Genomic DNA, 61155 nt, shown 5'->3' on the forward strand with positions numbered 1-61155 from the left:
AGTTCAGCAAACATTTCAGACTTAACTTTACAAGCAAATGACTCAAGCATAATTTTTCTAGTATATACACATTCTTTTTGCACAAATAACTCGGGCCATAACATAGACTGGACAATGTAACTTACTTCAATTTTCCACATCCTATACTGCACATTTGAGATTATAGTACACCAAAAATAACTTTTGATGGAACAATCATAGAACAACTTCCAATAAAACATATGAATATTAATTTATAATACAAATGTAGCTACAAATTCAAAATAACATAAATATGTTAAATGAGAAACCTTATGAAAAAGTTAAGATCATTTTTTCTGAGAAAAAAAGAAAGCCAAGGCAGCAACAGACACCAATAACTACTGCATGGCTTCAGTTACAGCAGCAAGAACCATTCTTGATGGCTGCAGCTGCCGCAATAGTGGCAGCTGCTGCCATTGTGGATAACAATGGTGACAGAAACAATCTGGAGCTGACTAGAAAAATAAAATTAGAGCCATCAGCTCCAACAACTGCAACCGCCAGCAATTTCATAGCCCTTATCCAGTGCATCCACCCACCCACCGCCACTATGTTATTGTCATTCTCTTGGCCACAGGCTAGGGCATAAATCTACCATCTGCATCAGGTTACTGTGTAACTAGCTCACTTAAATCTGATCCATTTTTTTCACCCAAGAATGTTGAGTTCTTGACTTGAAAGTGTTCAGCCATCTGGCCTCCTTAATAGGCCGTGCAAAACTAAGGGAGGCTACCCTGCCTTTGGTGGGCGCACAGGCAGCTGACTATGACTGGGTTTTATATCCTCGTTGGTAATAAAGATGGGGAAGATATGAAGTTCTTTTGAACAGGGCACATTAGCCCAACAAAATGAGACAAAACTAATCGTGAGAGGGTTTCTTTGAATCAGGAAGTACAGATACTGCATTATCTATCTGATGACATTTAGATCGCATCACAAATGGATAGGAGAATAAGAAATTAGTTTTATATGGTTGGTAGCCTTGACAATGCTTTTAGTTTAATAAAAAAACCAATATTTTCCTTGAATTGACATTAATTAGGTAATTTGTTACTCTCTTAAATGCGTATAAATTCGGATAAATATAACACTAAAGTGTATTGGTTAAAGGAAAAGAGGATCGCCTTCCTACTTGGGATTATCAAGTCTTCAGTGGCTTCTGCTGATAAGCGACAAACATTAATGGCTTATACTGTGATTTTTAAATCCAACTATATATAGGTGCTTGTAAGGCTGGCAGCTTGATTTGTACTCATTAATATGTCTCCCATGTTTATGGAAGTTTAATTTGAATTGCAAAAAAAAAAAAAAAATGTGGTGCTACTTCAAGATGTTGTACATTTGATATTTATTTACATCGTAAATCTATTTAAACCTGTAACTTCCTCTTTAACCTTTTCCTTTGAATAGATGGAGATGCTTCTTTCCCTATGCATAGATGCTAAATATTTTATAGGTGCCTGAAAAAGCTTGTTTCTTAAAAAGGTAATACTGTGCAAATTTCCATATAGGAATCCAACTATACATGTACCAAGTTGTTGTTCTAACACAAACATGTAATCCCTGTATATTGTATTAGCTATGTGGACTTTCTTTTCTCTCCTCCCGGCTTGCATTTCTTCCTTTTTACAGGAACCCTGCTCCTTGCTTGCACATAATTTCCCGATCACTTGCATGTCGAAATTGTGAATGATTGTTGAAAAGGAAATATTTTGCTTGTGAATGTGGGGATGTCTTATGTCTGGTTGATTTAATGGCATACTATTAGCTCATCATGTTCTCATTTGTCAGACTACTAAAGAAGTCTAACATCTTGTATATAAGTGTTGATCTTGATCTTCAAAAACCAAATGAGTTCTAATGAAGATCATACTTTCTACGTTCTACGTCTTTGCTCTTCAATATAAGATATATGTACAATATATTCAGTTTGAGATCCACTCGTTCATGTCATGTATAATTAGTAGTCCTCAAGCAAACTATGAAAAACTAATATTTCTCATTATTGTTCTTTCCTTTGTTTGATTTTTTTGGGGAGGGTTAATGCTTTGGTGTTTCTTTATTTTTTAGGATTCGACCACTTAAGTTTAGTTCTCTTCCTTATTTTTATCTCAACTAGGGGAAACCTTTACTTGAAAGAGAGGCTATGTCAATAATTTTATGTTACAAGATCTACCAAACCGATCAAGTGCCGTACCGGTCGATGACCGGTTCAATACAATACGGATACTTGGTACATAGTGGTGTACTGGTACACCATTTTCATTTTTTTATTTATTTTTTATTGTTTCAATTTTTTAATGCTTTCAGTATTTATCTAACGATTGTGGTTGTTTAATTTAGGATTTAAATTTTGTTTTGATATCTTTTATGTCAAATTGGTCTCGCATCTTGACACATATGCTATAATCGACAAATTAATGCAATTGTAATATAATTGAAGGCATGAATACATATAATTGAATACACATGCTGTATATTAAATGGATTTGAAATACAAAATATGTATTGACATCTAAAATTTTATGGAGTGCCTATGTCCTTCGTGATGTTGTGATTCTGGTCATAGTTTGTGTCTAGTATATTACTCCAACTTTTCAGATAATTTGTTGGTTAGCCATATGGTTCATAAGCTTCGCCTCCTAGATAATGATCATGATATTAATCCTTTGTTTAATACTGGATTGGCCATCCGAAGATCGAGGCAACAAAATCTAACCTATAAGCTACCTAAGGTTGTGGAGATTAGTAGCCATTCGAATACGATATCTCAGAAAAAGGATATCCATGCTAGCTTAGCTTTACAAAATAGGATTCTATATACAACTTAGATCCAGATATATCCTGGGACCCACCCTATTCCATATGCGAGGTTGTCTATAGCAGTAAGATTATGTCCCAAACCATCTGGATGTGTCTGCTTCCTGTATGCAATCATATCCTCGTGGGCTCGATTAGGCCATGCACCATGGTCCCCATCTCGAGGTTCGTCATCTTATTACCGGAACTCATACCAGTGCCACACTAGCACAATGTTCGCACGGTACGATACGAAATTTTTTTGACGTATCGAGTATCGGTATGCCACCCATACCGGGTACGGATGCCGAATTGGTACGGTATGCCCCGTACCGTCTGATTCAGGCCGCCACAGTATATCATGCCCCGTTTTGTATGGTATGAGTGAATTGCAACAAGAATCCTTGATTTAGCAAGTAATATGCATATTCATGAACATCTTACCTCGATTTTGGCTTGAATTCGGCAAGAATTTGCTATTTTTTGACTTTTCTCGTGGATTATAAAAAAAAAAAAAAAGGAAGGAAGAGCAGGAGAAGGCATAGGAAGGCCTTCTCTGCCTCCTCTATTAGTGAGGTGAAATGGTTGGCCGAATTGCCCAAATCGCCTCGAACTGAGCTAAATTAGGGGTGGGTTAATTCAAGCCATTTAGGCCCTGAACCAATCTAACCGTGCGGTTCATGCTGCTTCCATCCTGGTATGAGTTGGTATGTTCAATTTAGTGCTTGTTTTTGTTATTCTTATCTCACTGTTGTACTTACCAGTAAAATTATAAATACAAAGCTTTGCATCTTGCACCTTTGAATTTATTCTTATTCTCTGTCAATGCTGTGTGTACCTCTTCTTGATTCACTATTTTGGCCTAACACATTTCTTGGCATATCGTATACAGGTCCCGATGGGCTTTTTGAGAAGAAGCATTCTGAGCACTAGGATATACCTTTGTTAGGAGACTTCTAGTTGTGTTCAATAATCTCCGCTGGTTGTGAAGTGAAATTCGAGCAGACATATTTCGAATCTATCTTCTAGTTTTTCTTTCTTGCAAATCTAATAAGCTTGTTGAACCTACTTTCAGTATTGAAGATACTGCAGTTTGACATAATTGTATGCTGTAGATCTCTCAGCAAATATGTAGCCTTCGGTTTGGTTGAGCTTTGTTTAATTTAAAGTATGCTTGTGCTCGGTTATCGCTGAGCAGAACTGCTGGAATGAAGTGTGATGCAAGTGAACTGCTTTTGTGGAGTGGTGCTTCTACCCTTTGCATATATTTTGCAGCTCGCAGGAAGAAATCCTTTGTCGTAGTGAGATGGATCATTAAACATGTATATTCCAATCCACATTTATTACTCATCAATATTAAGCCACAGAGCCTTTTTTTTCTGCTTAACCCTAGAGTACCAGAAAATTTGAGGGTTAGGTTTGTAACTGCCATCACAATTGCAGATGAGCGAAATTAGTTTGTTTTTTTTTTCTGTGCCTCCCCCATATGCAGGAATTAAATTCTATAGCGAACCTTTAAATGCTTATCGTTGGTATTGTTATTTTATGGCGTCCATTATCCTGGGAAGGTCCCAAGTTTGGGATGATATTACCTCGCTAACTTCTTACAAAGAGATCATCAATATGTATAAAATTGGTCCCACCTTCTTCCAACAAAGAGCTGCAAGTTAAAAAATTGATACTTTCATGTGTATCAGAAGGCTAATTCAGCTGCTGAGCAAGTGGTATCATATTTTGGAGGAACCAGACGAATGTTCCCAACCGCTTGGTCAGTTTTTTTGTTTTCCTGACTTTATTGGTTGTACTTATTTATATTTAGCGTGAGGTGCCGATGTTAAAAATATATATTAAAAAAAAAAAGGGTTACTTTCAACTGGTGGATCTACGGGGCGCGAAAGAGTAAAATGTAACTCTCAAGATTTGTAAGTTATGATTCGTTTTGAGAAGATCTTGTAGCAGTGTTAAGGATCCTTTTTTCAGATCTGGGAAACCAAGGCTATGGCAGCTTAATAGCAATCTCATTGTAGATGGAACATCCTATCGCAGAACTCCGTTTCAAAGTCAGAGTGGGCAGGAAAGAACACGTGGCTCAACAAAGGGCGCCTGAAACCTTAAGAGACACACAATCGAACAGCAAACTAGAGCAGTTTTAGCACTGATGATGTTTTCCTTTCAGATGTCACCTAGTTAGCAAGCAAAAATTTCCAAAAAGTCAAGTGGTGGGAACTTCCCATCATTAAAGCATGCAAAGGTGGTCAGTCTCCCTCTTCTCAGGAGGATATTGTTCAACAATCAACACCTTCCCAACTTCCCAGTATTTCACCTCATTGTTCATATGATGGCGAGAACAAAAATACAGACCAGTTGTTTAGGTCACCATACCCGGCTCGGTGTTTTTGAAGGGGTTGCGTACCAGAGATCCTAGATACTTCTTTACCAACATCAGCCCTGAATACTTGTCAATAACAGTTGTAGACATGGATAAACTGATGCTCTCTAAGTTGATGGCACCAACATTGGCAAGCTGAGTGGTTACCAAAATATGGAAATTTTAAATCAAAAGTACAGAGGCTGCAGGTCATGGCTAGAAACTTAGCTGTTGGTGTCATCAAGAACATATGAACATTCACAAAATAGTTGGTAGAGTTGGGAGTTTGGCTCTTTTCATCCAAACCCTATTAAGCTCATTCGTCCAGAAGAAAGGAGTTCAAGTCTTTACTTGAATAACAAAAATAGAGAGAAGCAACCCCAACAAGTCGGGCGTGGTTCTGGATGTAGAGCTACTCTTTGATTAACATTTCAGATTCCATCATCTACGCATCTCAGTAATGGGCATACTTTGCATGTACCCATGGAAATATCATCAGAGAAGTTATCGTGCAAACGCTCAAGGTTACCTCAGAAAAACAAAGATAACAAGGCCACTTTACTAAGCTCACTTTCACAGCCAATGCAGAAGCCTTTCGCATCCTGAAATCATCCGTCACTTTGCAGCTTCATCTGCCATGCTCTTTACTTCATTTTGCATGGCACGTAAGGTTGACAGATCTATACGAGCGTCTCTCTCTTCTTCTGTGACCATTTTATGCAAAGATTCAGTGAATTCACCCTGAATTGGATCTCCACTGTTGTGTGTACCCAAGGACATGGAGGAGTGCTCTCCAGCATCCTCTCGCCCGACAGTTGTATTAGACCTCTCAGCCAGTCCTTCCATCATCACATTTTTCAAGTTGATCTTATTTCCCTCAGAATTTTCCATAATGCTGTTCTTTGGAACTGAATCCCTGCCGAAAGTTTCATTCTGGAGAAGCACACTGTCGGGCACAGCATCAGATACTGTTGAGCTAGTCTGTGTTTCTGTTTGATTGTTGGATACAGCTGATGTTGAATTGGCATGTGCTTCTACATGATTGCTAGTTGCAGATGATGTTGTAGAGTTGGTCTGCAGTTCTCTCTGATTGCTGCTGGGAGACCCTTCCGAATTATTGAATCCAAACTTCGATCCTTTTTTCTCGATAACAGTCCTGTTCGTGGTTGGATAGTCATCCCGGTTGGTCTTGCTCCCTGCCAAAACAACACCCATAATATTATCCTTGGAGACATCTGCCGCTCGAACACTCAAATCACTATTAGTCTTCGAAGCATCATCTGCTCCATCAGCCATATCATCCGCATCCACATATTTCTCCTCCGTGTTTTCCATTACTTCCTCACCCGCATCACCATCTTCATCATCAGAATTTTTTGCTTGATTTTCTCGGCGTACAGCACTGGATACATCATCTCTTTTATAACTTTCTTCACGTGCCTTGTGAGAAGAATCCTCTTCAGGGTCTTGGTCATCCAATGGCTGTGTCTCCTCACCCTGACCATCCTTGTCTTCTTCATTGGTCAGTTCTCCATTCTCAGCTTCCTCATCAGCCCTCTCTTGATCCTCCTGCTCATCATCTCTCTCTTGATCTTGCTCATCTATCTCATCATCTCCATCTCCTCCAGCTTCTTCATCCTCCATTGCTTGTTTGACCTCCCGATCTTCTTCTTCTTCTTCAACTTCTTCATTGCCTTCTTCCTTGTCATGAATGCCATTCCCAGAGCTGTTCTCCTCACCACGAGAGAGATCCTTCCTGCCAAGTTTTAAGAACTCTAACTGACTCTCGACTATCTTCTCCGAAGCCTTCAAATTCCTCTCTTCTAGTGCCCTTTTCTTATTATAAGAATGCTTCAACTGGTAAACAAGCCAGAAGCAGACAGCAGCCAGGAGGCACAACTGAAGAATATTTTTCACCCTAAGCCCCTTGCTCCTCTGGTTTCTACTGGATACCTGCCTCATCATTGTGATTCTCTTCTATGAAATTACTCCAAACTATTCCCCCCACCACAATATTGCTAAACCACTCACTTTGAACTATCTCCTTTGCATAATATCAGCAATGGCACCCCCTTGAATCTGTGCAATATGAGCAAAGAAATTATTTTGAAAAAAAATAATCAGGGCAATGATTCTTGTCATATTTAGAGATGACTAGGAGAAGAATCATGATCAATTAAGAAAATACTCAAGGACATGAACAAGTGATATTCCTTTGAATGGAAATTCTCAGAAAAGCATAGCAGGTGAAACAAACTAACGTTAAATTCCAAATTGTTCACAATAAAGACTTCTACATAGCAGCATTAATTTAATAACTTTCATACCATGCACATCAGAACCCTAAGTATCCAAAATCCATTCTGAATCCAGGCTGGGAACCACATCAAAACTAGTTACAAACTTAAAATCCCAAAACGAATCAAGAAAGCAAACGACACAGTACCCTTCCTTCCCAAGAAACAAAAAGAACAAGAAAAAGTAAAAAAAGACTACCCCTTCAAACATACCTAAACCCCATCCTTGATCCTAAAAAAAAAAAAAAAAAAAACATCAAAATCTAATCTTTTCAACTCATGAAGCCAACTCACATCCCAAAACCCGATTTGAAGAGAATAACGGTGAAAAAAGAAACCATTCGTCAATAAAGAACCCCCAAAACCCAGCAAGAACAAAAAAGGGGGAACCAAAGGATCCATCTCCGAAGGATCAAAAACAAACAAAAATGAACAGAGAGGTGGGAGAAATACCTGAACGAAAGAGGCTCCTCTTCCCTTAACGTGTGACGAGAGAGAGCGAGCGAGAGAGGCCAGAGGGTTGAAGCGCTTTGGATTTATGAAGTGCTTGATAGTTTGGGGAACAAAACTCTTAAGTTCCAAGAGTATGATATAAGTAACAACAACTTTTTCTTGGGAGTTGGCATGGATGTTTTGCTGATAAGAGGCCGAAGGCGAGTCATGCCATCAGGAGGTCGTGTCATGCTCGATGATGGCGCCATGCTGTCCCTTGGGCACAATGCATGGATCATATGAAGCCAAGGAGTATTCCTGTGCGACCCACTATTTTTATTTTCCCTATTGGATTATACAATGGTAGAATGCATACGTCCCAAAAAAAAAAACAGAATAATAAATATTCCAAAAATAGATCAGAGCAGCAAGCCGTCGAGTATCTTCCATCAAATATCTTTAGAATACTCGGCAGCAAGCCATCCAGTCGGCATTACCATTCATCTTGTGATATATATGACCTGGTGGTAAAGCTTCTTAGCATCCTCAAAATATTCGATAGCAATAAGTGACCCCGATCTATATGGAACTATCCTATGGCCCATCCAACTGCAGATGGCTAATCACTCTCTAGGTTTACATGGTTTACTCATAGCACCGATTAGCATAATTTATCTCTTCCCGTGCTCCTCTCAATTCAGTCTTTAAGAAAATAGTATCACATAGGTGGCATCCCCGTAGATACCAATTCCAAGTTTGGGCGTCTGATGACAAGATCTACTGTTTCAATCACATTTCTAAAGGTGTGTGATGGCCAAGCACCACCAAGTATTAACCATAAGAATTTGTGATTTATCTTGAGAAAATTTCTATGACAATAGTTGTGGAGGATTTTCACTATAATCCTTAGCTTGTTCTTCATTTTGTATCTAATGATAGACTTGTGTTATATAAGCAATCCAAGCTAATTAGCATTGATTGATCCGATGATAGTAAAAAGATTAATTTTACAGGCCATTCAACCTAATTTGGCACGCATGCTAGGAGTCTTCGGATGTGTTCTGATTCTTGGATGTAAACAAGACATCTCAAATTATCTCAAATACATGCTAAGATAGATAATGCTGCAATACATGGCTATTGGAGTTCCCTTTAGTTTATAATAATAGAAGTGTGAGTATTGGATTGAGTTAGCCACGCTAATCTCATTTTGAACAGTAAATATCTTATTAGCTGCGGCCGATCCATGAAAATAGGAGTTGTGGAGTAAAGTTAAATTGGGGGAGAAAATTTTTTAGCAACCAAATCTATTTGAAGGGATTCCAAACTCTAGCACCCAAATGGAAAAATGTAATAATTTTTTTGATCCTTCAGCTCATCCCTCCATCTCTTCCTACGTTCCTATCTAATCAACATAAACCCAGATATATTTATCCAGAAACAGAGTGCATTTGGAGAGAGAGAGAGAGAGAGAGAGAGAGGATTTCATGATTCATCCCCTGATGAGTCATGAGATGGGGCATGGACCAACTAGGTTCGGCATGCATCTCTTTTCCTTTTTTTCTCTTTTTTTTTTTGCATTTTCCCCCCTGATTTCTTGGTACTGTGTCAGATAAAGCGTGAGCTCATACTTTTTGGTGCTCCAGCCAGCTATTCCTATTGGTTGATAAGCACCGAACAGCTAGAAGACGATGGCATCTTAGCTTGTGAAAAGGGAGTTTGGGAGTTGGGACCATCCAACTTCCTTCATTACTTCCTTGCATGTAAATTTCTAACTAAAGATTGAGTTAACTATTTGAGCGAGCCCAGTTTAATGCCAAAGTTGCTAATATGATTTGGGTCCAATGGTGTTGGCACCCTCTTCTGAGGGTTTGTTCTCTAATGTGGTCTAGGATTTAACCCAGTACTTCCATCTCCTTCAAAAAAAAAAAAAACACTAAGATAATTACCTTCTTTTTTTTTTTTTGCTAAAGAAAAGAAGAAGGGAGGAGGAAGGGACAAGCCCATCCCCACGTATCAACCTCTACTGGGCCCCCATCCCGCCAGGAGAATGTTCGATGCGGCTAGAAATGACCGTGTGTTGGGCACGCCGCCCGGTTTTACTCATACCTCCCCACCCATGGGCCCGACTCGTTACTCCTCTGGGCTCCGGCACGGTTACCCTCCGTATAAGTACGTCATACCTAGCACCATCGAGGCTACCAGCAGACCAATAAGCCCTCCCAAACTACGCGTCCGAGCAGGGAGCATCCAATCTCCACAATTTAATCGACGCCCGCGCGTTTCGAATTCGGAACCGCTTGGTTGGAAGTAAGACCCAGTTTTACTGAGCTACCACCTCAGTGGCACCTCTCCCTCACCTTCAGCAAACTAGAAAACAATGTTAATCTATGTAACATGGTGCATGCATGGATGCACAGCTTGTCATCAACTTCTTTGTTATGCCAAGAATTAGATCTAGAATTAGTAGAGAAAATAAAACATGCACGAGGGACAGATTTATATTTATGTTTATGGGTTGAGACAATTGGAGAAAGCTTACTAATGGTGGAAGTGGACAAAATGATGAGATATCCTAATACAAAGCTCTCAAACTTGCTAGCACTCAAAAGTCTCAAACCAAGAGATTGTTCAAAAATCCTTGACAAGGCAAGAGTACATAAATTCTGGCAAGAAGGAAGCTCCATGGATCAGGATCCAAGAAGAAGCCCCATTTGCTAGTGAATCCTCTAAATATAAATGAGACAATAGCATCCTTCATATCAGTCATTGTCCCACATTAGAATCTTTCGGTGTAAAATATAGTGCAAGGCCAAAATGAAAAAAAAAACAAAAAAGAACAAACAAGATGATTCCTAAGCTCTTTTGCACATTATAACTTGAGATGTGTCATCAGTGTGCAGCCATGCATGGTTGTCTGATGAACAAAAAAAGGTTCCTTGATGTGTACGTACAAAGCTCGAATCATAAAGCTTTTAAACTCGTTTTTGAAATATCATTAATCCAGCTATTAACTCCTAGTTTCAGTTTAAGTGTCTTATTCTGGATTGGTTCTGCTCTGTTCAGCATTGTAACTATGTGATTACATCCAGCTCACTTAAGAGAGCTGAACACTATTTCATACATTCTCATCTCTTTCCCCCTCAATAAAATTTTAGGGTGGCATTCTGCTTCCCTTCATATTAAAAAATAAAAACTTTTTTTATTCCTTTTGATGAAGATAAAGAGAGTATTACGGATCACTGTTGATGGCGAGCTCTGAATGAAGGTGGCGGTGGAATGCCCACACCTCCTCCTATTTTTATCCTTAATGATTGTCGATCGCTTCAAAACCTTGGGAGTGACCCCAATTTTAGTGATGGTTATGACCACTACAGAATGCTGCAGTAATCATTGATAACAGGCACTGTAGATCAATTGATGCAGAAAGATTTTTAGATTCAATATGAATCATTTTGGCCAAATAAGTTGGATAGGATCCAAAAGCATGAATCATTATTTCAGAATGCTAAATTACAAACTTTTGGAGATCATAACTTGATCATATAAGTTTCAATTAATATGATCTTTTTTTTTCTAAATCAGACAACTTTTTGAAATCTACAGCGTGATGCTCTGTCTTTTTGGAGACGATGCCGCTAGTAATCGAGCCAAAATTCCATCATTTGGAGATTTGAAATAGGTTGGTCAAACTAAAAATTTTCTTTTTGGATAAGATTTTAATTGGACATATTTCTCCGTCCAAATAGAATCAGACCGAGCGACAGTAGGAGAATTGATGTGGAAGACAAGATCTATCTGTCGAAGAATTCTAGAAAAAAGAATCCTATTAGAATGAGAAAGAAAAATTCGATTCGAATTCTGTAAGGATAGACCTTGTCATTATAAATAGAGGACACATATCTCATTTTTTTATTATCAACGAAAGAAAAGAGATTTAAGCTTTATTTTTTCAATTCTTCTATCTTATTCTAATTTTTTTAAAAGGATCGAGTTGAACAAGTTGAAAAAAATCTTTTTTTTTAAAGTGGCGAATAATCGAACAATCTCTCAAAGACTCTGAAGGCTGGGTTGCATGCTTCTACGAAATGAAGCTTAGAATTTTCAGCATACAGCTTCTTCGATCTCCATGCGGAATTTCTTTCGACGAATGGCAAACTTGCGATGCCAGAGGCTCCCGTGGAACAATCGATGGCTCCCTCGCCATTCCACTCGGGCGAAGTCTCCATCAGTACTCGAATCACTCTCGAGAACAGTGGTATCAAATGGACACTGACTTAAAGCCCAATGATCGAAATCTAGAATTGCCTTCCATGAAGAATTTAAAAGCCCTTAGATGGCTCATCTCATGTCCTTGGCTCATTGTGGGTGACTTCAATATCACTCGCTTCTCCTCCCATCGCCATAAAAAGTTATGATAAAAATGGTTAGCAATGGTAGCTGATAGAGGGCAAAATGGATCGTTTTGCTAGGACAAGAGACCGTCCCATCCCGACCGAGCCAAATTTGAACCACAACAGTAGCTATTGCCATGATATTTACATTGATGGTAAAAAGGTTTTTTTTTTTTTTTTTTTTTGAGATTAGATGGGACTAATCCCTATCTTTCTACTCTACATCTTCCCCATCCCTTGAGGACTATACTCCATCCAGAATCAAATGATACCATCCAAAAAGTACCACTCACAAATTTAAAACAATAGTTTTCTCTATTTTTCTTTGCTGTAATTATTCCCTTTACTTTGCATACAAAGATCACAGCTCACAAGGTTAGTTCTCACCCATATTTGTCTAACAACAAGAGACACAACAACTAGCTGCCCTCAAACCTACCCTTTATACGCCTTTGTTAAAAACCATTTGGGGGGTAACCAAGTCACAGTCAAAAGCTCGTGAACTTTAGAACCCAAGCTCTGGAGGAACGATGCCTGCTGAACACGGCCCGGCCAACCCAACTTAGCCCATTTTTGTCTCAGCTGTCGCATGCATTTCATTACAACAATACTATTTATCTTTAAATTATATATTTTAAAATTTTAATACTAAAATAGTTCTCATTATAATAGCTATTATAATAGAAAATAACAGTTAATAATAGAAATTATCGGTATTATTTGTCCAATCACTATTTATTTGATAGAAAAGTTTGTAAATTTATTAGACTAGAAGGAAAATTCAAAAATATAGTGTATTTAGGAAAACAGTACAAATAAAATTAAATAACAGTCATTTTTTGTATTATAACAAACCGTTATAATACTAGCAACGCATTATAAGGGTCGTTATCTTTTTTTTTTAAAAAAATTATATTAGCACCATGCATCTACACATAAAAAATTACAAAAAAAAGCATTTTACATGAATACCCTCCTAAATATTGAATTTTACATGAATACCATTTCAAAATTGATATTTACATGTATTCCCTGGTAAAATACTTATTTTACTATTCTACCAATTTTAATCCTTGTTTTTACCTTGTACTCACGTCATCTAATGTTAAAAAATTAACAGTTTTAAATTAAAATGACTAAAATACCCTTAATAGATAGGTGTACAAAAAACAAAATGGAAGACAAAAAAATAATTTTAAAATTTTATTTTATTTTTAATTAAATTAAATATGGTTTTTATTAACGGTGCTAGGCATTTGTGCAAAAACAATATTTTATGAGGGTACAAAAATAAATAAATATATTTTAAGAAGATATTCATGCAAATTTAAATTTTTAGGAGGGTATTCATGTAAAAAAAATTTAAAAAAATACAGACTTTGCTATGATATCTGGAAGAAAAAGAAATAAAATGGAGTCAAGATCTAGGGGTAGAGTTAAATCTCGCAGTTGATTCAAGAAGATAACATGATAGAGGGAGTTTGATACCAGTATAACGGCTATGTCTCCTCAAATGCTGGTTGGGAATCATAATACTTATGTCTCTTTTTTATGCAACTTGTGACTTAAACCAAAAAGCAAGAGAAACTCTAGGCGGCTATCATAAATAAAAGGTACGGTTATCTATAAATAAATAAAAGTTTTCACTCAGCAGAATGCAACGCACTGTAGAGTTTGAGTTTCATTTGAGTTTCACATTACCAAACATTCAAGCACAACTGTTCCTGAGTTCATGCAAAAGGTGATCATCTTTCGATCACGAAACTGAGTCTACGCATTGTGTGCCCAAAAATTCTTTGTTTTCTCTCCATGGCAAGGCTACCACTCCAATCTCCGTGATAAACAAATTTGATAGCTGTCAATCTCTTGATGACGACTTTCGAGTATTACACAGCACTCTATGGTACAACTCGTGCACTGTAGAGAATTTATGCTTGGTGTTAGGGGTGGCAATGGGGTCGAATTGGGTCGTAAACGGGTCGAGATCAGGTCAGAAAATCATAAACCTGAACCTGACCTGTTTATTAAACAGGTCAGAAATTACAACCTGAATCTGTCATGTTTAATAAACAGGTAATCAGACCCGACCCGTTTAACCTGTTTAATAAACATGTAACTTGTTTGCCCAACCCGACCCGACCTGTTTAACATGTTTAACCCGTTTAGACCTGTTTAACCTGCCCAACAGTTAAACGGGTTAAACGATTTAAACGGATCAGACATCTAAAATCCGTATCCGACCCAATTAATAAACAGGTTAAACGGGTCGACCTGTTTACGATCCGAACATATTTAGGCCAAACCCAAACCTGTTTATGGCGAGTCGAATACGGGTCGGATTGACAAGTCGGGTCATATTTTGCCACCCCTACTTGGTGTATATATATATCATGCTACATGGGCAGCTATGAAGCTAGCACAGCATCTTCTATGCTTACAATGTTGCTCTTTTAAGGGATTTTAGTTATATGTCATTTAACTAATCATATTATTCCCATATTTAATATGAGAAGAATTTAATTGTCATTTATATTTTACCAGGTTTCTTTCCCACAGCTGCCGGCCAATACTACAGTTTTAGAATGGGTGGAGACGTGCTACCAGCCGTCTCGGTATTTTTATTTTTCGTTTCTATGGAATGATGATGGGATCATCACCAATTAGAAATATCTTGGGAAACAATGGCACCCGCTTTGAATCCAAGAATTTCTTCCAATATGGAGGGATGCAACCATTAATAGATTAGAGATGGATTGGAAAAAATAAAATAAGGCCTTTGTATTCTGAAAATCGTGAGAAATATCAAGAGAGATTGAAAGCACTCTTTGGGCAAATAGGTGGATATCTGAGTTCATGAGGAAGATTTGAGCTCTTAGGGAGTGGATGAAATTTAGGATTAACAAAAAAAGCTCTTTGAACTTTATCATAACATAGTACTGCATGACACATTCTACTTTTGAGAGAGCAATGCATATAGCATAACTTGAAGTAAAAATCATTTAATAATTTTGTTCAATTTTGTTTTTCATGTATAATAATAGAAATTATAGAGACAGGTCGGGTTGGACCGGAATTGGCGCAATCTAAATCTAATCCTATCTGAGACTGGTCCAAAAAATTACATCCAAATCTAATACGTTTCCATTCAGACTAGATTAGTTAGAATTCAAGATTTATTTCATTAATCCATCAGATTTTTCAGCTTAAATAAGATCGAGAATAATCCAAATTTAAATCGTAATAAATATGTGTAATTTGATTATTTTATTATGTCATATATATAAATATAATGCAATAAAATATCAAGATAATGTGCAGACATTATCAATAACTTACTCCATATAGTATTTAGTTACCAATTGTGCATAAATTGAAGTCAACAAAATGAAATAACGATCGCTACATTAGATTTAAGAATAATAGCTTAAGTTCAGGAAAATCGTAAAATGCATAGTGTACCAATTGAGGGTCACTTTAAGTTAGGAACAAGGTTATACCCCCCATATTTTTGAGAGAGGGGGATGGAAGGAAACCTGTTTAATCCAATTCATTTACAAAATGAGCCACAATTTTTCATTCATGCCTGATCCAAATAACTTCTGTTCGGGTTAGACCTGTTTTTTTTTTTTGGTCTCAAATCGACATCTGATTGAAAATAGCTAGGTTAGTCAAATCCATTTGCAGGCATATAGGATTCATAATAGGTTGCACTTGGCTTAGCAAACCTAAAATTTTTACATGTAGTATGACTCGGAAGCCATGACCTAAGGAGATACAAGAGCAGATCTATAGGCTATTCCATGACTAGTTTTAACTATTCTGAGTAAAACATTATACATGTTCTGCATCACTTTGCTTCAACTGAATTTCATCTTTTCTTCTCTTGTATTATTATCTTTACTTCGCATTATTGACATGTTACAAATCTTTCTTTTGTTCTTTTATTCTTCTTCTTTTTTGTGGGAATAAAGAATAATCTAATGCCAACAAGTGGGGCATCTATCTTCAGATCCAAATTAAGGCTACCCACAAAGCATAATTCACACAAAGATGCTTGTAAAATACAATGTAGCCATGTAATGTTCTTCGCATGCATTTCGATATGGCAAAAATATTCTGTCATCAACGTCAGGAAGGCAAGATTTTTATTGGCACATCTATGTATCAAGATTGAGAACTCCATGAATATATGGTGCTATGGCTCCGCGGCTGATCCATTACCATGAATAACTATATATGATTCCTTAGGGGTCTAATATGGGTGATGGCCCCATTGGGTTGCACATTCAAGTATAACTTTAATTTTACCATACAGATTGCTTGTAACTTAGACCTCTCCAAGTCTTCTTATTCATCACTTATACTCTGCATGCATCACAAGATGAAGTCAGTGGTCCCTTCCCGGGTCCCATTAGAACTCTGCAGTTGAGCATGCTCGGGCAAAAATAGTACCAGGATGGGTGACCTCTTGGGAAGTTCCCGTATTGCGCTTCTTTTATTTTCTTGGTCTAAAAAAAAAAGCCAGTGGTCCCGTGCCGAAGCCAGTTGAAAAGACATCATGGCCCATTGAAATAAAGAGTAGATCAACTAGGCCAAGAATCCACCAAGCCATCATTGATCTCCAGCTGTTAGTCGCCACTACATTCCGCTGATCAAACAAATACTTCGGCCATGGTTTTGGCATCTAATTCTGGGCACGAATGGTGCATTCCCAGGTATCTGAGACCGAGTAATTTGTTTTGGCTGGATCTCTCCTCTGTTCTCCCCCTTGCCTTTGCCTTCCCAACCGCAACTTGCTCTCGGGTTGTACGGTTCGCTGCTCATTCCCGGAAACAATTTAAACAAACACCTTCGGCTGGGCCGCAGCTGCCGTGCCCATGAACTAAAAAGCTTCTGATTTTTGAAGGCAACGCACCGTCAGCTATGCGTATAGCTTTTGCACGTGCACATCACACGTGCAGCTGCATCACCGTTTAAACTTGTGGGCCTGCTTTCGAGGTTGGGAATCCATGGTATAACAAGTGTTGTTGATGCGGACAAAGAAGACGGAGAAGTGAAGCAATAGGAGGCTGCATAGGAGGGTGTCTCCTATACGAGCCGAGTTCTGGAGGCTCGGTATATCATCCTGGAAGAGAACTCAGTTGAGGTGGTTGAGTGGATTCTATAGGAGGGGTGGGGGGTCTTCGACCATCCGCTTCTAGAGGACGTCCGACGGTTGCTGTAAGAGTGTGATATTTTTCAAGTTGGCCATATGTTCTGGGAGGAGAACAGAGCTGCTGACTGAGGCCCTGTTTGGGGGAGCTTTTGGAGGGCCAAAAAGCACTTTCTGGCATTCCAAAAGTACTTTTAGATAAAAAATGATGTTTGGTAAAATTTTTGGAAAGCTGTTTCAGCTTTTGCGGGAAGCTGAAAACAGCTTTTGGGGAGAAGCTCCAATTTGGAGCTTTCTGAAAACGCTATTTTAAGCTTTGTTGGGAAGCTATTTTTGGACCAAAATACCTCCATTTAAATCACACTTTTTTCTCCAAAACCCTCATCCCGCCTCTTCCTCTCTCACCCATCCTCTCCCTCTCCCTCTCTATCTTCTTCTTCCTCTCAATGTCGCCGCCTCTGTTCCTTCTTCTTCTTCTTCTTCTTTTTTCTTTTTCTTTTTTTGTTTTGGGAGCTCGTGGCTGCCCACGGTGGCAGCCACCATGCTGGCCACTACCTATGGCCGGCGACCCCTCTATATTTCAATGAAATAAAGTAATAAATAAATAAATAAACTAAAATAAATAAAAAGAAAAATAATTAGTGAGTAGCAAATAATCTGATCTAAATAAATAAATAAAAATATTAGTAATTATTTAACCAATTTTATCACCTAGCTAGAAAATTTGTTAGAGAGATAAATAGTCATTAGAAGGATAAAAAATTAATTTACACTAATATTATAATATTTTATATATTTACTATTGTATTATACTATAAATATAATATTATATTACATTATATCATAATACATTGATATGTTATGTTAAATAATTTAATATTATATTAAATTATTATTCTATAATATATAATGTTATAGTACTATATTATAATAATATTATATTACATTACATTAATATTATACTATATCATATATTTATGTATTAATACATATTATATTTTATTATGCTCTGTTGTATAATAATGGTAATGTCCTTTATGGTCATTTTTTCACACAAAAGTACTTTCTCAGTTTGTTTACCAAACACATGTTAAAGTGTCACAATTCTTTAGAAATGTAGTTACCAAACAGCAAACAGGTTTTTATAAACGCTTTACTTCAGACAGCTACTTCCAACAGCTCTACTTCCAAAAGCTCTACTACTAACAGCTCCTCTAAACAGGGTCTGAGTTACCTCTTTTGCTGCTCATCATTCTGAAGAGATTATTTGGACCCGTTGTGTACCTGTCCCTCCACAATTATGGAGTATTTTGTCCCTTAACTCAGTAGGCAAATGCTCACGTGAGATTAGTGTGAGCGGCCGATGTACCCAAAAAAAAAAAGCAGTAGGCGGATGGATCGCATTAACGAGGGAAGGAAAGTGATGTATGGCAAAGTGGAAGGTACCCGCATTTTAATTTGTTCTTAATTAGGATGTAGGATTTGAACTGGATGTTTGTAGCATATAACAACTCTAATCCAGACTGCCAATTTGCCAAGTTTATTGCATGCTTTCTTGTACTGCTTCTAAAATAAATTGGCCTCTATTTTCCAGTAGTAGAGCTTACGTGCATGTAACATCTGTTATAGTTCCACATGTTCATCATATAGATATCTACCGTGTACCATAAGTGGTGCACCACCATCAGGAGATGGACGGTTATCAAATAATGCACATTATGTATGACACAGCATGCGCTCGTGGACTACTTTATTTGATGGCAGTCTATCTCTTGATTGCAGCCATTCATCGCCATACAATTTTTTGTGGTATTATGCGTGCACCACAAAAGGATTTGTGCTCAGCAGATATACACTGATAAAAAAAATAGAAAAATAAATAAAAAAAAGGACCGGTCGGGATATCCGATACTATTTGTGTACTGCAATTCCCAATTTGCAGTTCAATCTCATGCGAGGTGCGAGCAACCGAGTTAAAAGAACAAAAATTCTCTGGTGCATGCACCAGAGAAAATCATATGGAACTAGTTTTTTTTTTTTTTTTTGCCATATCTTCTATAGTGTGCATCTTCATGTGGAAATCCAAAAGTCATATTGACATGAAACTCTTTTCAGTAGGATTTCTCTATCTTGTAACTTTAAAAAAATATTAAAAAAAATTGTGATACGGGCATGACGCGTTGAGGCTGTCTGCTTGCCCTCATTCTCTTTTTTTTTTTTTTTTTTTTTTTTTTTTTTTTTTTTTTTTTTTTTTTTTTTTTTTTTTTTTTTGAAGATAAAAGCGGCTACTCATTCATATAACTCTAACATAAGTACACCCATCTAGATTACGGAAAAGTAAAAACAACAAAACAAAAGGAACATCTGATCCAGACGTCCACAAAAAATTTTCAGAGTGCCGGGCAATAAAGGAGGCGATCCAGTCTGCATCCCTGTTCGCCTCCATAAACACATGAACTGCCTGAAAACCGTCCATCGACTGAGCCATCCTGCGTGTCTTCCGGATAAGAGGATGACCATCACCATACCTGTTGTCGATCACCACCACTGAGTCCCCCTCAAGGTGCACCCGCTCCACATCAAGCACCTATCTGGCATAGGATAACCCCTCCTAGGCAGTCTACAACTCTACCCCAACAACAGTAAACCTTGGTGTCCGCCGCCCACCTGCAGCAAGCATCCTACCACAGTGATTTCTGATCACAAAGCCAATTCCTTCAGTCGCGCCATCCGTTAGCTGCCGTCGAAATTTACTTTGAGCTCTTTATCCTCGTCAAGTCTCTCTTTGTTCATTCGAGGGACTTTCCTCCATCCGTTCATATAATTTTCTCTGCGCATCAAGAGGATTTTTGTTCCGAGTTACATATCTCGCTGCCTTCTAAAATATAGCTGGAATGACAGCACATAGATCCCAGTTTAACTCGCGAATCCTGACTATATTTTGATGAAACTGTGGTATTTAATATTGCTTGGTGCTTGGTTCAGCACATGGCTCATAGCTCCTTTTTGAAAGTTGCCATGGATCTAAGGTAAACAAAGCACAATTTTCTAATAATTAGCAGTAAAAAATTTTAAAGGATACAAGGTACGGGCTATTCAAAAACAAAAAAAAGATAAAAACACAATCTACCCGACTACCCCATAATGAGTTCGGATCCCCTACAATTCGCGAGCGAACTAGAGAGGTCCAAGTTATATCACCTGCTGCACATCTAATCTCAGAAAAAAAAGGAAAGAAAAGAAAAGATTGGACAAAGCCAAGACGTACGAGTGTTTTGTCCAATCTGATTATTTGTTGTGTTACATGAATGCGCATGCGTTGTCTAGTCCAATTACCTACTGTTTTGTGACGCATGGGTGATGGAAATAAGACCCCTCCACCAACCCAAGAGTATCCAAACCAGATTTTGTTAAGGCGTCATGATTGGTGGTGCATTTTATCTACAACCTAGTCAGGACAAGATAATTACCAATGTTCCAAAAATTAGATAAAATTAAATAAAATAAAATATATGATGGAGCAAGGCCGAACAGAACAAGGCAAAACAAGTTCTATAAACAACAAGAAAATTTGTCAAAAACAAGACATATATTCCAAACACCCTGCAAACATCAATCACATTGCGCAATCTGAAACCTGAGAACGTCCCCCTTCTGAAATCACCACTTATTTCCAAAACTTAAGCCGCTGATAGAATAAAATAAATTTATTTATATATTTTATATTTTTTATACTTCGACAAAACTTTTTTCTAATGAATAAGCTCAATATATAACTTTTTTAATAATAAAATTAAAAAACATAGAAATAGTCTTAAAATTATCACTTATCTTAAAAACTTAAATTAATAATATAAAATAAATTTACTCATATATTTTATATTTACTTGCAGTTCAGCCATGGTGCTCCTTTAAGACATAACTCATTTTGTACTGGCCATCAGATGGTGACATTGGAAACCGAACCTCCTCGCCAATCCCAACCCCACACCACCACGCATTCCATGCCTTATGTTCCAGTTAGCAAAATGGGACGGATGACAGCTATCCATGCCATCACCTTTTCCAACGATCCCCATGTGGTTTTGAACCCCCCTTGACAGCACCAATTTACTTCCTTTACAAATCCGTGAACTTTTTCCTCCTACATCCACCTAAAAAGCCACCCTTCCTGCGTTAATGATGCCCCAATGCCTTCTTTAATGAGCCATTGCCTTCATGGGTTTTAATTGGACTTTATTTATAATGTTAGTATAGATTAAATAAGATATAAGATGAGCTTTATCATGCAACACACTAAACAAAAAAGTACGCTGTATTAATCAATCTATATGCCATGTCTCACAGAACGAAAGTATCATTAAATTTCAAAACAAAACGCAAGGCTCCGTCACACACCACCACTACCGTCTGAGAAGGGCTAAACCATATTCTCCGATCCTCGATAGCGAACTCATTGAAGGTTAAAAATCACCTAGAAGACTTCAGTTTTTTTTTAAAAAAAAAAACTAGAAGATAGCCAAAACAAGGATGAAATAATTCTCACAAGAATTAAAGTCTCCTCCGCTGTACAATTGCAACAAGATAGCCAACTAGACAAAGTCCAATTAGTTAGTAAAACTTAGCCGTTAATGCGATCATAACGAGAAAGGCAAAAAGGAAACACGGCACACAAATCAGACGGACGAGAATCAGCGGAACAGGTCCGGTGAGTTCAACTCCCTCCGGAGCTTGTGCGAGAAGAGCCGGCAGGCGTCCATGCTGAGATCGACGGCGGCCGCGAGCGCCACGAACGCAGCCGCGTCCTCCGTGCACCCGACGTGCTGGACACCGACCTCCACCGACGGCCGGCTACACTTCCCCTCCCCCTCCACCGTCGACGACATCACGAATCCCCGGTACCCCGAGAAGGGCCACGGCCCGGCTCCAAAGTCGGTGCTCCCCCTCGGGCTCCCCGCCGGCGAGCCACCGGCGCCGGTGAGGTCGATGGTGAACTTGCCGCCCTTGCTGGTGCTGACGGTGCACTCGGCTAGGGGGGCACCGGCGCTCACCGCGGTGTCCGGGACGAGCTGGAATCGGTAACCGAGGCCATCGCTCGTGCCGCCACCGCGCTCCCGCCAGGCCTCGAGGCGGGCCCAGGGCTTCCAGGTGCCGTCGCCCGGCCGGAGCACGAGCCATGCGCCGGGGTTCGAGCGGCTCACCCGGTCGGTCCCTGGGGATGCCACGAAGGGCGTCACCATGGAGGCGAGCGCCACCGGCGAGCCGGAGAGGTCGTGGACGGTCACGGACCACCCCTTCCGCTCCTTGATCGGCCGCTCCCGCTCCGACCCGAACGATGACAGCCAACTTCTCGAATTGCACGGCTCCGCTGGCACCGACCTGGCCACCAAAAAAACAAAATGATAAACAAAGCAAGAAAACGCATCAGGCCACCAGATCAGAGCATCGAATGTCCTCCATTTCTCCAAAATGACAGAAATCGCCACGATTTGTTTCGAGAATCGCTAAAATGACTTTTTTTTTAATCTGAAATCCATGACCATTTGTTGCTTGAAACGGCAATGCATGAGGAAAAACTCGATCGGGACGAGAAAATCCTAATATTTCAGAAGAACAAACCTGGATCTCAAATTACGGTCGGCGGGGTTCCGGCAGCTAAACTTGCAGGTGAAGACGGGCTGGCGCATGGAGCCCTGGACCTGGAACACCTGGGGACTGCATTCCGGCTCGCCGCCGAACTCGAAGACGAAGCGGGGGTCGGGATCGGCCCGGACGGTGAGGTGGAGCTGCGGCGACGAGCTCTTGGACCCTTTTCCGACGGAGACCCACCCGCTTTGGAACACGCACGCCCGCCCCTCCGCCCCTTTGAGATCCAGCGGCAAATTCACCTTCCCGAGGAGCTGGCCGGAGCTCACCCCACAGGTGGTGCCCCGCCGGCCAGTGTAGATGGCCACCTTAAGCCGGGCCTTCGCTCCCACGAAGATCGACTTCCCGGAGAGCTTCTCAAGGTCCGCACGGGCGAGATGAAAGACAGCGGCGAGTGTCAGCGCCGCGGAGTGCTGGTCTCCGCCGCTGGAGAAGGACACCTCCGGCGGGACGAGGGGGACGACCGCCGTCTGGTAGGGGAACTTGTTTAGCCAGATCTTGCAGAAGCACGGCGAGCTGGACGGGTGTACGCCGGCCCCCGCCGGCCGCGCCGCCACCGGAATCTTGAGCGCCAAGTTCCCGACGAGGACCCGGACGAACGGACACGGGTCCATCTCTATCTCCCTCCGCCTTCTCTCCTCCTCTTTCTCTCTCTCTTTTCTCGGCCGTGGATTTGCCGAAATTAGGAGCTAGCGAGCGCTAGAGGAGAGAAATGGTGGTGGAGGAGGAGCAGCGGTTTAAGTGGAAGGGGAAGGGAAACTACAGCCTGGCGGGGGATTAGCTGGGAGGGGGTGGTGGAAGCATCCATAGGGAAGCGTGCGGGCGTGAGCTGTTTCCCGCCACACGTACGACGCTCATCACGGAGCCAACACCAAGTGGTGGAACGATTCTTTTGTTTTCTTTAAAATATATATATATATATATAATTTATTTAATATAAAAAAAATATTATCAAAGCCAGTTTGATGGTTTTTTCTCTCTTTTTTTTTAATAAATGAAAGAATTCGGGTGGGGGCGAAGGGGAGTGGAGGAAGGAGGTGGGGCCCGGAGATCTGAAAAGGTTCAGAAAATGAGGGAGTAATGGATGTACGGACAACGGAAAGGGGGTTGGGGAATTAATTTAATGGGCGGCCTGGCTACAGGCTGGCAGGAGGTGCGGGACAGTTTGGAATCCGAAGCGAAAGCGAGCCGGTTTGCTAGTTGTTGGCCTGCAGCTCCGCTTTTCCGGATGTGGAATCGTTTATTTACAGCTAGTGCCATCCATAGCTCACGGGTCACGATTAAGCAAGGTTTGGAACCCCCCCCCCCCCCCCCCCCCCCCAAAAAAAAACAAAAAGAGGGAAAAAAAATCAAAACCGTTTTTTACCATTATAATGATTATAAAGGCCGTTATTTGTCTAAAATTAGCTTTTAAAAATTTTATATGAAATAATTGCTAAAATAACGGCTCGTGTTGTAACAGAAAAAATAGGAATGATATATATTATTGGACCTTAGTATTGCTTGTGAAGGGATTTGAGAGACAAATTTGGAATTTAAAAAGATATATATTTTTTTTTTAAAAAACAACTTTTATTTAGTAAGATGTAAACCATCAGTAGATAAAGCAATATAAGAGAACCATAGATTATTATATTATTGCTTGCTCACTCAAGTTTAGTTTTTCTTTTCTTCTTTCTTTTGTTTCTTTTCAAATCTATAAGATAAAAGAATATATTTCAGCAATATCTAGCTTACCACAAAGATCTCGTATGTTCCTTCACAGTAGATGGTAGAAATACATGACTCTCACTATCTGCTCGACCTTGGCCGGGCTTATGTCAACTAGGTCAATTGCGGGCCCAAATTGGAATTTAACATCTCCCTTTCGATTTGACATGGGGCCGGCAACCCTACCAATCCTAACGCACAAATAATAATGACAGTAATATCTCAACGCGATCTCTAGCCAAATAGCTGGTCCTCCATTTCGCTTTTTTATTTTAAAGGGGGTATATATATATATATATATATATATATATATATATATATATATATATATATATATATATATATATATATAGCAAATTAGTAATTTCTCTTGAGATTAGATTTGTAGAGAACTTGGAGAAAACATGGATAGGTCTAAAGAGGAAGAAAGCCTGCTTAGGACAGCATGAAAGGCTATTATCTATGCAAGGTTGTCACGACCCCCACCCCGCTTCCGGCTAGCGGCCGCGACGGACCTATGATGCGGATTGGCATAAGGCCACCAGCCACCACGTACAACCCTACTTACATATCATAATCATCACTAAATTTCTGAAAATTTTGGCATGATATATGCACAAAATAATCACCAAAATTTTCTATATTTACCTATCTAATCACCAAAATTTTCTATATTTACCTATCAGGATATATCAATACATACAACAATTCTACCTGTCAAAACAGCACATATAACCTGCTACAATATAAACTTGGACAAAATATCGCAATACATCATCACAGGCACACAACTGATCTGCATATATATATATATATATATATATATATATATATACATGTTTCCCAATCCATCCATGGTTAACCCATATCCACAACAGGATCTATGACTGTAACTATACACTATGTACAACAAAAGGTTTATATTACACCAAAATGTATAAACCTCTATCTACATTATACTATGGAGCAGTACAACCAGCAAGCAATCTCTAACCCTGCTCCTCTCTAAACGACATCTGCCCTGCAACAAAAATATCAAACTGGGGAGTGAGTATATGAATACTCAGTGAGTGGAGTAGAGAGTACTATGCATATGAGACAAGATATAATCATGGCTCGAGGTGAAATCTCAATAACATATGAACAGTCATCAATAACAGGATACACATAACTCAACATAAGAAATATGGAGTAAATCATCAATATCACCACAATCAATATCAACTCATATGAAGCACATATGGAATAATCAAGTAAACAAATATGCTACTCATGAATATGCTCGACAGATCATAACACTGAAATGTGTAAATCAGGGTGTCAATATGCGAAGTCATCACTAGACAGCTGTCAGGAGGCGGATCTTACGCCCCAGGCGAACCACAACAACTCCCTACTATCACATGCATATACAGAATAAGACACCATACCGATAATGTAAATGCTGGCCAGTATCCAGGACAGAAATCCATAGAAAACCGTAAGACTCATCTCACATCTGAATACTAAATGGCACCTCACGGGAATTCTACATCCATGGAAAGCCTACTGCACCTCGCAGGGACTTACTGATGCGGAAAGCAAATATATGTCGTAGGACTGGCCGATCCTACGCCTAGGGCCGTATCCCTCCTAGGAAGGGACTGGGTTCCGCCCACCCAGAAGGCTACTATGTGCACACAGGTCGATGTCTAACCCCATTGACTATGGGTGTCCTGTAGATACTGCCAAACCATGCATGAATACCATAATGCACCCTCCTAATACTCTACTGAAAAGGAGTATAATCGAGACTACCACTCACTCGACCACCACCCAATCATAACTAAAATCAGAGTTAGGAGTGAGGGGTCAAGGGAGTGCAATGCAACTTAATATACCACTGAAAAGGCTCTACAAGTCTTTGAAATAGAGGAAATGAAATCAATTTACAAAAAAAGTCATTTCACAATTTGGAACCAATTTGACTACTCTTCTACCCCGTGTAATTCCTCTCAATGTTCCTTCAAATACATGTACAAAATAATCAAGCATGGAGAAACAAGATTATAGAGGAATCTACTACAATATCAATCAATATGCACAAGTGGAATTAATTCACACTTGGCGACATTCATGAAAATGAATTAAGAATGCTCATGGTGCTAAGTACATGACTTTCACTCACCTGCCAATCCGGCACAGTCCTGATACGCCTCCAAAAATCTACAGTAGGCAGTAGGGGACTTCCTCCTCTTGTTTCCTAGCTTCTTGCCCAACTGATACATGCATTTACAATACATTTAGTCTTGTATCAAAGGCCATAATCTACGTACCAATCATAAATATAGAAAACTTTAATTGATTCAACTCCCCCCTTTTCTAAATCCTTTCCTTTTTCCCTTTTTCCTATCAATTAATCTTCCCCTTATATGTATTATGATGCAAAAGCATCACACACACACACCTTAGGCCACTACTATAGGGTCAAGGTGCGAGAAAGAGTCAAAATTCTCCTTCACTAAAAATTTCACTGAAGCGTGAGTCGACCCCAACCTCATAAGTCAACCCCATGTGAGTCGACCCCGATCACAGCGCCACAAAACTTCATTTTCTGAACTCTCAGAGAGAGTCGACCCCCAACCTCGTGAGTCGACCCCAATCTGCCCCAAGTCGACTCCAGTTGACCTCGAGTCGACTCCGGCGCGTTTTGAGGCGACTCCCATCATTTTTCTCACCTTCTTCATCTCGCATGAACAGTAACCCAGACTGACAGCGGGTTACTTCATCCCGGTTTTGATCCACTTTCCAAACTCCAAATTTTATGAAATTTATACCTAATATTCTACACTTATAGGGATTTCCAAAATAGTAAGAGACATCATCATCGGAGGCCGGTTGACCCCCGAAATAATTCACCGAAGTTGGCACTTCGACACAGTTTTTCCGCAGTGCCGGAAAAACTTGTCGAAATCCGATTTTTCCTCTTTTAATCACCTCTACAACTCTTATCCAACCTCTCTAGACCACATCCACCCTTTGTGTAGCCTAATTTCATTAAAAGACTAGGTAGGAATGGGTATTTATTTTTTTTCTTTTCGAAAAATCGAGGTCTTTGCGTAGAGGGGAAGGAGACCTACGCTTTTTCCTTCAGCTGGTAGCGCAACTGGGGCTCCTTTGCACCTCAAACTTCCTTCCCTTCTTCTTTCTTCTTCTTCTTCTTCTTTTCTTTCTTTCTTTTCCTTCTCTCTGTGTCTCTCCCTCTCTGTTTAAAATCTACCGCCTCATCCACCAAACCTCCTATTTAAGTCACATCAAACACCAAAATTCTCATTTTGCCCTTGCCACTTCATTGCACCTACAATTATACTATTATCTTTTGATTCCTTCCAATTTTACCCCTTATATCAATTTTAAGAACTATTCTATCCTTCTTTATATATATATATAAAAAAATTGGGGTTATTACTGAGGTATATTCTGGATGTTGTTAGTATTTGGCTTAAAGAGGACTCTGCTATGGTGACCCAGTGGATACGAGATGAGCAAAGATGTGAAGATGGACATCCGTGATATTCGTAGATTGACGAGAGATTATGGCTTTTTTGAACTATTTATAGACTAGATTAGCTTTTTTGCTGCTCAATATTCGATAGAGGCCAGACTTATATAGCTGTCTCTCTCTCTCTCCGATATCCTCTTCTTCTCCACTATGTTCACTCATGTGAGAACCATAGGGCATCGGATAAAATAATAATAATAATAATAATAATAATAATAAAAGCCGATGAGGCGGGTCCGGATTGGCCACGGTGACGCTGGGCCAGGCTGTCATCTGAATCGGGCCTTTGGAGGCTTGCGGGGTCGGGATCTGCGGCCTGTGGGGCCCACTGAGTTTCTTTGTCGGCTTCCAAACTCCACCGATTCCTCCCCCAAATGCGAACCTGGGGCGCCGTCGCTTGCACCAGGAGTGGGCCCCAGATATGAACATGGACCAGGTGTATTCCTTGTGGTTCCCCAAATGCGAACGGACCTGAAATCAAGCACATGCTTCGCTCAAGGCCGGTTTGGGTTAAAGCATTGTCAAGCGATATTGGGTCACGGATATCGCATTGCAAGCAGATATGGCCTGAGCTTTATTAGTTGTTTAGGTGCATAATATAATAAGGTGATTGCGAGCAATTAAAGCTTAGGCATCATCCATCCATTATATATGATTGTAAAACTATAAATTATATGAGAGAAGTGTTTATTCAGCTATGAATAAATCATTGATCCACTAGAGTTTGGTTTGTAATCACATGATTGAATTTAAAAATAGAGACCTAGTGATATCGTGACTTATGAAATGTATGTTAGAATAATTTCAAAATATGGGCTTACACTGATTGCGTATTTTTGTTTTATAAAACGGGTTAGATGTATGGCTCAGAATGGTACTATGGTTAAGCCCAATATGATGTGTGATCATTTTGTTTTATTGGCTTTGGTGCACCTTGGATGTATAGGATTGAGTTCTATTTATTGTGGTACTTTTGGTATGTAGGCCAGGAAACCCAATTAGGGTTTTGGAGCCTTTAATGGGAAGGCTCCTCTATGTTTCCTATATATAGGCTAGGTCCCCCTCTCCTCTCCATATGGTTGATAGCTTACCCCATTGACGGCTATCTTTTGTGAGGAGCAAGGAAGGGAAGATCCAGCCGCTATTATTCCAGGTGATTAAAGAACGTATTCAATATGTCTTCCGCAGGTATATCTCTCAAACTTGAATACGGTAATTATGTGATTCTAAATTTTAGCATGTTATTTTTACAATTAACAATTGGTATCAGAGCCTCCATGCTAGGATTAGAATCCTTCATACACAATTATGATTTCATCTGGACTTACGGATTAATTTTATGCATTGGTGAATGGATCTTCTGCATAAATCTGCATACACAGATTTTTCATTTGATAATCAAATATCTGATTTGGTTTTAATTTAAATTTCCCAGAACATGATTGCATATTTTTTTCTTTTTAAAAATATCTGATTTGGCTGCGTCCCAAGCCACCCCACGGCCGGCCACAGGCCGTGGGGGCCTTCTCCCGGCCACCCCACGGCCGGCCGCGCGTCTCATGGCGTCGCGGCGGCCCGGCGGGGTTGTCGGCCACGGGTGGTGGCCGGCGCCGTGGCTGCCCTGGGAGGCAGCCACGAGTTGCTTCCATCCCACAAAAAAAAAAAAAAGAACAGCGGCGGTCGTATGAAGGAGAAGATAGTGAGGGAGAGATTAGCTTAGGTTTTTTTTTTTCTTTTCTTTTGCTTGGGCTTGGGCTTGTAAAGCCCAATCTGAATAAATCCATGATTGCGGGTTGGGCCTTTTATTTAGTCAGCCCATGTTTATTTCATTTTGCATTCTAATGGACCAGAATGTATTTTGGCCTTGGGGCTAAAAGTTAGAAACCCATTTAATTATTGTTTAAAAACTGAATATTTTGAATTAGGCCCTCATGTATATTAATTATTAAATTGTTAAATTTTGGACATTTCTTGCTGCCATATATGCTTTGAATTTTGTGATTAACATTTTTTGTTTAAATCACATGTGTTTTTTATTATGATTATAGCATGTTTAATGGTTATGATTTTGTCACATAACTATTATTTTGTGATTAAAATTTGTTGGGCATAAAGACTATCCTTATTTTTCCATTAAGAGAATATTTTGAAATTGAAGTGCGTGGTAGCCACCAAAGTGGCACATTCACTGATATTTATCTGATTTTCTCAAAAAAAAAGGGTAGCATTGCATTTTTCTAGATTATTGCATGCAATATCTTGCCCGAAGGTGTTATTGTGTATGATGATTTAGAAAAAATGACATGAAGTGATTGACGGGATTGCATTAGCCTAGAATCATTCTTCTGCACAAAGGCGATGGTGTTTCAAAAGCTGATGTGACTTTGTTAATTGGCTTCATGATATGTCTTAAGAGTACCTTATAGTGTGTTGTATTGTTAGCCCAAAGATGACTTTACAATGATGCACCAAGGCTCTTACCGTAATTAGACTTATATGTTTTTCAAGTTGATTACGGACTATCTAATTAATAGCCCAAGTTGATTAGATAGATATGTTATCATCCATTGATTGCATGCATCATATTTGGATGATATTAAATAAAATATGTTGTTTCCGTAGTTTTGAATGCCTCTTCCCTATCAAGCCAAATGTCTGCCGTTGAAACCTTGACTGGAAACAATTATGTGAGATGGAAACGAGGCATAGAAATAGCACTGGGTTTTCTTGGGTTTAGATTTTGCTTTAGAGGAGCAGCACCGAGCTACGACCTCTCTGATGCACTAGTAATTTCAGCACCTCTTCACTAATCTGCAGATCCTCTCAAGTCATGAGCTAGGCTTCGGTTTCAATTTTGATAGTCAAGTAATGGTTTAAGTTTTATGTAGGCAAACAGATAGATCCCAAGCTCATCTACTAGGTTTTATTGGGAAATTCTGAAAGTGTCGATAAACATTAGGCTTTTCTAGGCAGAAGTTAATGAGGGTTTTCAAGTTAAAAAAAAAATGATGATGGGTTTCTGGAATCAAACAACAGTTGAACTGATATGGAAAATAAACCGTCCGCTGATCACGGATCCATACTTAGCAGCAATGGATGGAGTGATGTGAGCAACAGACCAACTTGCTGATCAAAAATCTGCACTTAGTAGTAGATTGGTCACGGTTAGTAAGCTGAGGGCTCTATAAGAGCTGAGACAGCATGTTTATAGACAATTAAGAGATTGATTTGAGCATCGAAAAGGGACTATAGGGGCTGCTTCAAGAGCAGACCGAGCCAGTATAATCAAATCTGAGCTAAGTTGAACCAGAAACCCTTATTCCGGCTGGTGGCTTCTTCTGATAGTTGAAGCTATATGCATGTAGAACTTGAAGCAGATTTAGGCTGGTTGGGTGCAGAAAAAGGGAAAAGAATAGAAAATATTTTGAAGAAAGAAGACTTGCTCCAGACTCCCCATCTTGGTCAAGCCTTTTACTGAAACAATAAAGCCCCTAAGTTGGTTCAAACTTGAAATTAATTTTTAAGGAATCAAAACATTAAAGAAAGTAATATGTGACCTTTTCATAACCAATACAAAGGTCAACTCATCTCAACATTTTTGTCAAGATTCATCCAACATCTTTAATATGTCCTGAAATCATGGAAGACTCCATGAGGACTACTACAGCTAATTGATATGTCCTAAATATGTGGCGGACTCAACAAGTCTTACTACAATTTATTGGCATGCCCTATCTCCTTTGGCAACCATGACATTCAATATGAACCTGCCAGCATGGTCGTTTTATGGTCCAATTTCATGATATAGTCACCTGCAATAAGGCCTGTACTATACCTACTATTAATGGCAAAATGCAATTTCCCCAATTGCTTGGAACGAAAGATCTGGTCATCGAGCCTCTGTTGGTTTTGATGCAACTGACATATTTTAAGCCATCAATAAACATCCATTTTCTGTGTTGTGGCATAAGCATTTATGGCACATTTCAAAGGAGCGAATGGAAAGATTGATGAAAGCTGACATTCTGCCCTCTCTGAATTTTTTAGATATTTACACTTACGTAGATTGTATTAGAAAAAAACTGACTGAAACTATAAGGAAGATATCCACTAGGAGCGATGGTTCTTTTGGATCTTATTCACATCGATATTAGTGGACCGTTACTTTCTACTATATGTGGGAACAAATACTTCATAACCTTCATTGATGATTTCTCGCATTATAGTTATGTTTACTTGAGTAATGATAAATCTCTCGCTCTTGAGAACTTTAAAATATTTAAAATGGAAATAGAAAAACAATGTGGGAAGTGTATTAAAATTGTAAAATCTGGCCGTTGTGGTGAATACTATGGTAAGTATGATGAGTTCGGTCAGAACATGGATGATTTTGCGAGATTTTTACAAGAATGTGGGATAGTTCCTTAATACATAATGCCAGGAATAGCTGAGCAAAATGGTATTTCTGAAAAGCATGATCGGACTCTGAAGGATAAGGTTAGCAGTATGATTAGTAAAACAAATTTGCCAGAATTCTTATGGGGTGAAGTATTAAAATCTGTCGTATACATTTTGAAAAAGGTTCCTAGTAAAGCTGTTGAGAAAACTTCTTTTGAATTGTAGACAAGACGTGAACCCAATTTAGCCCATTTTAGAGTTTGGGGCTGCCCAGTTGAGGTTAGGATTTATAATCCTACTGAAAAGAAATTAGACCCCAAATCTACACCAGAATTTATAGATCAAAGGGCTATAAGTTCTATAGTCCTAATCATGGCACCAGAATTATTGAGTCCATTATGGAAAAATTTCTTTCTTGTACTTGGTACTAGTGGGAATTCTGTATTAAGGAAAATTTTTACAGAACCGAGTCAAGTTGTGGTTTCAATTTTTGTTGTACAAGAAAGAGTTATTTTTCAACTGATTGCCACAGTTCATGAAGAACGTGGGTATCAAGAAGAGCCTCACGTTCCTCCTCCAATAGTGGTTGAGTTAGTTTTTTGAACCACAGGTTAGGAGACCACAAAAGGAAAGAATGTCTGCCCTGCCTAATGACTATATTTTCTATTTACTAGCGAGTGATTTTAATATTGGGCGTAACATTGATCCCGTCCCTTTTAAAGAAGCATTAACAAGACCTGACTCAGATAAATAGCTGAATGCTATAGAAGATGAAATGTTTTCTATGAAGAGAAATAGAGTTTGGAAACTTGTTGAGCTTCTACCACATGTTAACACCATAGGTTGCAAATGGGTTTACAAATCCAAGTTAGACTTAAAAGGAAAATTTGGTGTGTAAGTTGAACAAATCTATATATGGGCTCAAGCAAACATCCCGACAATGATATTTGAAATTTGATTAAGTTGTGACTTCTCTTGGTTTTGTTGAAAATACAGTGGACCAATGCATTTATCTCAAGATTAGTGGGAGAAAATTCATTTTTCTTGTTTTGTATGTGGATGATATTTTACTTGCTAGTAGTGACTTAGGGTTACTTCATGAGACAAGAAAAATATCATTGCTAATTTTGAAATGAAAGATCTTGGGGAAGCTTCTTTTGTACAGCGTGATAGAGATCATGGCTTGTTGGGACTTTCGCAAAAGACATACATACGACGCATTCTAGAGAGGTTTAATATGCAAAACTGTGCACCTGGTGATGTACCTATAGTAAAAGGGGATAAGTTTAGCAAAGCCCAGTGTCCAAGAAATGAACTTGAAAGAGAATCTTTGAAAAACATACCCTATGCAAGAGCTGTAGGGAGCCTGATGTATGCTCAAGTTTGCACTAGAGCAGACATAACCTATGCAGTGAGTGTCCTTAGTAGATTTTAATCGAATCCAGGATAAGAGCATTAGAAAACAGCTAAGAAAGTTTTGAGATTATTGAAAACGACTGAAGGTTATATGCTTACCTTTCAGCATACAGATCATCTTGAGGTGGTAGGCTACTCAGATTCTGATTTTGTAGGATGTCAAGATAATCTGAAGTCAACTTCAGGTTATATTTTTATGATGGCTGGTGGTGCTATTTCTTGAAAAAGTATTAAGCAAACTCTAGTGGCTTCTTCTACCATGCAGGCTGAATTTGTGGCATGTTATGGAGCTACAGTCCAAGCCATTTGGTTGAGGAATTTTATTTCAGGACTGAAAGTTATTGATTCCATCTCGAGACCAATTACCATCTATTGTGATAATAGTGTAGCAGTATTCTTTTCAAAGAATAACAAGAGTTCATGTGGCTCTAAGCATATAGACATCAAGTACTTGGTGGTCAGAGATAAAGTTAAAGAAGGGCAGACAAAAATAGAGCATATAAATACAAAAACAATAATTGCAGACCCATTAACTAAGGGACTCACAACGAAAGTCTTTAAGACACATATTGCTAATATGGGCATTGTGAAAACCTTTGATATTTTTGGTTAGTGGGAGTTATTTATGTAAAAGAACTATATTTTGGCTTGATCCTTTTTACAGGGTATGTAGGCAACCCATATGCTTCGGGTACAACCTGTTCCAATTATAAAAATATTTATCTTCCTATTTATAATTCTGTATTTTGTGCACAGAAATTATAATTATGTTTGAGCATGCATTTCACATATGTCTTTTATTATGATATCATTTTGATCTCGAGATATAATGCATAAAGACATGATGTGAGTCTCTTTTGAGACATGTGGCTTCTTTTGAAGCATTTATGAGGACCGATATGAATTAGCACACCTTTGATCATATTTTGGTGCTAAGTTCATACTACATACTACCACATTGGTTGGAGGATGGGGATCCATGTCGATAAGGATGTTAGCATTTGTAGCTGTGGAATGGTCTTACATCGATTAAATGGTGTAACGACTTCCATGCTCAATGTTGATGTTCTTGTTGGACCGGATCATGTATCCAAGGTGATTATCATTTGAGCTATATGTGTGGCCACTTTTGTAGTCTAACCCAAGAGTCGTTTTCAAAACAAAGTTTTAAAATTAATATGACAATCCGTGTTCGCCTAAGTGGGAGAATGTTAGAATAATTTCAAAATATGGGCTTACACTGATTGCGTATTTTTGTTTTATAAAACGGGTTAGACGTATGGCTCAGAATGGTACTATGGTTAAGCCTAATATGATGTGATCATTTTGTTTTATGGGCTTTGGTGCACCTTGGATGTATAGGATTGAGTCCTATTTATTGTGGTACTTTTGGTATGTAGGCCAGGAAACCCAATTAGGGTTTTGGAGCCTTTAATGGGAAGGCTCCTCTATGTTTTCTATATATAGGCTAGATCCCCCTCTCCTCTCCATATGGTTGATAGCTTGCCCCATTGACGGCTATCTTTTGTGAGGAGCAAGGAAGGGAAGATCCAGCCGCTATTATTCCAGGTGATTAAAGAACGTATTCAATATGTCTTTCGCAGGTATATCTCTTAAACTTGAATACGGTAATTATGTGATTCTAAATTTTAGCATGTTATTTTTACAATTAACAATGTAAACATGATTTGATCAAAAAAAGTTCTTCGTTAACTAACCACTAAACCTCAAAGCCTATGGGGATACGAAGGAGAACAGCAATACTTCCCTCATCTTCCTCCATTTATTTTTGAATCATGCGCATGATGGTATAAACAAGTCAAGAATGATTCAAGATAATAACCATGAATGAATCAAGGGAAAAAAAGGATTTAAATGAGAGAATTAAAAAAATCGGACCAATGGAGACCTAAACTGGTTAAGAGAAGAAATGACTCAAAATAATAAGCAGGTGACATAAAAAAAAGGGCCTAAAGAAAAGTTTTCTAATCGAATGTCACCTAATTAGTAAACCCCAAAAATTCAATTTTTTTAAAAAAAAGGTGGGTTGGCACAGTATATCAAGCCTTACATGAGAAAAAGTAGTTTACCCTAAAAGGTAATGCAATATGGCATGCAATGCAATATCTCATCGCATGGACATGCCTAAGTGTCAATTTATGAGGGTCTTAAATCTCTCAACACATAAAAATATAGGATATGGCATGCACTATGATCTTACGCAATCATAAGCTGCAGCATCAATAAGCTCTGCCTTTGAGTAAATAAAGTCGTAAATAAATGGAAACTATCTGATTTCCACAACTATCTATGATTTCAAGTAGCTACATGTGATAATAGATAGAGGAACATATTTAATAGGAATTAAGATCTGGCCTCTAGATTGGCTATTTTTTTATACTTAGTTTAATCTGACTAAAAATTATATTCTATCCCCAACTGCTAATTTCGATTGCAATTTTATGTTAACTGGGTAAACGGTGTGCAAGAAAATGACTGGTTGTGTGCAAGGATAGAAGAAAGGATAGAGTTGACCTGGCCACCAATAGATAGTGATTGACAGAATCTTTCCCATAAGAAAAAATATGTTATATAGACTATAGAGGAGATACATGGTAGGTTATCTTCTAATGTTCTGCATAGAGATTCAGTATTTGAGCATTGCAATCAAATCACAAAATATATAGTTATATAACTGATTTATAGCTTGCCAATTGCATCCTTTGAACTGGTGTCCAAGCAGTTGTGCACCTTCTATAGATCTCATCTCACTGGAGGACCACTTTTCTATTTTAGAGGAAATCAAGCAAACTTTTTCTCTATTGGAAGTACTAAGGCTTCAGATTCTGATGGCTTCTCGTTCATCTTCTTCCAAAATTACCGAACCCTTGTTAAAGATGATTTGGTAACTTTATTGGATGACTTTCACAAGCTTAAGGCGGACTTATCCGGATTCAATTTTACATATTTGATGCTTATTCTAAAGAAAGATGGCTTTCTCATCAAGGTCTTAAATTCCATGGTACAATGCTACTCTAATTTGTACATGGAACGGGATGCGATGCCATCGCGTCCTATCATGATACTTGGGATAGGAAATATTCTAAGACGTGCCGATTGAGATGGTGAAACAATGACAAAACGGTCTGTCTTGACACCCGGGATGGTACCCCATTCGGTGTCCCACTAGGATTTATGGACTTGCTTCTCGCTGTTTAGGACTTTCACCCAATAAATCTTCTTAACAATCTTTATGAGATCATCACAAAAATTTTGGCCTCTTGATTAGTAAAGTTTCTTTCATTCCTGATGGATGATTGACAATCTGCATTCGTTTGGCGTGGATCTATCATGGAAAACTTTCTAGGTGCACATGAAGTTCTTGGTTACTGCAAGAAGAATTGGGTGTAAAGGCATCTTATACAAATTGAATTTTGAAAAGGCATTTGACAAGTTTAAATGGGACTTCTTCCTTTCTCTGATGTAGGCTAGAGGATTCCCAGTAAAATGGCTCTCCTGGATTCACACTCTCCTATCTTCCTCTTTGATGGCTATTCTTGCCAATGGCATGCATGCATGGGAAGTAGATCCAAAGTAAACAAAATTTGAGACTAGGCGACATGCTATCTCCCGCCCTCTTCATTCTTGTAACCGATATGCAAGCTTCATTCCTACAGCAAGCCAGGGGTCATTGGTCTTATTGAAGAACATAAGAAGCCTATAATTTGCAGATAATATGCTACTATTTTGTGCCAGAAAAGAAGACAGTAGTTTGGCAGTTAAGATAATTCTTCTTGCTTTCGAGAGTGCATCCATCTTGAAGATTAATTTCAATAAGAGTGCATTAATATGGAGGAAGACTACCATGTTGAACTGCAAAAGGAGCAAGCTCACTTTCATCTACATAGGCCTCCCACTGAGCCATAAAAAGTTAACCAAGCAATGTTGGTTGCCTCTTCTTGATAAACTCTCTTCAAGACTTGCTTTATGGAAAGAAAATCTACTATCCATATTGGAGGTAGAATTACTGGAATTAATGCGATCCTAATTGCTCTCCCGACAATTAGTGGATTCCACCATTTAGTGAACAGGAACACTGTTTGCATAAAGAAGAAAGGAGAAGGGTTGGAATTAAAAGGTATTAAGAACATGAATCTCTCCCTGCTTGCCAAGTGGGCTTGGAAACTAACCATTGGCTCTGAAGCACCTTGGTGGAGACAAATTAGTATTACCTATTATGCAAGAAGGAAACTCGGAATGTGGTTTAGAGGATCATCCTCTAAGTTTTTATCTTTATGGGGAGATATCTTCAAGGATCATATCCTTCAAATTGAGAGACATTGAAAATATCCGATTTTGGAAAGATATTTGGATTGGGACTGTTCTCTAGCATCTCTTTTTTTTTTTTGCTACAATGGATAACTCATATAAGTTTAGTCTGAATACATCCGAAAAAGTCAAAAAATAACAAGTCTCGGAGCACTCTAAGCAGCTCCCTCTCACTAATCAAGAGAACTCCCTCAAAGTGATTTGATACAAATGAAGCCACCCAATCCACCGCTTTATTAGCTTTCCTATAGATATGTTTGGCACGGAAGACGATATCTCTACCTATCATGCCTCAAATATTCTAGAGCACTGGATGATGGCCATCCATGCCACCGATGTACTTTTGGATCTAGCTCTTTTTTTTTGGTACATAATAGGAGGGGGGAGAGGAAACCTCACACGCATAGTAGCCCCCACTTGGCCCCCCTTCCATCAGAAAATGTTCGATACAGGCCGCAATTTTCTACATATCCTCCCCGACTCGTGGGTTCCCTCTAGTGGGTTCATTATCCACATGTGAGTACGTCACCCCAGCGCCACCTCGGTACCGGTGGACCAGATGGTGACTCCACCGGGCAAACCAGGTGGAGGGCATCTAGTCCCCATATTTAATCGACGCCCGCGTGTTTCGAACCTGGGTCACTCCGATGGAATCTTAGCCCCGTTCCAACCATGCTACCACCTTGGTGGCTTGGATCTAGCTCTAGCATCTCTATTTAAGGAGCTATATCACATTAGCGCTGGCATCAATCGAGATGGAAAATAAAAGTGTGGGACCCCCTTTCCCTATCTGAAATGGTATAGATAAATATTATGATGAAACTACCAATGCCCATTAGACCTATTAGAAATACTGATGCCCCGGTTTGGAGGCTTACCAAGAGTGACAATTTCACTGTTGGAGTCTTATTACAAGTTCATTAACAATGGTGTAACGCTATGTCCTTCCTATCTTGCTATTTGAAAGGCGGTGGCATCGGGGAAGGCAAAAGTTTTTATTTGATTAGCTCTAAAAACCAAACCATGTACAGAAGAAATACTCGCAAAAAAGGGTTGAACAATTTGTAAACTTCCACTCATATGTTTATTAGATGCCTTTTAACCTCTATTTGTAAACAATTTTAGTAACTTTGATCAATAAATTTGCCGGAAGTATCTTACTTCCTTCATTTTTCACTCTCCAAAAACATATATTAGGCAATAAAAAGTTTACACATCAGTTTTATAGCTATTAATATTTGGTGGCTAGCTATGCGGCGCATTATTCTATAAAGGTTCTTTGGACTCATCAGGGATCCTTCCAACACCGTTGCGTCAGATCCTTACTTTTGATTTAGTTGGATACACCTACACTAAAGTAGAATGAGTAGCCATTATATTAAAAAAAAAAATATTGAGCAACCCAAGTGTAATTAATCCACCCATAAATGGCACTACTGCAGTGCTATCTTTCTTCAAACATAATATAAGTACCATCAATTTGTCTTTACTAGGCAAAATGAAAGTGGATTATATTGCAAGCATGCAAATTTACATAAAGGCATCTGAAACACGCACACTGTATATCAATCAAGTTGGATATTGATGATCAGTGCGATTCTCTTTAGCTTAAACACTTTTATGTCTTTTATATTTCAGAAAAAAAGATAGTTATAAGCTTTGATTATATAATATTAAATGTTATTCAATCTACAATATTAATTTTTGCTATTTAATTATTGACTTGTTTTAATACATAAAATATTTCTTGCTGGAGCTCCATATATATTGCACTTATATAGACGAGTTATGCAAGGATATTATACAATTGAAAAATACCTCCTACCTAATTGCATATAAAGTCTTTCAGGATTAATATCCTTTCTTCTATCGTTTCATTCATAAAGTACTTTAAATTAAGCAAGGTGGAAGTAATTTAAAACTCCAAATTCCGAAGATGGAGACAATATGGATTCTTATAATCTTCATACCTTTTGTTTTCCTTAGGCTACCTATGAATTTCTATTTATAGCTTTCAAAAAAATGCCACTCAAGAGAAATGAAGCTTTAGAAGCATCCTATATACATCTTTTCAAATGAAGGGGTGCATATTTTTTTATTGAGAGAAGCCTTAAGAAGAAATGATGCGTCTTTTGGTAGAATAACTACCATTTTCACAACTAAATTGAGAGGATGATCTGAAATAAAGTTGGCATGCATAAAAAAACACTGGAAGTTCAATCGCAAAAAAAAAAAAAACACTACAACTTCAATAAATAAAACAAAAAAACTACAAGTTCACATGCTATATATATATCATAACACCAAGTCTCCTGGTGCACAACCAAATAAGCGAGTCTCAAAGAGAAAATCCAATAAAATATCTCCAGAAGTTGTCGAGTAAGATCATGCCTGCCAATCTCTTATGCCAGTAACACTCCTCCATCATGTGATCAGACTGCATGGAGCTCATTAAAAGAACCCAGACCTAAAACCGATATCACCACAAGGCGGGCTGGGTGGGAAAGCCATCATTTCTGCAACAAAATCAGCAAAAGAAGCGGATGCACCCATATTCAAAGAAGACGAGGCACCTATTCCCTGGTTGTTAGCCATGACTGCATGAGAAGATGAAGCTCCCTCTCTTTGATTGTGGATTATAACAGGAGTAGAGAACGAGGCTCCGGTATTAGTCAGGAGTCTGTTCACTTGTGCATCAGCATTCAGCTTCACTTGTTTCAGCGCCTCTGCTAGCTGCCCGAGTTCGTCCAAGTCATCCATGTTCTCGAAGCATTCATACTCCAGGACATGACTTGGGGAGTTCAGCTTCTCCTCCAGCATTGCACCCTTCGCCTTCCAAGCTTCTAGCTGATTTGTGAGTTCCAGGCATCGTTGACTTAGTTGTTCTACCATATTGCTAGGTTTTCCAGAGCAAAAGCCTGACCAAGAGGAGGAAGAAAAGTCCGACAGGAACCGGTCTATTACCGGGTTGATGTCCGGGCTGCCAAAAGAATAAGGCTTACCTCCGGGGGAGAACACCAGCACTGCAATATCTGATCCACAAAGAGTGGAGAGGTCGCTGGCCTTTGTAAAGAGGCCTGATCTTCTTTTGGAGAAACAAATTTGGCGCACTTCCTCATTCTTGATCCTCCTTATCTCTATCTTTTGTTTGCCCTTGGTGGTCTTCTTCTTCCTCGGCATGGCTACGAATCTAGAGGAAAGATAATTGAGGTGGTAGAGAAAAAAGTGCAGTTAATATAGGGAGCAGTGGAGAAAGATGAAATTTAGTAGGGAGGCTTGGTACATGATTTTTCCATGAAACTTTTTTCAAGCAAAATCCTGATTAGCTTCTACATACTCCTGCATAGTTGGTAATCTAGATCTAAAAATCTTCCCATAATAAATGGGAAAAAATTCTTGTTCTTTGTCGCTAGAAGGCATTCATCCTTGGGTTTGAGATCCATTGTATGATTTTTGAACCAAGACTATTGGTATGGAAATTTGCAAGACCATCGTGAAGGCTTGCTATGTTTGTGAATGATGGAGATAGCTGGCATTGCTATTATGAAATGAATGCCCTAGCTGTCACTGTATGAATACATTGCTTAAAACATGTATATGCCTTTATATGCTGGAAAAGAATCACATAGCCGTAGGAAAGGGTCAAACAACCTCGCTCTTGGTCCTCTTTATCTCAATCAACTGTACTTTTCCCTCAGTGGTCTTGCTTATCCTCCATATTATATGCATTAAACTAGCTTTGAATCATATAGGGCATGATATAGAAAGAACTTAGTGGGGAGCTTTAAAAAGATAATTTACCAAATAACCTTAGTATCTATATACTTTTGCCATAACAATTAGTAGTCTAGAACTCAAGTCCTTCCATAATAAATGGAAAAAAATTTCATATTTGTTGGTCACTCGGTGGCATTCATCCTTGACTTTGAGGTCCAATGTATTATTTTTGAACCAAGATGATTGGTAAGGAAATTTACATGAACATCATGAAGGCTTGCTTCATTTGTGAACAATGGTAATAACAATCATTGCTATACTGATATGAATATCCTGTCATCATGTAGGGATACATTGTTGCTTGTGTGTATGCTTTTATATGCTGCAAAAAGGAGTCAAATAACCATTGAACGGATTCATGGGATTTAAATTTATAGTATGCCATATCTTGTAGCGTGCATGGTATTCCATGTCTACTTTGCTGAAGCTATCCATATATGCGATAAGGATGTTTCTACTGATATCACAGTTCTAAATAGTGGCCATAACAGCCATTTCAATAATCATGCAATGTCATCTTTGTCTTCAAACATATATCTAAATTCAGTTAATTGTCCATCTTGAGCACCTCAAGTTGAAGGTAACGTACTTGCTTGAGTTATACCTCCTTACGCTCATAACATCATCTTAATTTCCCGCAGAACAAAGAAAAACTAAAAGATCTCCCTTTGATAAGGGCACTGTTACAATAAAGGCAAGGGAACTCCAACATCTGTTGCAGAGGTTGGGGTTGTATCTTTTGAGCAAAAAAATGATTGAACTTCTTTCACAATGTTGACCATCAGATCATGCCCTGCACAGATCTCAAAGCACTACGAACTTCTCTATTTATTCATTTACATAGATCTCGAAGTAACTATTGTGCGATCCAACTGTAGATTTGTGCAAAGAAAGGTGAATCACTTTGCACGAAAGATACAACCCATGTCCCTGTTGCAGATGGCACCATCCTCTATAATATAGCAGTCTTCAGGAACTAGGAAGAAACTTAATTATTGCCAAAGCAAGCATTCTTAAAAAGATGATCGTATGCCCGATCAAGGACTTGTTTCTCCATTGTTATGAATTGGTAGATTTCCTTCATGGTTCTCCTAATTCTCTTTTTTTATTAAAAAAAAAGACTATATGGTAAAATAGTTGACCGTGATGTGCATGATATCACCATCAGTTATCTCATTTTTTTTTTTTTGAGAGAGAGTACATGCATTTAGTTTTCTTTGTCAATTTAAGGTTTAGCACCCTTAAGGATCCACATAAATTATGTAAGTTATTCTTCATTAGGGAGGGCGATGGCATCGGCGATCGAGGACTCGTTAGGGAGGGCAGTCACTATGCGGATGCTGGTGTCAACTAAGGCACAACAAATAGTGGGTCAGCATCGTAGAGCTTGACCTATCAATGCCCTAGGACTTGAAAACCTGCACCACCTTCGTCATCAGCAAGAAGTTCACTTCTATTAGAAAGGGGTAGAAGAGAAAATCAAATAAAGACAGAGAGAGGGAGAGAGACTGAAAGAGAACTTAGGGCTAGTTTTTGGCAAGAATTTTGATACTTGGACTCAACTGAGTCCATATCATTGTTTTTTCCTCAAAAAGAAGAAAGAGTTAATCTCAGACAACTACTACACATTATCTTTCATGTAGGTACCTTCATTGAGCCTTGATCCTAATTACTAGGAGGGTGGACAACATTGCAACAATATGAAAAATGTAGGATTAGCAATGCAACAGTTAGATATGCAAGAAAGTATTTGCAATTCCATACAAAATGCAAGGGAGTATTTTTTTTGTTAGTCTATTCTAATAAACAAATTGACTTCATAGACCGCTATACTAGCACCAATAGGGTGAGAAAGGAATTAAGCTATCAAGCTAGGCTCTGTTGTAGCTCAACTCATTTTGTAATCAATTTGAGCTTGAATCAACTAAGTTGGTTTTAAGTAAAACTTGAGCTCCTCATGTGTTATATTCACTAATTTTGCAATAATATTTTGTTTCAGAATAGGATTAACTGCATTTTCTATATTACAAGTATATTTTCTTACCTTTGATGGGTATTTGCGCATTTATTTTCATAACACAGTAGCACTAAAAATTATTTATTCTATTCGATATCTATAGCTCATTAAGCTAGGGGAGGGGGAGGCTCTTGTTAAGTGAATTGTGTTAGAAAAATTGGATGGAGTATAGGTGGCATCCTGTTCATTCTCTTCTTTAAAGAGGGTGGAGGCGTGTAGGAGGGAAGGAGAAGCATTGAACCCTTGATTCCTCCTACACCACATGACCACAGTGTGCCCTAGGTGGGGCAGTTGTGGTCACGTGTTTCTCTCGAACTTTCTGAACTCGTTTGGTTTCTGGAAAAAGGAGGAGGAAAGTTGGGTCAACAAAAAAAATGAAGAGATGCCTCATATTTGGATAGAATTTTTAAAAGAAAGAGGTAGAAAAACAGCTATCCTATGAGATTAAAATTTGTATATTTTATGGGAAAGAAAAAACCATGTAGGATATGGAAAAGTCTAATTCCCACCAATTGGAAATTGGATAATTTTTTTCAAAAAATATCCTTAAGCTTTTAGATAGAATAGGATAAGGTCTTTCTCTTTAATAAGGATATAACAGATATTTTACGCAATTTTTATATAAAAGTAGATGCTCAACTAAACATAAACTACTCTAGAATGTGATACTTTCTCATAGTCAACTAAATATACAAAAATCACTTTCTCAAGTATTATATTCCTACTTATTAGCTTCCTAAAAGAAATATTTCGGCGTGAAAAAAATTCTTTCTATAAATCAAACAAGTCCTCTAGGTTAAGATATCAAGCATACATGAGCGGGGGGAGAAACGTCAATTTCTTGGCTCAAATACATGTACAGGGCAGGATGGTGCATAGGCTTGGTAACTCCACTGGTTAGAAAAGCATTTTAATGTAACCAAGCAACTTGTAAAATAGACTTCCTGGTCTCTCTCTATAAATTGTAATTATATTTTTATTATTTAATCATATCGAGTGTGAGTTTTAGTTTTTTCTCCCTTCAACAAAGTCGTTTTGGGGCCTCCACAGTGTGTGCAGCCCCCTCTTCTCATTTCGAAACCTTCAGACTGGAGTTGCTGCAGCTATCCCAACATTCTGTTCGACTAGTCCCTTTAGGCCTTGCTGATGGGATTCCATTTTTGTTGAAGCTGTCTCATCCAATGGACTAGAGGCCTTTCTAGTTGATGATGAGCCCAAGAAGAGCTTTCTAAAATAGAGCTGTAATGGTTGGATGAGAGCTAGAATATTTTTCTCATTAACTTCTTGCTCTATTGACAAATTTTTCATATTAATTTTTGGGCAATATAGTCATCCGGTTGCTTTATTAGTTAGCAAGGTCATATTTCTCTTGGAAGAGAGGGATGATTAATTAGCACCTTGTCCAGATCATATTTCACCTTATTATTTTTCCCTTATTTTCTTATAAATTATCATATGCTTTATATTATTATTATTATTATTATTATTATTATTATTATTATTATTATTATTATTATTATTATTATTAATGTAATTTTTTAACAAGAAATAAAAAATTTTATGGTTTAAAGTTTTATTTACAATTTTTTTTTTGTGAAAAATAGGAGGGGTGAGAGAAAACCTCATCCGCGTAGCAGCCTCCACTAGGCCCCCTTCTACCTAAAAATGTTTGATGAAGGCCTTCCGTGGTATCCTTCATTGGGTTTCTCATCCACGTATGAGTACGTCACCCCAGCGCTATTTCAGTACCAGTGGACCAGAAAGTGCTTCCATCGTGTGTATCCAAGTGGGTGGCATCCAGTTCCCATATTTAATCGACGCCCACATATTTTTTAAAAAATATTTAAAATATTACTTCGAGTAGCCTTGTAAAATTGTTAGAGTGGCCAATAGAGCCACGAAATGGGTGGCTGCTTATGTGGCTTGCCACTCCGGAGGCATCATATCAGCTACTTGTTTAGTACTTAAATTTGGGCTTCAATTTTTTATTTTACTATTGTCAACTCCGTTTATTAAAAAAAAAAAAAAAAAAAACCCAACATGAGGAGGGAAGACTGTCTCTTTCCACGGTGGTGGTATTTGCTGACGCGGCTAATCAGCGGACCGACACCCCGGCATCCGATCGCCGCCCGCTAAGTTCAGCGCCGCCTCCAAAAACCCTCAAAAAATCTTTTCCCTCAGCCTTCTGAAAAAAAGGATGGCGCTCTCCTCCGTCTTCTGCCCTCTCCTCGCCTCCAAAACTCCGCAACCCAAGAGCGTCCCCAGCTTCCATCTCGGAACCAATGGGCTCCGCCCTCCTCCCAAAAGGACTTCCTGGCCTTTCATTCCTCGCAGCAATCGCGGCCGTTCGATCGGTATCAGATGCGAGAGGAGGGACGACTCCTTCTACATGAGGAGGTGCGTGGAGTTGGCGAGGAAAGCAACTGGGTGCACCAGCCCCAACCCCATGGTCGGCTGTGTGATCGTTAAGGACGGAGAGATCGTTGGCGAAGGGTTCCATCCCAAGGCCGGGCAGCCTCACGCCGAGGTATCCCACACTTCTCCTTCGCCTCTCTGTTTAATTCTTAAGTGCTTTCCCAGATGCAATAGCGTAGTCCGTTCTGTTTCCATTCTATCTGTCTCCTGCTATTGGATTTATAGTTATTGTTGTATCTTTAGTTCGCTGATGCGTTATTACCGAAGAAAAATGGAATCTTTGATTCGAAAAAGTGACCCATATAATTTATTTTCACATTTTTCTGCTATTGGATTTATAATTAGTCCAGTAATTTTAGTATACTTAAGTGTTATTAGCTAAGAAAAATGTAATCTTTGATGTCATGTAATTTAATCTTCATTTTTATTCTGTTAAGCAAGAATTTGTTGATATTTATGTATTGGAAGAGTGTTTTTTTTTTTTTTATGTGTGTGGGTCCATTTTGTTGTATAATTTGAGGGTGAGCCTTGCACAACAAAAAGGTTTCTCCATTATAACTTGGGTGTCGCAGGTTCAAAACATGAAACAGGCTTTGCCCCTTGTTCGGGTAAGGCTGCGTACATCTAGCCCTTCCTAGACCCTGCGGCAGAAGGAACCTCATGCACTGAGCCACTGTTTTTTTATTAACTATGGTGTATAATTTATTTGGTGTTTAGAATTTGGAACAACAGAAGAACTTTAATGATCCATAGCTCTTCTATAATTGATCCAATATTTTCTCCACTATTTTACTGAGGTCATTTTGTTCTATTTGCCGAAGTACTTTTCTATTATGTGATAAGTATTTTGTAGTATTTTATATTTCAACATCTGGACTAATATGTGCTGCATGTCTAGGTATCCAGTAAAAGACTTTGTCCATAGCAGAGATAGCATGCAGAAATACTATATTTGTATTTGTATTAAGTAGCATTATACTTCTTTTACCTCCTATTAGACTCCCTCTTGTACATTTTTTGAGTTTCATAGTGTATTTATCTGTCAGTGTGTATTGTAAGCTTATGTTAAGTTCTATTGATTTTTCTTTTCCTCCTGATTTCAATATATAGAGCCATTATATGCTTATCATTAACAGCATTATACAGATGTAACTCATGGCACTAGATCATATTTACTGAAACATTTTGATCGATAAAATGCACATATTATAGCCATTTGTCCAATTTCCTTTCTGCTGTTACTCATGCATTTAGAATGTTGTGTTTTCTCTATGACCATTTTTCCCTCATGCCCACTGAAACTTAAGGGGTTTAAGGCACAGAAATCTAACAGACCAAGTTAAGATGGGGCTAAACTTACTGGACTGTAAAGATTTAGGTGATGAGCGCCTGACCATCTCGAAAAAAGAACAATAAGTTGATTCAACAAGATCCAATGAGTCAAATTGGGCTAAAAAGCCTTTGTGGTGCTCAAAATGGGTTCCATGCTTCGATATCTGTCAAAAAGAAGTGCTAGACTTACACTTGCACCAGGTGAAGGGCACCTATACGTGTTATGTGTAGCAAAAACTCTACTAAATGCTGTTCGGTTCCCAACTGTAAATTAGATGGGATCTGCAAAGCCATGAAGTTGTGCAGCTCATAACACATGTATATACTGTAGCCTACTGGCAAGTGCATCTTTGACATGCTTTCTGCCCAAGTTATCCAAATGCATTTCTAACATGCACTGCAAGTATCTTTAATGTAGTTCTAGCCACTGGCTTCCAGGTGCTGCTGCTTCCACTCTATTATTGAGAGGATTAGAGAAAAAAAAAGGTCAGCATGGAGGGTCTTTTCTGACACAGTTAAGGCAGCAATTAATCAGCATTTTGCCATCTAATAAAACTTATCATGCATCAACATTCATCTCTTCACCATTTAGCTGCACAACTTCATGGCTTTGCAGATCCCATCTAATTTACAGTTGGGAACCGAACAACTTCTATTATATGCTGTAGCCTACTGGCAAGTGCATCTTTGACATGCTTTCTGCCCAAGTTATCCAAATGCATTTCTGACATGCAATGCAAGTATCTTTAATGTAGTTCTAGCCACTGGCTTCCAGGTGCTGCTGCTTCCACTCTATTATTGAGAAGATTAGAGAAAAAAATGGAGGGTCTTTTCTGACACAGTTAAGACAGCAATTAATCAGCATTTTGCCATCTAATAAAACTTATCATGGATCAACATTCATCTCTTCTCCATTTTGTTCTTTAGCTTCCACATGTTGTTGATGTGCTGGGATCCAGTTAGATGCAAAAGGTTAATGGTTGGTGCCAAAAGTTCATCTTAGAAATTGCGCAACTAATTGCACTGCTGAATCAACATACATGAAGTTATATTTGATATTTGCAGGTTTTTGCACTGAAAGATGCCGGAGATTTGGCAGAAAATGCAACAGCATATGTGAGCCTTGAACCCTGCAACCACTATGGAAGGACCCCTCCTTGTACCGAAGCGCTGATTTGTGCAAAGGTAAAGAAAGTGATTATTGGAATGGTGGATCCAAATCCAATTGTAGCTTCAAAAGGAGTGGAAAGGCTCAGAGGTTCAGGGATAGATGTTATTACCGGTGTGGAGGAAATGCTATGCCGGAAACTTAATGAGCCTTATATTCATCGAATGGTTACAGGGAGGCCATTTGTTACTTTGAGGTAAGGCAACTAGCCCTCAATCACTGATTCAAAAGAAAGAATGGCTATGGCTATTTTTCTTGACAAAATGAATGGGCATCATAATAGCAGAACCAGTGTCCTCTTTACATCCTGTTCTTATTTTATAGAACTTCTTAGATGATTGAACTTCACATGGTGGAAACAATCTATGTGCAGACGAAGTATGTAAACCTTTCGATAGATATATGTACCATGAAAGCCCTCCAGAACTTTATGAAATCATAAGAACTTTTCACCTGGTAGACAAATAATAAACACACTGGTCAAATTTTTAAAATTTATCCAATGTTTGGCATATTTTTTAAAATAAATTATTAAAAGGCTGAATGAGATCGGATATGCAAGTATTTTTCTTTTGCGAGAAACCCTACACTATCAGACTACTCTATAGGTATACTTGATGGGCTGTAAAATAACTGCCTTATTTCCAGGAGGTCATGCTTCAGAAGGGAATCAAACATTGATTTCAGGAAGTTCATGCTTGAAAAAGTTAAAGATAAGCACTACTCACGTATAAATGATTGTCAATCTATTTCAAACCCAAGTTTCGTTTTTTGTTTTTCTTAATGCAGTTGTCAGAAGCAGATGACCTTAATTTGTTAATCTCAATTATTGGACAAAAATTGACATAGATATATGATCTCTGATATCAAGGAACCCTGGTCCATAGAAAGAAAAAAGAAAAAAGGTCTTTTGTCCGCATTATAAATCATTGGATAAGGGAGAAAATACACTTGATACATGTCTCTCACTTGTGGTGAATACACAACGATCTGAACACACCAAAGTAGAGTATTGTTCTTTATATTTCTTAAATAATAGAAAGAAAGAACTAGCCCAACAGTCCAGAAAATATGCTACGAAACCATGATTGTATCTATCTGTTAAGTGCTGTTTCAACCAGAAAGTTTGATACATCTAGATTATATTTATATTCTTTCTTTTTTGTTGAAGAGATTTTTTTAACCTCTCGAGAAAATACAAGCAGGGACTTAGGCAAAGCCAAATCCCTCAAAATCAAAAGATAGCTATTAACCTATTTATGATAATTATTCAGCCTTATATTAAACCTTGTTTGGTTGACCATTCAGCATACTCATTGGCTTCTCTATACATATGAGTGTCCCTGAAGTTAGATAACGTCAACTCCAAAGTTTATATTGATATTCACCAAGTGGCATGATAGGTGGGGTCTCTTTATATTTCCTGGCTATTTGTTCTTGTAGAACAATCATAGTTTGCCTCTAGTAATGTTCCATTCTGATCGCATCATGCTGTGTAATCATTTGCAGTTGTTGAAAACTGCTAGGCTGATGAAAATGAAATTAAATGGCATGGACTCGGTTAAAAGGTTTCACAATGCGGCTCCAGTATGCAGGTGGTCGAGATCTTGCATAGTGCCAAAGTGATATGCAGCCACTCTTAATTTGGTGCCTGTGTGGTGTCTATTTAGAAAAAAATATTAAAAAATTAAATAGATTTATAATAGCGAACAAAAAGAGTAAAGATATTTGAAATAGCTCAGTGAAAATTCACGGAAAACAGAAAAACAATAGAGGATGTGGAGGGCTGCATATTGGGGGGCTTGGACTTATGCAAGTCATTTGTTGTCTCATCATGTGGTTCACTTACATACATAGGTAGCCTAGACTTTTCTTTGTGGTAGTCGGGGGGTTGCATACACATATGCAACCACATGCGCATCAGCATAGACCTTTTTAAAACAGAGCTGATAATTTTTGCAGCTATGCTTTTCTGTTTTATGGTTTACAGATATATATGTATCTTTTATGTTTATATGAATTGCAGGTATTCTCTTTCATTCAACGGGAGAGTTTTAAATCAGCTTGGACCAGGAGCAGAAGAATCAGGTGGATATTACTCAAAGTTACTGAAAGAATATGATGGGGTTGTAATTTCCAGCAATTTGTTTCCCAAAACCTTCAGCTTACCAACATCACATGAGACTGGAGCCACTCAACCTCTCCGTATTATTATTGCAAGGGGAGTAAATTCATTACACCTTCCTGCTCTCACCACAGAATCTGCAGGTAAGCTAGTGGTCTTGGCAGAGAAAACCATTACTGTGGAGCCTAAATTGGAAGATGTCAAAACAGTTATCCTTGAACAGATGAGCTTGAATTCAATTCTAGATTATTGTGCCCATCAGGGATTATGCAGTGTTTTACTAGATATCAGAGAAGATAATGAAGTCCTTAAAGAACTTCTTGATGATGTTCTTGATGAGCACTTGGTGCAGAAGGTTGTGATGGAAGTCTGCCCAATTTGGTGTAGAGGTGAAGATGCCTTTTTGGCATTTGGTAGGAAATCATTTAGATTGAGGGACTTGGAAACAAGGACCGAAAATGAGAATGTTGTGGTAGAGGGATATATATTGTAGTTTCAGCGGGGTGCATTCGGCATTTTTTTTTTCCGGCATTGTTAACTCCATCGCCATGTCAAACTATATGGAGCTTTTGAGATGTTAGGTCATTTAATAGGATATTGGGCATCCTATGCTAATTTTATGCATATGGCCATGGCCAACAAGGTGCTATTTTTAATTGCATTGCGAGCACAAAAAAGGAAAAAATCAGTCATTTACTCCCATCGAATTAAATTACAAATTTTGATTTGCATCCTGATCCTAGCTTTCAAGCACTTCCTGTTTGTTAATGTAAGACAGAACTAACCAAAGAAGTCTAGACATAGAAATGACATATATATATATATATATATATATATATATGGCTGCTAAATGCCTCCATTGACATGAGAGGTCTAAACACCTCTAACTCATTTACGGGTGAACCTTTATCATACCAACACCTTGATGAAGGTATTGGAGGATTGATTTTTTCCATTTTGGATCAATATCAGTAAAATTCATCTTTTGCAACTGCTACTATAATCTCAGAATGATCTCTATTCCTGTAAAACTATAGAAGCAGCTTTTGTGTGGCACCGATGCAGTGAATGTAGAGCCATTGCCTTGACTCTTCTGGTCTTCAGATTGTCTGGCTTGTGATGAAGTTTCCTTCCCTCTGATTGCTTTGAGGCAGTGGAACATTTGGCTGTTGTACTTTTTCATTCACATTCTTTTGTTTTCTGGTAAGATTCATTCACATTCTTTTAGGAAGAAAGATTCATAAAGTATTTAACGAGATAACCTGATCTCAAAATTACTAAATTAAAGCATTTTCTACAGGTCTCAACAAGTATTTCGCATAGGTTATCAAATCTGGAAGGCAGCTAATTTCATTACTAAGGAGAGGAAGTGAGATGTCAATAAGCTATATGTTTTTTTTTTGAATAAAAGAAATGGACCATTATTTTTTATTCGTTACCCCAAGTTTGATTCCCTCAATTATAGCCTCCACTTATTGCTGATTATAATTTTAAAATTTTAAGTTATCCCTTCTGCTCAATTTCATTGTTTTCGTTCCAAACAATGGCCACTCATGTTTAAGGAAAGAGAAAGACAAGCGCATATCTATACTTTCTGAGGCTAAGATTGGGGTATACTTGCGATAAAACTTGTTTGAGGATATTAATTAACCAAATAAATGCTTATAATGTTTTAGTATTTTATTTAAATTATCTAAATTATATCTAGATAAATATATTTTGGTTGGTGAAGAATGTTTATATTTCCTTAGTTAATAAAGAACTTCTAGTGGCACGAAGTAGCCGCAGAATTTCCTTTATGTGACGCGAGATTAGGAGGTACTTGCCGACTGTGTCGGCAAACACCAGGTGGCTGATAGGCGATGGACGGAGCATCGATGTGACTGGTGATCCATGGGTGGATGCTTTTCCTTTAAAATGCTGGCCGACTATGGTGGATACTTAGGCAGCAGAGGGGCTCCGGATGTGCGACCTCCTAGCACCAGGGAGGGCAGAGTGGGACTAGGCCAGACTACATCAATTGTTCGGGGTACATCTTGCTGAGAGGATCCGATCCCTTCCAGTACCAGGATGTGAGAGGTCAGACGTCAGGGTTTGGGGCACCTCATGCAGGGCCAGTGTCAGGCTGGGTGATCTATCCCGGGTTATCCAGCGAGAGCATGAGCGGGGATCGGACTGCGCCTGGATTTGGAGGTCTGGGCTCCACCCGAGGGCAGCACTTTTCTTATGGAAGGTGACGTGGGACTGCCTTCCGACGAGAGTAGTGCTGAGTAGGCGTGGTTTGGGGATCCCTACGGAGTACGGGACTTGCGATGCAGAGGAGTCTGTGGACCATATGCTATTTCAGTGCACTTGGGCGAGGTCGACATGGCAGTGGACAGGGATTCCGGAGGAGGCGTGGCGTGAGCGACGTCTTTTCCTATAGATGATACGACAGTGGTTGGCCAGTCCCGGGACATGTCAGAAGACCATCAGAGCGACTTGCACAGCCCATTAGATCTGGCTGGCAAGGAACGCTCGCACCTTCGGCAAGCGCAGAATGTCGTCGAGGTTTGTTGCAGAGTCTGCTCGAGCACTGACGATGGAGTCCAGACTCACCATCCCTTCAGATACACCCTTGATAGTTCGGAACACCTGAGGTTCCTTCTCTGCTCAGGCAGCTCCTCGGACGGTGTTTTTCACTTGAAAGGCCCCACCTCCTAGCTTCCTCAAGATCAACTTTGACGGGTTGGTGTTGGATGGAGGTACGCGAGGCGGGGCATGCTTTGTTATACGAGACCCTCATTCCAGGGTAGTGACAGCGGGCGGTTACCGGTTGTTCGACATATCAGTTCCAGAGGCGGAGTTGCGAGCTGCTAGGCCGGTCTTCGCCATATGCAGTAAGTGTTGCGGGCCAGCTCGATCATCTTGAAGAGCGATTCGGCTACGATTATTGGGTGGATTCGGCGGGGACCGAGTGGTGAGAGCACAGACCACCCTCTGATCCGGGACATTGGGATGATGGTGTGGGATGGTGTGGCCTTTGAGGCCAAGCATGTATTCAGAGAGGCCAATGGGGCGGCTGACTGGGTGGCTACATACGCGGCCCACCACTCAGGATACGCCTTGTGGGTAAGAGAGAGGGAGATGCCATTGGCACTCTGTGAGATTGTGTATTTTGATTTTCTTGGGTGTATTCGTACACGCGTTGTATGAAGAACCCGTTAAAGCAAATAAATAAATAAATAAATAAATAAAGAACTTCTAGTTAACCAAAAATTAGAATTAACATTTTGACATCTATAAATATTTTTATACCTTGAGAAGACATTTAAACTCTTTTGAAAAATATAACTTCAAAAGCCTATTTGCACCCAGCACCCACACTTGTTTGCCTCCCAAATTGTTTGGCTCTCACTTTCTCTTGTTTTTATTCTGCTCCTTATCTCTCTAGAAATCTAAATTTCAGTCTCTCTAGAATTGATAACCTGCTAAAAGTGGATCTGTTTATCTCTTAACATGTTGATCTTTATCTATACCTTTATCTCTAGAAGTGGTAACCGGCTGAAATGGATAATTCTTTTTTTTTCTAACCCCTTTTTAGTTAGACGGTGAAGTATTAATTTACTTTAAAATTATCAAAATAAAAAAAAATGCTGAAGTTAATCCCTTTATATAATGTGTAGGAAGTATATTGCTGGATTAAAGCTTTAGTCAATTTACTATGTTTATCTTTGGAAAAAATTAAATCAAGCTTGAATCAAGTTATGTTTCAACTTTCAACTGTTTCATTTATCCTTAAATTGCTTATGCTCGTTAGGATTATCGAGCAAATCAATTAAGTTTATATTCAGCTCGGTTCAAAATTAAGTTTGAATTGAGCTCAAAATAATAGTAGACAAATTAAGTTTGATCCAAGTATTCAAGTTTAAAATTATTTTCAAACCAACCTGGATCATATCTAAGTTCAATCAAGCTCAGCTCAAATTATACCCCTAATTTGGCAGCCAACGCTAGAACAAAGCAGCGTTCTTGATAGCCAAAGGAAAAAATAAAAAAGAAAAGATTCGTGGTGCTCTTACTTTTAGCAAAAAATACAGGAGAATTTTGAAGGGCTATTATCCAAATAAAAAAGAAAAGAATCGTCGTGCATTGCTTCTGATCAGCAGGCCAATTTATCCAAATCTAATGTCCTCTTCAGTTCAAAGACCAAGCAGCATCTCAAGATTGGCAACTGGAAAATCCTAGGTATGGAGGAGCAGGTTCACAACTAGAAATACCTGTATCTATTACTGGGAGGAGATTATGGACAACGGAGTGCCGCGAGATCGAGTAAGGCATAGGCTGAAAGGGTGGCAGGTGAGAGCACTCTCCATGATGGATAGAGTGACTCAGTCCTGGCCTATCTACTGACTCATATAGCTATGCCCAGGGCTGCACTAGTGAAGGTGGAGCAGTTATTCAAGAACTTCATATGGGTGCGCACGATGGGATTTCATCTTATTGCTTGGGAGGTGGTTTGTCAGCTCCGAGACCTTGGGGGTCTGGGTATGTACTCTCTGTTAACGAGGAAGGAGGTGATGGCAGCCAAATATATTGTTCAATTCTTGCTTGAGCCGGACAGCCTGTGGAGCTTCCTGATGAGGGCCAAGTATGTAGACCAGACCTTGACGTTTGACTTCCAGGTTGATCGTCCCAGCTCTTTCATTTGGCGAAAGATGTTCTCTCGTGCCCCAGAGGTGATGGCCCGAATCCGGTGGACAATTAGAGATGGCCAATCGATTAATGTGGTCAACGATTCTTGTCTGTCGGATATTCCTATTCGATCATGGCCCACCATGGTCGATGTGGAGAGCTTGGGCCTTAAGAGTGTGCGACCTATTTAGGCCATGTGAAAGAAGATGGGATGTTGTACGAGTCTGGAGCCTTTTTGGGGATCAGTTAGCGAAGCAGATCCTAGCTATTTCGATGCCTCGAAGGGGAGGAGCTTACAACAGGACATGGAGCTCGACTTGCAGATCTAGGGTGAGAGTTAGCTATCTTGGGGAGCTGTACAGAGTTGAAACACCTCATTCGTTGGATAGCGGCTGGCTGTGGAGGCTCTATGTTCACCCCTGAATAGCTTTATTCCTTTAGAAGATAGCGTGGGGTTGCCTCCCAACGAGGGGAGTTTTGAGCATATGGGGTGTGAGTCTCCACTCCACTTGTGACTAGTGCTAGAAGGAAGAGGAGGTCATTGAGCACGTGCTGTTCAGTTGTCTGAAAGTAGCTTAAGTGTAGTAGGTGGCAACTAGGGTTTCTTGTAGTCTCCATCCTCGGTTGCATCTTTCGTTGATTACTTGAATGGATCAACCAACAGACCGATCATGGGATATTGGGGTGTCATTGCCGCCTATGTTGCATATCACACATGGCTGGATAGGAATGCCAGAATCTTTTAAGGACAAAGGTAAAGTTTGAGGACCGTAGCTACTACGAAGATTATTTTGGCATAAGAGTTTACTCAGAATCAAGCTGTAAGGAGGATCTGGAATAGCTAGCGGCATCTAGAGCCCCCACTTAGCTCTTGGAGCGACTCAAACGATTCTCGTCTCTTGGGAGCCTCCATCCTCGAGCTTTCTCAAGGTAAACTTTATGGGAGTGTGCTTGAGGAGGAAAGTTGAAGAGGTGCTGGGTTTGTAATTAGGGACGTCGACTCCAAACTGATCGCAGTAGAGAGGAGCCGGCTCTATGATATTTCTGTTTCTAAAGCCAAGCTCACAGCTGCTTGGGATGGGATCATTTATGCACGAATCAAATTAGGGTCTGAGCGCATCCATTTAGAAGGTGACTTAGTTACTATAATCAGGTGGATCCAGGGCTACATGAGAGCATGGGACGAGCACCCGCTGCTACAGGACATCAGAGATCTCGTGAGAGACTGTATGCCTTTTCAAGTTACTGATGCTTACCAAGAGGCGAACATCGCAGCTGATTGGGTCGTCTCATTTGTTGTATAGCACTCCGACGGTTAGCTTTATGAAAACTACGAGTCTACTCTAACCCTTTTTCGTCACTTTTTTTTTCTAATTTTTTTAGGTGTATTTATGCTAGAAAGATATGATATTTCCGGCTTAAAAAAAATTATTATTATTATTGTGTTTTGTAATATATTGGACTTGGAAGGACTCCCGTACGAGAACAACTCTGCGGGCACCATGGAGTTGCTTCCGTGCGACGATCAACCTCAACGGTCAAATAGTAACGTTCGGATTCATTCGGCTGAATTAAACCCAAGAACCAGGCCCCAACGGTCAATGGTTTTAAAAAAGAAAAGAAAAACTAGCCGTTGCACCCGATAGCTTTCCATTTCTACGCCCTTCCTCTCCGCATCCCATCAGTGATTTATTTCCATTAACTCTCCTTCGCTCCCCAGTTCAAAGTAGAAGCAAGCAAATCTCCAATTCCGGTGGAACAACTTCAGCCATGGCAACCAGATGTCTCTCTCCTAATCCATCCAGGCCCCTAAACCTCAACCCCAAAACCCCAGATAGCAGCGGCAGCAGCATCAGAAAGAGCACAAACTCTAATCCATTCAAAGCTTCGAATCCCTCAGGTAAAGAGCACTTCTTTAAAGGCCACTCTTCTTGAAGATTTTCTTTGTATCCTTCCTTCGAAAATTCCCGGCGTTGATTTTATTTGTGATTTCCCTTCATAGATGTACCTCAGAGGAATTCAGGATCCAAGTCCGGGGCTGTGCCTTCATCTCCGCGTTCTTCCTTTGAGCAAAAGGAGAATGAAAGGGACCTGAACTGCTTAAAGACAGCCAGGGTGAGATCCCCGGTAATGCCTTGTTTGAAGGGTGTCAAGAACTTCATGGCCCCGACAATTTCTACCACTTCCAAGGCCATCGCTGCATCCCCGAAAAGGAGAATCCTCGCAGAGAGGAACGAGGTCGTCAGGTCTTCTCTTACTTCAGTTTCTGATCCACATGAATCTCTTGCAATGGAGGAGGTTGTCTCGAAACCTCAAGTGGGTTGTGCCCCTCATACCCTCCATGATGCTGCAAATTTTTCCAATGTTCCATCCGAGGAACTGGGTTCGAAGGATTCCGTGCCGAAATCTGAAACGGCTTTCGGTTTCCAGGAAGTCTCGGATGGCGCCGGCTCCACGAAGGTAGACCTTGAAGTCAAGAACCTGCAGCCTGTCATAGTTTCCTCCTTTTCTCCTTCACCAGCTATCGCTCCCCTGGATGCCGATCCATCCCTGCCTCCTTATGATCCCAAAACCAATTACCTCTCCCCAAGACCTCAGTTTCTTCGTTACAGACCCAACCATAGGATTGAGCACTACCTCAGCAAAGAAGGTCATTTGCTTGATATAGGAGATGGGAAGCAACTTGAGGATAGCTTTCCCTCTGAAAGCTGCGAGGCCACCTCCAGTCAGACTGAGGAAGTACAATCTTCTGACTCACAAAAGGATTCCGAGGAAGTGTCTTCTTCCAATGAGGTCGAAGCTATGGGAGCTACCAATGCAAACCTTGTTTCTGAAACTGCATTCATACCCGATTCAAATGGCAAACATACTAAATCTCGCTCTTTCGTAAAATTTAAGTTCATTGCCCTTCTTCTGGTTCTGCTCATCCCTTTCCTTCTAGTCCCCTCATCTGATTCTCCGATCTTATCTTCTACTTCTGCTTCTTCCGTATCGAAAGCCCCAGCATTATGGGTTTTTGAGGTTCTGCCTTTTAGAAACCACTTGACTGCTTCTAGTATGAATCTCCAAGAGCTAACTAGAAGCTTGGGAAAATGGTCAATTAATTCATTTTCTTGTAATACTACTGTGGCTTCTCTTCCGAAAGAAGAGGAATTTAGTTTGCTTTATGTGGCTAACTTAACAACAGCCTTAGTTATAGATGAAGGTTTAGAAAAATATGAACAGTTTATTGGGACAACTGAGATGGAGCAAGCTCCTAAGAAAAGTATGGGACAAGAGAGTCATGAAGGACATGAAATAGAGAGAAAATTTGAAGTGGAGGATTCAGGAGCTGCGCAGGATAATGATGCTGAATATGAGACAGCGAGGATGGAAACAAAGCGATCTGAAGATTTGAGAGATATCATGGAATTGGATGAGGAGAAGATTGAAACTACTGAGCTTCAGGAAGATCTGAAAGAAGACAATAATGCTGTGGAATTTGAGATGGTGGATAATGTTGAAGGGGATGCTACGAAAGATATGGCACAAGGAGGTAATATTCAAGGCATTGAAGATCAGAAGAATATTGAGGTGGATAATGTTGAAGGGGATGCTACGAAAGATATGGCACAAGGAGGTAATATTCAAGGCATTGAAGATCAGAAGAATATTGAGGTGGATGTTTGCCTTTCTCATGATCTTGTGACTGAAACTGGAACAGTAGACAGTGAAGAAGATGGTGGTGATTTCAGTTTCCCTTCTCAAACCAAGCCTGCTGATTTTGATGGTCACCCGGTAGTTGGCAGTAAGCATCAAATCTCCAGTAGCCCAAAATCAGAAGATTCTACAATTTATGGATCCGAATATGAGCTTTCAGTGCCATTGGCATTGGGAGTATTTTTAGCAGCGGCAGTTCTGGCAGCATCCCTGGTTTTTCTGCATATGAAGCAAAAGCATACTGCTACAGTGGCGACGCTTGCGAAGCTACCACCACCCAATAAATTGATCTCTACATCAATTTCTGGTAGCAGTGAGAGCTACATCAATAAAAGAAGATCTTATTATCAATCTCCAGTGGATGTTGAGATGGTTGGTGACTCTGGTCCTTCAGAAGTGAGCACTAGTCTGTGCAACAGCTCATTCTCTGGCCGGGGCAGGACAAAGAGAGCCAACGAGGAAGAGAATCTGAGCAACGAGAGAAAGCTGAGGAAGGATTCTGCGGTATCATCCTCCTCTTATGGAAGTTTCACCACTTATGAGAAACTCTCTGCTAAGAAGGTAAGAGATTATTATTTTCTTCTTGTTTTATGGCTGAGATGCAATGTGCTTGCTTTTACTGTACTTCAAAAAAAATGATACTGACTTTAAACTGCGTTTTTTTTATGTGTACATAGGGATCTAGAGATGAAGAAGAGGCTATGACTCCAGTTAGGCGATCAAGCAGGATAAGGAATCAAATTAGATCTCCATGAGGAGAATATGAAGCCTTACTCTAACTGTTTATTAATCTCATCTGATGTGTTTCAGTTCCACGTACTGTTTAGCTTCATTTTATTTAATCAGTTGTGTGAAGGTAGTGTAGGAAGTGTTCAATGAATTAATAACAGCTTTGTGCTGTTCTTTTTTATTAACATTGTAATCTCATATACTTTCCCCATTTTCTCAAGTCTATTTATGTGCTGTTGCCATCATGTGTGCATGAAGAGAACTGTTTAGGGGGGCCTCTTGTTACAGTGCATAACTATCTAAATTCATATGAGAGCAACATGTTCATTTGACTATGCTGTGTTATGCTCATGATAGATATATGTGAAGTGGAACCTGACATAATAGTCGGATGTTAAAGGATAATGCGTAAAATAAGGAACCTAGACATGTGGTAAAGAAAGAGATGGAGACTCTTTGGAGGATATATATATATATATATATATATATATATATATATATATATATACACTGAGGTATATAATTCTAGTATGAATACATCTAAAAAAAATTAGAAAACAACAAGTCGTAGCTAGGAAGAAATACAAACCTTGGTGAAAGATTTACTGCAGAGAAAAAGGAGCACAAGACCTATAGCCTGAATTGGAGGTGATGCGGCTTGGGGCCTATGATTACTTCAGGAACGAGCATTCCTCTCTTTTTTATTTTCTATTTTA

The 61155-nt window shown here is 39.2% G+C and overlaps 6 protein-coding genes across 7 annotated transcripts in view; 3 read left to right on the plus strand and 3 right to left on the minus strand.

Annotated features, from left to right (window-relative positions):
* LOC103696908 (cytochrome c oxidase-like protein) overlaps positions 1 to 4020 on the plus strand; it is an 11211-nt gene extending 7191 nt beyond the window's left edge. The window contains exons 4-5 of one of the 2 annotated variants that reach the window (XM_026801058.3): positions 1432 to 1506; positions 3713 to 4020. In XM_026801058.3, coding sequence (XP_026656859.1) covers positions 1432 to 1466 — 35 coding nt within the window. In that variant the 3' untranslated portion in view covers positions 1467 to 1506; positions 3713 to 4020. The remainder of the gene's footprint in view (positions 1 to 1431; positions 1507 to 3712) is intronic. The other variant, XM_008778629.5, reaches the window with a different exon arrangement.
* Positions 4021 to 5457: 1437 nt separating this feature from the next.
* On the minus strand, positions 5458 to 8246 carry LOC103696909 (uncharacterized). The gene is made up of 2 exons (XM_039115713.3): positions 7939 to 8246; positions 5458 to 7267 (listed from the first exon to the last, which is right to left on the minus strand). The coding sequence occupies exon 2, from the start codon at positions 7151 to 7153 to the stop codon at positions 5804 to 5806; it is 1350 nt and encodes a 449-aa protein (XP_038971641.2). The 5' UTR covers positions 7154 to 7267; positions 7939 to 8246; the 3' UTR covers positions 5458 to 5803.
* Positions 8247 to 21979: 13733 nt separating this feature from the next.
* On the minus strand, positions 21980 to 23883 carry LOC103696910 (uncharacterized). The gene is made up of 2 exons (XM_008778631.5): positions 23083 to 23883; positions 21980 to 22842 (listed from the first exon to the last, which is right to left on the minus strand). Exons 1-2 carry the CDS (start codon positions 23721 to 23723, stop codon positions 22155 to 22157), a joined length of 1329 nt encoding a protein of 442 aa, XP_008776853.3. The 5' UTR covers positions 23724 to 23883; the 3' UTR covers positions 21980 to 22154.
* A 17071-nt stretch (positions 23884 to 40954) lies between these two features.
* Positions 40955 to 41683, minus strand: LOC103705429 (agamous-like MADS-box protein AGL29). Its single transcript, XM_008789136.1, has one exon. It carries the CDS (start codon positions 41681 to 41683, stop codon positions 40955 to 40957), a length of 729 nt encoding a protein of 242 aa, XP_008787358.1.
* A 4684-nt stretch (positions 41684 to 46367) lies between these two features.
* PYRD (Cytidine/deoxycytidylate deaminase family protein) lies at positions 46368 to 52039 on the plus strand. Its single transcript, XM_008789009.4, has 3 exons — positions 46368 to 46824; positions 49110 to 49408; positions 51239 to 52039. Exons 1-3 carry the CDS (start codon positions 46495 to 46497, stop codon positions 51828 to 51830), a joined length of 1221 nt encoding a protein of 406 aa, XP_008787231.3. The 5' UTR covers positions 46368 to 46494; the 3' UTR covers positions 51831 to 52039.
* A 5614-nt stretch (positions 52040 to 57653) lies between these two features.
* On the plus strand, positions 57654 to 60664 carry LOC103705346 (uncharacterized). Its single transcript, XM_008789010.4, has 3 exons — positions 57654 to 57911; positions 58014 to 60271; positions 60388 to 60664. The coding sequence occupies exons 1-3, from the start codon at positions 57782 to 57784 to the stop codon at positions 60463 to 60465; spliced, it is 2466 nt and encodes an 821-aa protein (XP_008787232.3). The 5' UTR covers positions 57654 to 57781; the 3' UTR covers positions 60466 to 60664.
* The last annotated feature ends 491 nt before the right edge of the window (positions 60665 to 61155 follow it).

This window comes from Phoenix dactylifera, chromosome 9 (genome assembly GCF_051530095.1).
Source record: "Phoenix dactylifera cultivar Ajwa chromosome 9, Ajwa_hap1_PhDact_Kaust_v1.1, whole genome shotgun sequence".
NCBI classification, from domain to species: Eukaryota; Viridiplantae; Streptophyta; class Magnoliopsida; order Arecales; family Arecaceae; genus Phoenix; species Phoenix dactylifera.

Coding starts and splice junctions, on each gene's coding strand:
- LOC103696909 (XM_039115713.3), bottom strand. CDS start 7,153: ATGATGAGGCAGGTATCCAGTAGAAACCAGAGGAGCAAGGGGCTTAGG.
- LOC103696910 (XM_008778631.5), bottom strand. CDS start 23,723: ATGGACCCGTGTCCGTTCGTCCGGGTCCTCGTCGGGAACTTGGCGCTC. Junction 22,843..23,082: donor GACCGTAATTTGAGATCCAG/GTTTGTTCTTCT, acceptor TTTGGTGGCCAG/GTCGGTGCCAGCGGAGCCGT.
- LOC103705429 (XM_008789136.1), bottom strand. CDS start 41,683: ATGCCGAGGAAGAAGAAGACCACCAAGGGCAAACAAAAGATAGAGATA.
- PYRD (XM_008789009.4), top strand. CDS start 46,495: ATGGCGCTCTCCTCCGTCTTCTGCCCTCTCCTCGCCTCCAAAACTCCG. Junction 46,825..49,109: donor CCGGGCAGCCTCACGCCGAG/GTATCCCACACT, acceptor TGATATTTGCAG/GTTTTTGCACTGAAAGATGC. Junction 49,409..51,238: donor AGGCCATTTGTTACTTTGAG/GTAAGGCAACTA, acceptor TATGAATTGCAG/GTATTCTCTTTCATTCAACG.
- LOC103705346 (XM_008789010.4), top strand. CDS start 57,782: ATGGCAACCAGATGTCTCTCTCCTAATCCATCCAGGCCCCTAAACCTC. Junction 57,912..58,013: donor CAAAGCTTCGAATCCCTCAG/GTAAAGAGCACT, acceptor TTCCCTTCATAG/ATGTACCTCAGAGGAATTCA. Junction 60,272..60,387: donor AGAAACTCTCTGCTAAGAAG/GTAAGAGATTAT, acceptor ATGTGTACATAG/GGATCTAGAGATGAAGAAGA.